This window comes from Rhopalosiphum padi, chromosome 3, assembly GCF_020882245.1.
Source record: "Rhopalosiphum padi isolate XX-2018 chromosome 3, ASM2088224v1, whole genome shotgun sequence".
NCBI lineage: Eukaryota > Metazoa > Arthropoda > Insecta > Hemiptera > Aphididae > Rhopalosiphum > Rhopalosiphum padi.
The window spans coordinates 82,492,006-82,561,894 of NC_083599.1; the positions used below are offsets into that span (position 1 = coordinate 82,492,006).

General features: G+C 43.7%; 6 protein-coding genes across 6 annotated transcripts; 2 read left to right on the top strand and 4 right to left on the bottom strand.

Annotated features, from left to right (window-relative positions):
* Positions 1-12,948: 12,948 nt before the first annotated feature.
* LOC132926261 (uncharacterized) lies at positions 12,949-14,289 on the bottom strand. The gene has a single exon (XM_060990596.1). The coding sequence runs from the start codon at positions 14,287-14,289 to the stop codon at positions 12,949-12,951; it is 1,341 nt and encodes a 446-aa protein (XP_060846579.1).
* Positions 14,290-38,877: 24,588 nt separating this feature from the next.
* Positions 38,878-40,778, bottom strand: LOC132927383 (uncharacterized). Its single transcript, XM_060991900.1, has 4 exons — positions 39,791-40,778; positions 39,488-39,586; positions 39,228-39,424; positions 38,878-39,091 (listed from the first exon to the last, which is right to left on the bottom strand). The coding sequence occupies exons 1-4, from the start codon at positions 39,842-39,844 to the stop codon at positions 38,947-38,949; spliced, it is 495 nt and encodes a 164-aa protein (XP_060847883.1). The 5' UTR covers positions 39,845-40,778; the 3' UTR covers positions 38,878-38,946.
* A 2,538-nt stretch (positions 40,779-43,316) lies between these two features.
* Positions 43,317-47,596, top strand: LOC132927381 (uncharacterized). The gene has a single exon (XM_060991899.1). It carries the CDS (start codon positions 43,324-43,326, stop codon positions 46,855-46,857), a length of 3,534 nt encoding a protein of 1,177 aa, XP_060847882.1. The 5' UTR covers positions 43,317-43,323; the 3' UTR covers positions 46,858-47,596.
* A 3,839-nt stretch (positions 47,597-51,435) lies between these two features.
* On the top strand, positions 51,436-52,321 carry LOC132926903 (uncharacterized). Its single transcript, XM_060991321.1, has one exon. It carries the CDS (start codon positions 51,436-51,438, stop codon positions 52,177-52,179), a length of 744 nt encoding a protein of 247 aa, XP_060847304.1. The 3' UTR covers positions 52,180-52,321.
* A 6,116-nt stretch (positions 52,322-58,437) lies between these two features.
* LOC132926262 (uncharacterized) lies at positions 58,438-59,202 on the bottom strand. The gene has a single exon (XM_060990597.1). It carries the CDS (start codon positions 59,200-59,202, stop codon positions 58,438-58,440), a length of 765 nt encoding a protein of 254 aa, XP_060846580.1.
* A 30-nt stretch (positions 59,203-59,232) lies between these two features.
* Positions 59,233-60,253, bottom strand: LOC132926263 (uncharacterized). Its single transcript, XM_060990598.1, has 2 exons — positions 60,198-60,253; positions 59,233-60,040 (listed from the first exon to the last, which is right to left on the bottom strand). The coding sequence occupies exons 1-2, from the start codon at positions 60,251-60,253 to the stop codon at positions 59,233-59,235; spliced, it is 864 nt and encodes a 287-aa protein (XP_060846581.1).
* Positions 60,254-69,889: the final 9,636 nt, after the last annotated feature.

Sequence of the window (69,889 nt, forward strand, 5' to 3'; positions counted from 1 at the left end):
GGGCCAGCCCAGAGGAGACCCGACAAAGTCAGAATCCCATAAGCCAGTGCGTAGCGGTCATCATCAGGCCGACAAAGAGAAAAACCCGACGAAACACCCAAAGGGCATTCCGCCGGGATAAATCCCTGTCCGCGCAGACAAGCGACCGCGCACCCCATCGCCGCTCCGGAAGCGGCGACGAACTGCGAACCAATCCGAAACACACGTCTGCGTTCGGATTGATCTGGGCCACCGCGACGGCCGCTAAGGCCGCCGCGAAGACCCGTTACAAGTCACGACATTTGCTATCAACGATCGAATATGAACGACCATAAGTTATCAAGGGGGAAGTCATGGCTGACCAAGACTCCCCCCATTAGAGACAAGCATATATTACATTGACATTTAACGTCGAGGGCAACTGCCTTTGGACGCATAACGATCGCCGTGGCAAGCCACGGCGATAGTCGACGGTTGGAATTGATTCGGCATTGGCCGGCCATAAGGACCGTTGATATCTACCGCTGCGGAGAAGCTCCGAATCATGGGCGCAAAACCGGGTTCCAAACCAGAGTCACGGCGAAAACCACATAACTCTGAAAATCGTGACCCAAACGAGACGCCGCCGCGGACGGCGTCTCGAGCGGACACTAAACGGACCGACGACCGCGTAATTCTTGCAATAATCACGCGGAGAAGGCAACCGTCCAATACCCCAACACGGTACCACGATAAACGTGGCACCGAGAGGGGCCAGTGACCGGGACGGACGAATGCGCGCCCGCGGCTCCGGCAAGCCGGAACCCACGGACGGACACACGCCCACCCCTAGAGTTATTCGTACGAAACCGATATCCCGTAATTTCTAGAAGACGCGGGACCTCACCCGCCATTCAGAAATCACGGGAGAGACCATATGGCGGACGCGGCGAGACCAAAATGATCCCGACGCCACGCCGGCGGTCCCGTGTGTAGCGGACGCGAGTTCGCCCAAGGACGACCCGCCACGCTGTCCACTATCTGGCTGTGGTTTCGCTAGATAGTAGATAGGGACATGCGTCTCCGGGTTTTTGGCTCTCGCCTACCTCCTCCCGTCCGTGCCTTAGCGCTTGGCGCTACTTACGGGCGGAAGTGGAGCTAGATAACCGGCAGCGGGCTGACGGCCATCTAGGGTCTTCTGAGGAACACCAGCACCGGGCCCTGGGGCCCGTACCTGTCTTGAGGAGCGGGACGACTCAGTTAAGTGCCGCCTGGGTTCCATTCCTCCCACCAGGTGCGGTGGTTTGGTTACTATCTAGCGCTGGTCCCACAGCCACCACGTTCCAGCCGAGGTAGGCTCCTCAACCTTGAGGGGCACCGCATCCGAGTGCGGAGGACCGCATCGGCACGCAGTGGGGCTCCCCTCTCCCGTGGCACTGACTAGTTTTATAGTTGATGTCAGTTGATCAACTCGGGGCGGGTGCCCCTACCACTATTCTAGCTCCCCAGCCGGCTAGTGGTGGGCCTCTGCAGCAGAGATTCGGACCGGCGTTTGAAGCCAATCCAGGGTCTCCGCCAACCCTACCGTCGCCTAAGACGGTCCTACCTAACCATTAGCCTAACCTGTCCGATATCCTCTTGGCCTCGATGGCCTCCCTAGCAAAGCGACGCAAAGCACAATAGTTCGACCTTGTGTCCAGAAACACCTTGGTCGGACACGGCCACGCGTCCTCGCCTATGAGCCTGATGATCCGACTCCTCTCAGCAGAGAGAGCCGGACACCTGTAGAGCACATGGTCCACCGTCTCGTCTTCAGTGCCACACCTACATCCACCAGTCCCCCGAAGGGCGAAGGAAGTCAACTTGGCGTTGAAATCTCCATGCCCCGTGAGAAACTGACACACATAGTGGTCCACCTCGAGAGGGAGTTCCAGTCTCCTCCTGATGTCGGGTATCATCGAGTGAGTCCACCGACCCTTCTCGCTGACATCCCACCTATCCTGCCAGACGTCTAGAAGCCTATCCCACTGGTCCCTCATCTCCTCCTCCGAGATGCGACCAGCTTTTCTGTTAGTCCTAACCACATGCCATCGAATTTCCAGATCAAGAGGCATCTGCCCAGAAACGACCTGCAACGCATCCGTCGAGGTCGTTCTGTATGCCCCTGTGAGCGAGAGGAGGGCTCTCCTCTGCTTGCTGCCGAGGAGTTTAATCGCTTTGGCCGTGAGAACCCCCGCAGACCAGATCTCCGCGGCGTAAGTGATACGAGGCAGAAAGACTGCCCTATATATTACGGCGGAGGTGGACTGCCGAAGGCCCCAGTCCGCAGACGACGCTGCCCTAAGCCTACTGTACAAAGAATCGGACTTTCCGGCCACGCAGCTCACGTGCGCCCAGAAATTTCTCCTACTGTCCAGCTCGACACCCAGATACCTAACTGAACCAACAGCCACGATGTCCTCCGCCCCAAAAGGAACAGCGAACCCTGGACGTAGTCCTCCCTTCAGCGGGATCGCCTGAGACTTACTAGCCGAGAAAGTTAGACCTCTCAGCGTCGCCCAGTCGCACAAGGCGCTGAGCGTTGCTCTGGCTTTCCGCTGGATCTCCACAAGATCGGAGCCCGCGATAAGAACCGCCAGGTCATCCGCGTACGCGACCAGTTTTACCCTACCATCGTTGTTGGTGACCAACGCCCTATCCATAGACAAATTCCAAAGACTTGGCCCTAACTGTGAGCCTTGAGGGCAGCCTCTGGTGAGATCCGCGAATGCCGACGCTCCCTCCACCGAGAGCACCGCCCTTCTGCCCGTCAAATAACTCTGGATGATAGACCTAGTTGCATCGGATGCCCCCAAGTCCATCATGTCCCTAATCAGAATGTTCCATCTCAGGTTGTCGAAAGCACCTGAGATATCCAGAAAAATTCCTACCACCATTCCCTCACTGTTGTCCACCCAATCCAGACACGATTTGATCGCACTGATTGTGGACTTGCCGACCCTAAATCCATGTTGCTCTGCTGAAAGAGCGCCCCCCGTTTCCTCCTCCAGTCTGTCCACCACCAGTCGCTCCAGTACTTTTGACGGTACCGATAGCAAACTGACCGGTCTGTATGACTTCGGAAGACTCGGGTCCCTGTCCTCACCCTTCTTGATGACCACGACCTCAGCTGTTTTCCAACAGTCCGGAAACTCCGACTTCCTGAGGCACTCCCTCATGACGCTGGTTAGTGGCGTACCTATAACGCCCCAGGCCTTCCTGAGTACCCCAGCGGTGATCCCGTCCAGTCCCGGAGCTTTGTTAGGTGCCATCCTCCAGACAGCACTCTTAACCTCCGCCTCCGTTACCTCCGGTCTCACTCTACCTTCACACTCCATTTCAAAGACAGGAGCTGTCTCATCCCTAGGAATAAGACACTCCAACAAACACTCTGCCGTCTCCAAGGCCGTCACCGTGAAGGTGCCGTCACCTCGGAGCACAGCGTTAGGAACCCTACTCTTCGAAGAACCATTCCTAGCCCAACGGTAGACCGGGCCCCAGATGTCTGAGTTTATGGAGGTAGCGAACTTCCTCCAAGACTCCATCTTGGCCCTCCTAATCTTTTTCAGGTGTTCGTTCCTGAGCACCCTGAATTGTTCCCTATCCGAGACTTTATAGTCCTTGGTACGCCGGAAGTTATTGAGACGCCTCTTGGACTCTTCGAGCCCAGCGTCCCACCATGGTGGTTTTATCCTACCGGACTTACGGGAGCGAGGCATGGAGGCCTCCATCGCCTGCACTAGGGCATGCGTTAGAGATTCCGCCACACGTCCGCACCCGCCCACCATGGTCTCCGGGTCCCCGAAGACCTTCTGGGCCAGAACCCACCTAAACCTATCCCAATCAGCTTTCCTAGTGTTAAAACGACTTTTCCCTACCGCAGGTCCCTCCGACCCTGATCCGACGCGGATCTTGAATCTGATGGTCCTGTGGTCGCTGTCGGTGACATCTACCACTTCCCACTCAGACACAGCATTCGTCAGGGAGCCCCCTCTAGTCAGAGTCACGTCTATGTTCGATGCCCCCATACCCGGTCTCTCGTACGTGTCGAGGTGACCGGGCTGGTTGTGCACCGTCAAGTGTTTCTCCGCTATGAGGGACTCTACATGGGTCCCCCGGGCCGCGCCCGAGTTGTTCCCCGGCCGACTGAACCATTGCGGCGAATGCGCGTTCACGTCGGCCCCTATCAAAACGTCTTGGTCGATCCTATCCAGCAAGTCTCCTAACCTATCAGTAAAGATGCGTGTCGGGATGCTGTACTTGAAGTACGCTGACACGAAGACGACCGCCCGGCCAGACTTCTTCCTGAGGCTGGCCACGGCGCAGTACCTATCGCAGAGCCCCTGCAGGGCGACCACCTCGATGTCCTGATTTAGGACAACTATGGCCGCCCCTGCACTACCATCCCTACAGCTGAGAACCGTTTTCACGGCGCCATAGTCAAAACCTACCAGTCTTTCTCCCGAGGTCGGAACTTCCTGAAGCAGAAGTACCTCCACCCCGTTAGCCCTGCTATAGTCCAGTATCTGATCAGACACGAGAGTGTTCCCGTTCATGTTCAGCTGGACCACACAGTAGTTCGAAGAGTTCATTTCTTTCCGAAATCTGTCCTACGAGCGACCATGAAGGTCGCCTTCACCAAAGCCGAGCAGTCTTTGTGTCCCGACTGGAACCTCAGACCACAGTTGGCGCACTTGACTGACGCGCTCTGGCAGTCCTTAGCCCTATGACCCTGGACTGCACAGCGCCCACAAGTGTCCACCTTCGCCTGACACTTAGAGGCCTTATGCCCGAAGTGCTGGCACTTGAAGCACCTGACCACGTCAACGTACTCTTTTACCCTGCACCTGGACATGCCAATGTATAGGCTCTTCCCTACGACTAGCCTATAGCTGCTAGGCCTGACGGAACAGACCCACCAGACCTGCTCGTCTGTCTTGCTACCCTTCATGAAGAGGGGTACGACAGACTCCTTGTCCAAACCTAGCTCCGGGTTCTGATCCACGATCCTCCCCGGTAGACTCTCACGCGTCACATCCCTGTCCACATCATAAATCAGGACAGTCGGCCACTTGGCCGCTTCCTCTCTCACTCTCTTCCCTGCCACCTCCATGTCCTTGAGGGCTTTGTACGTGCCCTCATCCGCCGGCTTCACCAAGATGTCTCCTCTCGGGAGTGTTGTTGCAATGCTGATCCTGGGGGCCCCCACCCCCTTGACCAGGTCGGCCCAGAGTTGCCTCTTGGCCTCCCCGGTGCCCGCCTCGCCGACCGACACGATGAAGGCACGGGCCGGAGCCCTTGCCTTCACCTTATCAATGGCTCGACGCGTCTTATCAGGGGCCAACGGCCCCGCAGTCTCGGCTGTCTTGATGGCCTTCTTCTTCTTCTTCTTCCTCCTCTTCTTGGACACCACCTCTGTGAATTGCCCTTCGGTCTTTTCCTTCTTCTTCGATGGAGGTACGGGTACCTCCACCTGCTTCTTCTTAGGGGGCTTTGTTTTCACCCCCACCTTCGGAGGTGGCGCCTCCTTCTTCTCGGTGACCTTAGCCGTCACCCTATCCTCCGCCCTACACACATGCCCTGTCCTGGCCTCCTCTATCCTTCCCAGCAGAACGGTATTCTGCCGGAAAGCCTCATCCAGAAGAACCTCGTACCTATCCCTAATTTCCAAAATTGACCGGTGAGCGGCCGCCGACAACTTCTTCTTCTCCTTCTCGGCGAGAAGGAGCTTATCTAGATCCCTTCCTACGATCCTGACCTTCTCCGGGAAGGAGGACACCCTGGCCTCAGGTCGACAACCGTCTACCTCCATACCAGCCTCCTCCATACCCGGTGTTATTTGGATACCGTCAACCGCCTCCGGGTTGCACGGCACCAAAACCCCCTCCACACCCCCAGCACCCGTCAAGGACATGTCCAGGAGGCTCATTCCTTACGGGCGTTTCCCTGCTGAAAATCCTTAACCTAAAAATCTGTTCGTGGTGTAGTTTCCAAGTGAATATTCACTTGTACTAGTACACCAGTCACAGTAATAAAGCCTAACACCTTACCTGTGCGCTGACTGCACCTCTCGAACTGAACAGGAACAGCACCCTAACGGGCTTTAAACAGACCGACTCAAAATCGACACCGGTCTGTTCGCGCACTTTTTAGTGGGACAATTGTCGAATTGTCCCCTACGCGGGTGGGGAAGATCGCACTTTCCCCGCCTTCCGAGTCCGGTAACCGACTCGCACAACTGGTACCACGTCACTAGTACCACTTATCACGGCTACCACCACTAGTACCACGAGACACTAGTAATGATAACGGAACCGTGATAAGCCTCCGCCTACCTCCACGCACACAGCGCTCCTAGCGGCGAAACACCACGAAACGGTGCGTAACGGAACGCACCTGCCGCGACACTAGCGCCACCAACGGGCCACGCCCTACTCGCACTCCCGCGCGAAACGGCGTCCTTTCGCCGACGAAAACTTTGCCGCTCGGTTACGCGTTGAGTTCCGCTCGGATTTGAACGATCTCAACGTGGATCGATTTATCCTCAAAAGGACTAAACGATCCAGCAAAGCGCGCGATGGTGCGACGTCTAGGAGGGCCGCGATTGGCCTTCAAAGAGCGTCACGCCAAAACGCTCGGAAAAACCGCCACACACTCGCGACCGATATGAAAAGATGCGTCGTTGAATGACTAATTCAACGGTGAAAAGTCCGACGCAAATTTCCCACTAGGACCGGAGTTACGCGAAAAAGAGTTTTCGTCTACCGGGCGTAAAAATGTGTTTACGCTTGCGATAGACTTAACTCGCCGTCACGCCTCACAACCCTGACCGATTTTCGCGCGCGATACACCAGCAGAAGCGTCTACTCGAGACGAATCTTTTGGTATATAGAACGCAAAAAACTAACGCGAAAACTTTGTGAAACAAAAATTCACACGGGAGCGATATGTGCACTCGACCGACGACCACACTGAACTAGTAGATAGGGACAGTGAGAATCTCGTTAATCCATTCATGCGCGTCACTAATTAGATGACGAGGCATTTGGCTACCTTAAAAGAGTCATAGTTACTCCTGCCGTTTACCCGCGCTTGCTTGAATTTCTTCACGTTGACATTCAGAGCACTGGGCAGAAATCACATCGCGTCAACACCCGTCCCGGGCCATCGCGATGCTTTGTTTTAATTAGACAGTCGGATTCCCCTGGTCCGTGCCAGTTCTGAGTTGACCGTTACATGGCGGTCGATCCGGCTACGCGGCCGACGGCGCGGCGGCCGGACCGCCCGGTGACGGCGAACCGACACCGGAGCGGACGGCCGGCCGCGACGCGGCCAGCGACCGAAGCTCGGTGGTTCCACGGTCGGCGGACGGCGACGAGCCCGCGACCGCCTCGAGGCTCCCGGTCCGGAGACCGGGCGCACGGGCGACGGCCGGGGTGTCGCCAGCACCGCCTACGCTTCTACGACGACCCGAACCCGATCCGCCACGCTCCTCAGAGCCAATCCTTATCCCGAAGTTACGGATCGGTTTTGCCGACTTCCCTTACCTACATTAATCTTCCTTGGCTAAGGCGTAGAGTCGGCACTTTTCATTTTCCATATCCTTTCTCTCTATTTCTTTCTCCATCCTTTTCCTTTTTGCTTCCTTGATTGACTCTAGAGCCGGGTTACCTGTAGTTTTGTCTTTCTTGGTAGAATCTCCGAACGTGAAGAAAGGGTCGTTTGAATCCTTGGAAAGATCCGGAGTACTCCTTCTAATGCTTCTGTTCCTATTCTCCCATTCGGCGATTTGTTGTTCTCGATTTTCCCTTGCTCTCTTATATTCTTCCTTGACCCTGGTTGCTAGTTCATTCCCTACTTCCCCCCAATTAAATGGGTCGTTCCTTTTCCCCTTCTTATTTTCCAAGATATTTTTATTTTCCTCTTCGATGTCCTCCAATACTTGTCTCCTTGACCTTGAAGTCCCCGGCACGTTAATAGCAGCCGCATGTTGCGCGCTCTCCGTGTTACTGTTAAGGGATGTGAGGGAATCAAAGTGCGTAGACCCAAGCTCCCTCCTCAGAGAAGATGACGAGAAAGATCTACGGGGATTTAGGTCCCTCATGCCGATATTCTCCTGATTGCCTTCCTGGACCTCATTACCCCTTCCTGCCATTATTGGTGGCGGAAAAGAGTAACTTTATGTCCCTTATTTGGAAAATCCCTTAAAGGGATTTTATTGAAAAACGCTTGAAAATCACCCAATTGCTTGAGGTGATGATCAGGACTAGCTGTAACGACTATTGGAAAACTCTGTTGCAATTAAAATTTTTATGTCCCTTATTCAAAAATCCCTTGGGGGGGCATTTTTGTGTATCTTAAACCAAAACGAACGCACTTTGTTCCAGCCCTCTAAGTTGAAAATTGAGGGAGTTACGGCCACTCAAAAACTGAGGGGTGGAAATTTTGGGGGGGGGGGGGGTAATTTTTGGTATGTTATGCCCTTTACTGTGTCAAGGATGTTGCTTGAAGTCCGGTGTCCCTCGGACCAATATTGGCCGAGATACGGCCGTTTGAAAATACGACTATGCGGCCTTTGAAAGGCGCACTTAGTACGAAGACAAAAAGCTGAACCGCAAACGTATCTTGTGTATTGCCTAGGAGTTATGACTTTTCGAAAAGTCCTTAAAACCGACTTACACGGTCGCCAAACCGGATTACCCGGCGATCGTCGGGTAGACACCTGGTTTTACCGTGTAAGTATATTTGACGCGATGAAAATTATTCTAAGTCCCGGGCGGCGCTCCGGCGACGCATACACCGGATGGGACCCTGGTACTTAGCGGGTAATAAAAACGCTCTTAAATCAATATAAGTCCGCTTAGGCTTTACCTAGAAACGTAAAATTAGACTTAAAGTACTCACCGATTTTTGGCCGAATAGTGGATATGCGACACGTCTTTTTCGGAAACAGCAAATGAGTTAAGTCCCGAGTTTCCACGAAAACACGGTATTTCACCCAAAAACGCGGTTCCGCAAAAATTTCAATTCGCACAAATTCGCTAAGTCCGGTTAGTAGGTCACCGGAAGAGCAGGTCGGCGAACTCAGACTTGCCTTACACGTGTTTGAGAAATCCCCACCACAATCGGGTTAGGGCCTATCTATTAACACGGGGAAATCTAAGAACTAGGACTTACGCAAAGGTTTTCGACGGAGCTGCACGAGGCACACTTTAAAACGTTCGAAACACTTAACTGCACAAAGGAACGCACTTTTTAGAAAAAACGCACACGAACTGACGAAGTTAACTCACATGCCGTAAAATTCCGCAAGAGCGCGCTGCGCGGAGCTCGAGTAACGTGGAGAACACACGTCCGCACTACGCCGCTGTCGAAACGGCACTCTAAGTAGATAGGGACATGCGTCTCCGGGTTTTTGGCTCTCGCCTACCTCCTCCCGTCCGTGCCTTAGCGCTTGGCGCTACTTACGGGCGGAAGTGGAGCTAGATAACCGGCAGCGGGCTGACGGCCATCTAGGGTCTTCTGAGGAACACCAGCACCGGGCCCTGGGGCCCGTACCTGTCTTGAGGAGCGGGACGACTCAGTTAAGTGCCGCCTGGGTTCCATTCCTCCCACCAGGTGTGGTGGTTTGGTTACTATCTAGCGCTGGTCCCACAGCCACCACGTTCCAGCCGAGGTAGGCTCCTCAACCTTGAGGGGCACCGCATCCGAGTGCGGAGGACCGCATCTGCACGCAGTGGGGCTCCCCTCTCCCGTGGCACTGACTAGTTTTATAGTTGATGTCAGTTGATCAACTCGGGGCGGGTGCCCCTACCACTATTCTAGCTCCCCAGCCGGCTAGTGGTGGGCCTCTGCAGCAGAGATTCGGACCGGCGTTTGAAGCCAATCCAGGGTCTCCGCCAACCCTACCGTCGCCTAAGACGGTCCTACCTAACCATTAGCCTAACCTGTCCGATATCCTCTTGGCCTCGATGGCCTCCCTAGCAAAGCGACGCAAAGCACAATAGTTCGACCTTGTGTCCAGAAACACCTTGGTCGGACACGGCCACGCGTCCTCGCCTATGAGCCTGATGATCCGACTCCTCTCAGCAGAGAGAGCCGGACACCTGTAGAGCACATGGTCCACCGTCTCGTCTTCAGTGCCACACCTACATCCACCAGTCCCCCGAAGGGCGAAGGAAGTCAACTTGGCGTTGAAATCTCCATGCCCCGTGAGAAACTGACACACATAGTGGTCCACCTCGAGAGGGAGTTCCAGTCTCCTCCTGATGTCGGGTATCATCGAGTGAGTCCACCGACCCTTCTCGCTGACATCCCACCTATCCTGCCAGACGTCTAGAAGCCTATCCCACTGGTCCCTCATCTCCTCCTCCGAGATGCGACCAGCTTTTCTGTTAGTCCTAACCACATGCCATCGAATTTCCAGATCAAGAGGCATCTGCCCAGCAACGACCTGCAACGCATCCGTCGAGGTCGTTCTGTATGCCCCTGTGAGCGAGAGGAGGGCTCTCCTCTGCTTGCTGCCGAGGAGTTTAATCGCTTTGGCCGTGAGAACCCCCGCAGACCAGATCTCCGCGGCGTAAGTGATACGAGGCAGAAAGACTGCCCTATATATTACGGCGGAGGTGGACTGCCGAAGGCCCCAGTCCGCAGACGACGCTGCCCTAAGCCTACTGTACAAAGAATCGGACTTTCCGGCCACGCAGCTCACGTGCGCCCAGAAATTTCTCCTACTGTCCAGCTCGACACCCAGATACCTAACTGAACCAACAGCCACGATGTCCTCCGCCCCAAAAGGAACAGTGAACCCTGGACGTAGTCCTCCCTTCAGCGGGATCGCCTGAGACTTACTAGCCGAGAAAGTTAGACCTCTCAGCGTCGCCCAGTCGCACAAGGCGCTGAGCGTTGCTCTGGCTTTCCGCTGGATCTCCACAAGATCGGAGCCCGCGATAAGAACCGCCAGGTCATCCGCGTACGCGACCAGTTTTACCCTACCATCGTTGTTGGTGACCAACGCCCTATCCATAGACAAATTCCAAAGACTTGGCCCTAACTGTGAGCCTTGAGGGCAGCCTCTGGTGAGATCCGCGAATGCCGACGCTCCCTCCACCGAGAGCACCGCCCTTCTGCCCGTCAAATAACTCTGGATGATAGACCTAGTTGCATCGGATGCCCCCAAGTCCATCATGTCCCTAATCAGAATGTTCCATCTCAGGTTGTCGAAAGCACCTGAGATATCCAGAAAAATTCCTACCACCATTCCCTCACTGTTGTCCACCCAATCCAGACACGATTTGATCGCACTGATTGTGGACTTGCCGACCCTAAATCCATGTTGCTCTGCTGAAAGAGCGCCCCCCGTTTCCTCCTCCAGTCTGTCCACCACCAGTCGCTCCAGTACTTTTGACGGTACCGATAGCAAACTGACCGGTCTGTATGACTTCGGAAGACTCGGGTCCCTGTCCTCACCCTTCTTGATGACCACGACCTCAGCTGTTTTCCAACAGTCCGGAAACTCCGACTTCCTGAGGCACTCCCTCATGACGCTGGTTAGTGGCGTACCTATAACGCCCCAGGCCTTCCTGAGTACCCCAGCGGTGATCCCGTCCAGTCCCGGAGCTTTGTTAGGTGCCATCCTCCAGACAGCACTCTTAACCTCCGCCTCCGTTACCTCCGGTCTCACTCTACCTTCACACTCCATTTCAAAGACAGGAGCTGTCTCATCCCTAGGAATAAGACACTCCAACAAACACTCTGCCGTCTCCAAGGCCGTCACCGTGAAGATGCCGTCACCTCGGAGCACAGCGTTAGGAACCCTACTCTTCGAAGAACCATTCCTAGCCCAACGGTAGACCGGGCCCCAGATGTCTGAGTTTATGGAGGTAGCGAACTTCCTCCAAGACTCCATCTTGGCCCTCCTAATCTTTTTCAGGTGTTCGTTCCTGAGCACCCTGAATTGTTCCCTATCCGAGACTTTATAGTCCTTGGTACGCCGGAAGTTATTGAGACGCCTCTTGGACTCTTCGAGCCCAGTGTCCCACCATGGTGGTTTTATCCTACCGGACTTACGGGAGCGAGGCATGGAGGCCTCCATCGCCTGCACTAGGGCATGCGTTAGAGATTCCGCCACACGTCCGCACCCGCCCACCATGGTCTCCGGGTCCCCGAAGACCTTCTGGGCCAGAACCCACCTAAACCTATCCCAATCAGCTTTCCTAGTGTTAAAACGACTTTTCCCTACCGCAGGTCCCTCCGACCCTGATCCGACGCGGATCTTGAATCTGATGGTTCTGTGGTCGCTGTCGGTGACATCTACCACTTCCCACTCAGACACAGCATTCGTCAGGGAGCCCCCTCTAGTCAGAGTCACGTCTATGTTCGATGCCCCCATACCCGGTCTCTCGTACGTGTCGAGGTGACCGGGCTGGTTGTGCACCGTCAAGTGTTTCTCCGCTATGAGGGACTCTACATGGGTCCCCCGGGCCGCGCCCGAGTTGTTCCCCGGCCGACTGAACCATTGCGGCGAATGCGCGTTCACGTCGGCCCCTATCAAAACGTCTTGGTCGATCCTATCCAGCAAGTCTCCTAACCTATCAGTAAAGATGCGTGTCGGGATGCTGTACTTGAAGTACGCTGACACGAAGACGACCGCCCGGCCAGACTTCTTCCTGAGGCTGGCCACGGCGCAGTACCTATCGCAGAGCCCCTGCAGGGCGACCACCTCGATGTCCTGATTTAGGACAACTATGGCCGCCCCTGCACTACCATCCCTACAGCTGAGAACCGTTTTCACGGCGCCATAGTCAAAACCTACCAGTCTTTCTCCCGAGGTCGGAACTTCTTGAAGCAGAAGTACCTCCACCCCGTTAGCCCTGCTATAGTCCAGTATCTGATCAGACACGAGAGTGTTCCCGTTCATGTTCAGCTGGACCACACAGTAGTTCGAAGAGTTCATTTCTTTCCGAAATCTGTCCTACGAGCGACCATGAAGGTCGCCTTCACCAAAGCCGAGCAGTCTTTGTGTCCCGACTGGAACCTCAGACCACAGTTGGCGCACTTGACTGACGCTCTCTGGCAGTCCTTAGCCCTATGACCCTGGACTGCACAGCGCCCACAAGTGTCCACCTTCGCCTGACACTTAGAGGCCTTATGCCCGAAGTGCTGGCACTTGAAGCACCTGACCACGTCAACGTACTCTTTTACCCTGCACCTGGACATGCCAATGTATAGGCTCTTCCCTACGACTAGCCTATAGCTGCTAGGCCTGACGGAGCAGACCCACCAGACCTGCTCGTCTGTCTTGCTACCCTTCATGAAGAGGGGTACGACAGACTCCTTGTCCAAACCTAGCTCCTGGTTCTGATCCACGATCCTCCCCGGTAGACTCTCACGCGTCACATCCCTGTCCACGTCATAAATCAGGACAGTCGGCCACTTGGCCGCTTCCTCTCTCACTCTCTTCCCTGCCACCTCCATGTCCTTGAGGGCTTTGTACGTGCCCTCATCCGCCGGCTTCACCAAGATGTCTCCTCTCGGGAGTGATGTTGCAATACTGATCCTGGGGGCCCCCACCCCCTTAACCAGGTCGGCCCAGAGTTGCCTCTTGGCCTCCCCGGTGCCCGCCTCGCCGACCGACACGATGAAGGCACGGGCCGGAGCCCTTGCCTTCACCTTATCAATGGCTCGACGCGTCTTATCAGGGGCCAACGGCCCCGCAGTCTCGGCTGTCTTGATGGCCTTCTTCTTCTTCTTCTTCCTCGTCTTCTTGGACACCACCTCTGTGAATTGCCCTTCGGTTTTTTCCTTCTTCTTCGATGGAGGTACGGGTACCTCCACCTGCTTCTTCTTAGGGGGCTTTGTTTTCACCCCCACCTTCGGAGGTGGCGCCTCCTTCTTCTCGGTGACCTTAGCCGTCACCCTATCCGGCGCCCTACACACATGCCTTGTCCTGGCCTCCTCTATCCTTCCCAGCAGAACGGTGTTCTGCCGGCAAGCCTCATCCAGAAGAACCTCGTACCTATCCCTAATTTCCAAAATTGACCGATGAGCGGCCGCCGACAACTTCTTCTTCTCCTTCTCGGCGAGAAGGAGCTTATCTAGATCCCTTCCTACGATCCTAACCTTCTCCGGGAAGGAGGACACCCTGGCCTCAGGTCGACAACCGTCTACCTCCATACCAGCCTCCTCCATGCCCGGTCTTATTTGGATACCGTCAACCGCCTCCGGGTTGCACGGCACCAAAACCCCCTCCACACCCCCAGCACCCGTCAAGGACATGTCCAGGAGGCTCATTCCTTACGGTGCGTTTCCCTGCTGAAAAGCCTTAACCTAAAAATCTGTTCGTGGTGTAGTTTCCAAGTGAAAATTCACTTGTACTAGTACACCAGTCACAGTAATAAAGCCTAACACCTTACCTGTGCGCTGACTGCACCTCTCGAACTGAACAGGAACAGCACCCTAACGGGCTTTAAACAGACCGACTCAAATCGACACCGGTCTGTTCGCGCACTTTTTTAGTGGGACAATTGTCGAATTGTCCCCTACGCGGGTGGGGAAGATCGCACTTTCCCCGCCTTCCGAGTCCGGTAACCGACTCGCACAACTGGTACCACGTCACTAGTACCACTTATCACGGCTACCACCACTAGTACCACGAGACACTAGTAATGATAACGGAACCGTGATAAGCCTCCGCCTACCTCCACGCACACAGCGCTCCTAGCGGCGAAACACTACGAAACGGTGCGTAACGGAACGCACCTGCCGCGACACTAGCGCCACCAACGGGCCACGCCCTACTCGCACTCCCGCGCGAAACGGCGTCCTTTCGCCAACGAAAACTTGGATTTGAACGATCTCAACGTGGATCGATTTATCCTTAAAAGGACTAAACGATCCAGCAAAGCGCGCGATGGTGCGACGTCTAGGAGGGCCGCGATTGGCCTTCAAAGAGCGTCACGCCAAAACGCTCGGGAAAACCGCCACACACTCGCGACCGATATGAAAAGATGCGTCGTTGAATGACTAATTCAACGGTGAAAAGTCCGACGCAAAATTCCCACTAGGACCGGAGTTACGCGAAAAAGAGTTTTCGTCTACCGGGCGTAAAAACGTGTTTACGCTTGCGATAGACTTAACTCGCCGTCACGCCTCACAACCCTGACCGATTTTCGCGCGCGATACACCAGCAGAAGCGTCTACTCGAGACGAATCTTTTGGTATATAGAACGCAAAAAACTAACGCGAAAAACTTTGTGAAACAAAAATTCACACGGGAGCGATATGTGCACTCGACCGACGACCACACTGAACTTAGTAGATAGGGACATGAAGTTCCAAGTTTGGACGGAGTCCTACACTCCGCGGGAAAGGTATATGAGCTTAAACTCGTCCCCTTTCGAGCAGAGGCACCATATACTTTCCGAGAAAAGTATCTGGCATCGTCAGATGAGGACAGTTGTAAGGCTGTCCACCAGTTTCAGACGTGGAGTTTTTACGCCCCCCGCCTGGAACATGGGGTTTCAAATGACTTCCAGTTCGGCTTCAAGATGTATCAGATCTATCAACTGACCACTGGTAGGGCCGCGGAACTATCCAACCCGCTACTTAATATGGTTTAAGCAACCGCCAGGTGATATACTCCCACCGGCAGAGTGGCTGTGTTCCCGGGAGATTTACTCACCGTTAACCTTCGCCTGATCAGCATGCGATCATTTACCACTTTCGTCATTTTTACATGACTGCCACTACGAATCCGATCCCAGACGTCTACACCAGGTTTCCCCGATGCTTGGTTCCAGACGTCGTTCCCGTAGTACTTATCCCTATTTAAATTAGGCGTCTTAAGTGTGACGTTTCGGCCAGAGGTCCATCATTGCCTGAAGCTAGGACGTTTGCCTCCCTACTATTTACCTCTTTCAGATACAGGAGGGCTAGTGGTCGGCCCCTGACGCTGCGCTCGCAGGTCGCACGGTGGTCATGACCCCTCATTTTAGTTTAAAATAGAGTGAGTACTCTATTCTCCACGCTCCGACTAGCGTCTACAGGTCCGTAGACCGTGCATCAACCACACGCCCCGGGCGCACCTAGTGTAAACACGTAGGCCACTGGTCAGTAGAGCAGCAGATCTTACCCCAAAAGGAGCAGTTTTCCACTGACTCTCTTACCATCACGCCAGACAACTCTGCACCTCGCATCCCAGATGCCTACTCGGTCCATTGGGACGAGACGCGGCCGCCAGAAGTAGCAGACATCACCCCGTGGAGTTTACTCACACTACTTCTCGTCACCGCACTTTCGCTACCACCACGCGTCCCAGACGCCCTCAGCTCTTACGAGCGTGAGTCTACCTCATCTATTGAGAGACCCTCTACAATGACCCCGCACAGCCACCGCCTCGGTCATGAACCCGCGAAACTCCTTCCAGAGTTCCGGTGAGTCCACAAGGAAGCGAAGCGCACACGGCCATCGTTGGTCTCTCGACTCCACTAGGTCTATTAGTGCCCTCCTAGCGCCCGCTAGCGCATCACACCCGAAGACGACGTGTTCCGTCGTATCCGAGTTTCCGCACAGCTGACATTCGTCGGTCTCTGACTTAGAGAAGCGTAGGAGATAGGACATAAATCCGCCATGTCCCGTTAGGAACTGGGAAGACTCATGATCCACCTCCACCCAGCTACACTTCAACCTTTCTTTTACACATGGGAAGTAGCTATATGTGAGTCTACCCTTCTCACTAGCCTCCCACCGTGCTTGCCACTCGGCAATTCCTTCCTCCTCTACCCTCTTCTCTTGCTCCCTCCCGAGCCCTTGTCTCCTACACCTAGCCAAACGACCCCATTGTCTCGCTGCCAGGTCCAACGGAAGAACTCCCGCCAGCACAGGCAGGGCATCCGTACTCGTAGTACGGTATGCCCCCGTTACCGCCAGAAGCGCACCCCGCTGAGCTCCCAACAGCAGACGTTTCATCGTACGATCGCCGACGGTTTCACCCCACACTGCAGCCCCGTAAAGCAGTCTCGGCACAAATACACCAAGGTATAATCTGCGCGTCGTCCGCCCACTAAGGCCCCAGGTAGAGGCTACTATCCGTCGGATCCTCTGAAACATTGGAGCCGATTTCCCCGCTACTCTTCGAACGTGGTTCCTGAAACTCCACCTATCGTCCAAGGTAACGCCGAGATAATCCATCTCTGTTACCTCCGCTATCCTCTTCCCGTCCATCCTAACTGTGTAAGGTGGAATCAGTCTTCCCTTCAGACACATGACTTTCGTCTTTGTGGCCGAAAAGGCTAACTTCATTCCACCTGCCCAGGCTCCTGCTCTTTTCAGTTTGGACTCTGTCTTTTGGATCACCTCTGATCTCGAGTTCCCAGCTATCATCAGCAACGCGTCGTCCGCGTAGCCGATGGATAGTTCTCCATCCGACTCATCAAGACTCAGTAAAGAGTCCATCAGAATGTTCCAGAGTTCTGGTCCGAACTGAGATCCTTGAGGACAACCCTTAGACAGCCTAACCTGACTTCTCGCCGTCGGCACAGTGATACTGGCGTATCTACCCCCTAGGTAATCCCGTGTTATTTCACACAACCTCTCTGTGGCTCCCAACCTTTTCAGATGATGCAATATTGCCGGCCACCAGGCATTGTCGAACGCTCCTGAAATGTCCAAGAACACTCCAAGAACGTACTTTTCTGCCCGGCTTTCGGTCCATTCCCTCATTCTTAATATTGCATCGGTTGTCGATCTGTACGCTCTAAAGCCGTATTGATTATCGTTCATACTCGGACCAATCTTTTCCCTTAGTCTCACGCATATCAGGTACTCCAATGCCTTTGACAGCACCGGAAGTAAACTGATTGGGCGATATGACTTTGGGTCGGATTTATCCTTGTCGCGATTTTTCAACAGGGGTACCACCACTGCATTCTTCCACCCTTTCGGAAAACGGGCCCTTCTCCAACACTCGTTGAAAAGAGTGGTCACTATTTCCGCCATCACTGGGAACGCCACCCTGAGAATTCTGGCTGTTAGACCATCTTCCCCAGGAGCTTTGTCCCGTCCCATGCGCCAAATCGCTCTTTTCACGTCCTCCTGAGAAAATTCCTCACAGTGGTTGCTCTCACTTTCTCCGCTCCAGGTCGTTTCCCCGGCTACACCCAGGCGCACTCCTGTCTCCATGCGGAGTCGATCGTGTTCCTCGGTTTCACCGTTGATCGTGTCTGGAGGAATCAGGGTATTAAGCAGTAAATCCAGAGTTTCGACCAGACCCACCGTGCTCCCGCCACCCTCCTTACGAAGAGTTGCAAGCACACCGCGTGAATCGGTGTTGGCTCCTTCCTTACACCACCGGTAGGCGGACCCCCATGGTTTCTCGTTACCCTCTTCCGTGGTAAATTTTCTCCAGGTTCTCGTCTGCTCTTTTCTCCTTCCTGCTGTATACTTATTCCTCTCTCTCCTGTAGATTTCCTCCAATGCGGCTGTCCTTTCCTCGCATCCTCCAGCTCTTGACTTACACAGTTTCCGCCTTATCCGCTTGACACAGCGTCTCTGGGTTTCAAGCTCCTCCGTGAACCACGTCGGCAACTTGAATCCATGAGGCTTTATCATCGGCATCGACTTCTTACAAGCTTCAGTTAGGGCTGAAGTTAGGTAATCCGCTCTGGAATGTATATCCCCCTCAAGCCAGCATGATTGACCGTCAAACAGTCTCTCAGCTAGCCTTTGGCGAAAGGCATTCCAGTCGGCTTTCCGGACATTGAACCTTTTCCTTTCCCATTCAACTCTTTTTTCCTCCTCGTTGACATCGTAGCTGAATACAATTAGTCGGTGATCACTGGACACCGCGTTCAACGACACTTTCCAATCGTGAATGTTCACGGCGGCTGTTACTGACGCGAGCGTCAGATCAAGTATCGCCGATCCCATCCCAGACTGAAACGTAGGCGTCTTACCCGCGTTACAGCAGATCATGTTACCCGACATAATCATATCCTCTACCTTCTCCCCTTTCACGTCTGTATGTGTATCGTTCCATAGTGTAGACCTAGCGTTGACATCACCTCCAATGAACCAGTCCGCCATTTCCAATTCTCGGACGACCCCCTCCAGTCTTTCGACGTGGATTTCGGTCGGCTCCGAAAACTGGAAATACACACTGCCCACAAAGAAGCTTTGGTCCCCGTTACGTATCTCCACTATAACCAGGTGAGTCCCGCTAAACTGCGTCATTAGTGTCGCCCCCAATTTGGGGTTAACAACCAATACCGCAACCGCTGGTTTTTCGCCTGGTAAAGAGCCAGTGATTAACCGAAGTGGTGATTTACCAAGGTTGGCAAACGTCCCAGCTCCCGTCACATATGGCTCCTGGATTAACACTACATCCAGACCTCTCCTCCCTACCTCGGACAGCAGGTCATCTGTTGCCAGTTTCCCCCGTCCCAGGTTTACCTGCCCTACTCTTACACTGCCCATCTGAATTTCCGGGCTTCCCGCCGGAAATTCACCTCCCACGTGTGACACTTCGAGGTGTCACCTGAGACATGCCCACTCTCCCAACCACTCGCGGCGCAACAAGCACACCGTATCATGGCTGGTCGAGCAGTGCAGCGCGCAGCGTGGTGAGAGCCCGCACATCGCCCGCAGACCACCACCGGTGCCCTGCAAGACACACCAATGTGTCCGTATCGCTGGCACTTGTGGCACCGCGACACCTTCACACTGGGGCCCACACGACAACGAGACAGCCCAACGGACAACACCAGACCCAAAACCGCGCCAGCAACCTCAGGCGTGACCTCAAACTCAACATCACGTCCTCTACTCGTAACCCGGTTACTCCTTGGGACGAGTTCAAGGTTTTTACTCCAGCCAACACTTAGCTTCACAGAACCTGCGTTCTGCTTTTCCAACTGACTGGCTATTTCATCATCCTTGACCTCAATCCCAACCCCGAATAATTTTATCCGAGGATTTCTCTCGCCCACTCGACGCAAATCGAGTGAGGCGTTTTGGAGTAGTTTACGACTCTCCTCATTCTCTGGCTCCACAAACAACTTGTCCCTGCTTATTTTCCTTATTTTCCGGAACTTCGGGTTACACATCCCCGTCTTTACCGCCTCCCAAAGAACCTTCACCAGTTCGGCCTCGGTTGCCTCATGGGCAACTTTTGGTTTTACCAGATCTGAATTCTCCTTTGGCGCCAAATTGACGATGTACGCCCCGCAGCTCTTCTCCTTGACTTTCTGTGTTTCCTCCAGAAGTATTCTTACTTCTTTTGGAACAGCCCTTTTCACTTTTTTGGTTTTCCTCTTTACTGTCGTCCATCCCTCTGCCTTTGGCTTTTCAGGGCGGGGTCCTAAACACGGTTTATTTACCTCCTCCGTGCCAACCTATTCTCATAGCTAAATACCTGAGCTTAGGAGGTCTGCTGAGATGTTCAATTAAGAACACCTCTTGCCCTTAGATAGTAGATAGGGACAGAGAGTAGTCCAGGTTTTGGTGGCTTTCGCCTACGTCCGTATACCTTACCTTAGCCTAGGGCTATTCAAGGGATACGTACGATTACGGTCGGATTTTACCCCTCCCGCACGTCTTCAATGTATGGAACACGAGCACCGGCCTGTGACCGTACCCGATTAGAAGTCAGCCTTTCGGGGCTTCCTTCCCGTTGGGTCGTCGGTTTTGTACTATCTAGCGATTACTCATGCCACAGCCACTACGTTTCAGCCGAGGTAGGCTCCTCAACCTTGAGGGGCACTGTCCCTGGCACGGCGAACCGTGTCAGCTAAAGTGGGGCTCCCCTCTCCCGTAGTACCAACTTTATTTTACCGTTGGTGTCAGATGAACCAACCCGAGACGATAGCTGACCTATCGTCTCTACCACTATTCTAGCTCCGAAAAACCGGCTAGTGGTCGGCCTTGACGGGGGATATTGATCAAGGATCATGGGTCCCCCTCCCCAACAGGGTGCCTATTACCCTGGATGGTTTCGGTTTCCCTGGGTACCATCAAACCCTCATCTCCCCGTTAATCGCCTCTTACCATAGGCCGGAAGTCACCGGTGTCGTATTCTATTCCCCGACACCAGGGTTGTGGACTTTGTTGCATTATGTCTCCATAATGCACAAAGTCCGCGAGCCTGCGCTTACCTATCTGATCTGTTCGTAAGGGCCTGCTTGGCAAAACGCCGCAGCGCTTCAAAGCTAGCTCTCGAACGAACAAAGAGTTTTACCTCCTCCGTCCACGGTGTACCATCTCTCGTTACGGTCTCCTTAAGTCTTTCTCTATATTCTTCTGTCCTCGGACAATGAAACAGTACATGTCTCGCAGTTTCAAGTTCTCCGCAGCTACACACAGGGGATTCTTTTAACTTGAAGCCGTGAAGCTTTTCGTTAAAGTCCCCGTGTCCCGTGATAAATTGCATGGAGAAATGGTCGAGCTCTATATCCATCCAATATCTGGTCTTCACATCAGGGAACCACTCATATGTCCATCTGCCTTTGTTACTATTCGTCCATCTATCTTGCCAAATTAGTAGTATTTCCTCATGCTCCTCTTGTATTTTATCCGATTGTTCTTTCCCGAGCCTCACCTTCTCCTTCACTGACTGCAATCTCAGTTCCAGATCCAGTGGTAGGCATCCCGCAGCTACCTGCAAGGCGTCGGTAGAGGTGGTTTTGTACGCACCTGTCACCGACAGCAATGCCCTTCTTTGTTTGCTGCCCAGTCTTTTGATGGCTTTCCCCGTTAGCAGCGCCTTCTCCCAAATGGAGACCGCGTAGCTAAGACGAGGAACAATGACTGCCTTATAAATTACTCTCGATGTCGTTTGATTAATGCCCCAGATGGCCGAAGTAGCGGATCTCATCCTACTGTACATACTCTCAGACTTGGCTGATGTTTCCAGTAGGTGGTCCCAAAAGTTCCTTTTGTAGTCGACTTGGACGCCAAGGTACTTTACTGGGCTCCTCGAGATGACCAGATCGTTCCCGAACCGAATGGTGTACCCGGGTTTCACACCACCTTTGAGAGTAATCACTTGGGTTTTTTGACTAGAGAACTTTAATCCTCTGTCATCAGCCCATTCTATTACTCTGTCGAGTAGGTGTGAAATCCTTTCCTTGGCGATCTTGATGTTAGTCGCCGCGGTTACGATAGCAAGATCGTCCGCGTACGCCACCATTTTCATTTTATCTGAAAGATGTACTTTCAACACTTTATCCATAGACACGTTCCATAATATAGGTCCAAGTTGTGAGCCTTGAGGACACCCCTTGCTAAGCGTGCAGCTCGCTGTTGACTTTCCGATAGTAATATGGGCTTTCCGGCATTCCAGATAGCTTTTGATCATCTCGATGGAATGGGAACTTGCTTCAAGACTAGTAAGGTCATTGAAGAGGACATCCCATTTCAAGTTGTCAAAAGCACCCGAAATGTCCAGAAAGACTCCGACGACTAATTTTTCCTTCCTGTTATCCGTCCAATCAAACAGGGAGTTCATGGCACTAAGCGTCGACTTGTACTGTGTGAACCCGTGTTGATCCGTAGATAGGTTCCTCGAAATCTCAGCCTTAAGTCTCGTTATTGTGAGCGTCTCTAGTATTTTTCCCAACGTCGGCAATAGACTCACTGGCCTATAGGACTTGGGCTCCGTACGATCTTTATCGCATCCTTTCAACAAGACTACAACTTCCGCATCCTTCCAGCAGCCTGGGAAAAACGAATTTTCCAGGCACCTTCTGTAGAGACGCGTTAGCTGCAGTTTTATGACAGGCCACGCTTTCCTGATTATGGCTGCCGTTAGGCCATCACAGCCAGGAGCTTTGTTGGGACCCACTCGCCAGATTGCTTCCTTCACCTCCTCTGTTGTTAGATTTGTTTCACGAAACTGGTTGACATGACCTCCTGTCAGGACAACCTCACTTCCATCATGGGGTATGAGTGTGTCCAGCAGAAGGTTTGCCGTTTCCAGTGTCGTTTTCGTAAAATGTCCATCTGCGTTCTTAAGTGAAGTTTGCACTTCATTTAACTTGCTTCCTTTCTTAGCCCATTTGTAGACGTTTCCCCAAGGATTAACATTCGCACTGTTGCAGAATGCCTTCCATTGATCGAAACGTCTTCTCCTGATTAGGCTAAGATGGTCATTCCTTAATCTCCTGTATTCTTCCCTGTCCGTTGTCTTATATTGTTTTGTCTTTCTAAAGTTGTTGATCGTTCTGCTTGACACCGTCAGGTCAGAAGACCACCACGGAGGTAGTTTCTTCCGCCTGGATTCGCCATTATGCGGTATAGATGATATAGCAGCTCTCGTTAGTGAATCCACTATTGAAAGCGCCATTTCATCTATTGAGCCTTCCCCGTGTTCCTCTGTCATGTTCATTGCTAGATGAAGCTTGAAAGAGTCCCAATCCGCTTTCGAGACGTTGAAACGTTTTCTCTCGCGTGATTCGGCTCTCACCTCATCGTAATTCGTTAGGACGTCAAATCTAATTAACCTGTGATCACTGTCCGTCACTTCCGTGATAACATTCCAATTCCTTACGTTGTGTTCAAGATCACCAGTCGAGAGGGTAACATCTATATTAGATGTGCCCATCTCTGTTCTTGCATAAGTATTTGGTTTGTTAGCTGTATTGTGAACGACAAGCAATGTGTCTCTGATCATGTCTTCTATCTTTCTGCCTTTAGCTCTGCCTGTGTTATTATAGCCAGGACTAAACCATAAATCGGAATGGGCATTGCTGTCCATCCCAATTACCGTGTCCGTCCTGAGCGAAGCTAGAATGTTTCTCAGTTTAGTTATCTTATTAAGTATTGGTATACTAAATTTAAAGTATGCCGAAACAAAGTTGATGGATTTCTGGTTTTTCTGTTTGACCGATACGACCGTGAAATTCGTCTCCGATAGGGAGTCTATTCTTAATACCTCTATGTCAGGGTTAAATACGACAATAGCGGAGCCGGACCTCGAGTCCGATCCCACGATCGTCCTGATAGGGTTGTGATCTAGACCTGGAATTCGAGCACCTCTAGTGGGCGGCTCTTGGACCAGGGCTAAATCGATGTTATTTTGAATACAGTACTCCCTAAGTTGTTCCGCTACCATAAACTGACCATTCATGTTTAGCTGCACTATCCTGATTTGATTTCGTCGATTTATTGTTGTTGGCATGTTGGATCTTTATAGTCCGTTTTCCTGACAGCGTTGTCTATTGCCTTGTTTCTCTCCCTACAGAATTTAGAGTGTGCGACGTGGTTTCCACCACAGTTCGCACATTTAGGAGAATCCTGTTTCTTCGCACAGACCGTATCTTTATGTCCCTTTTCCCCACAGTGTGTGCATGTCGGAGTCGTTTCCTTGCAGAAAACTTCCCGGTGACCGTACTTAAGGCACCTAAAGCATTGCTGGAAGTCGAAATACTCCGACACCCTGCAATTAGACATGCCCAAGTACACCCTGCCTGCCTTAAGGAGCATGCTGTGTATATCCGGTCTGACTTCGCAGACCCACCAAACCGTATCCTTTTCCCTCGGACCACGTCTGAAAATCGGCCTGATCTTGTCCGTGGCCGCTTCTTCGACTAAACTACCCAGACTGGTGTTCTGCGCTAAGATGTTTCTTGCTATCTCGCCCGGTAATAGAGTTATGTCTACATCGTAGATCATAAGCATAGGCCATTTTGCGGGTTTCAGTTGAACATCCGTTCGCTCTTCCGTTATCGATTTTAATGCCTTGTATGTGGCCTCGTCAGCCGCCACTATTTGTAGTTCCTTTTTGTCTCCTTTGGTAGTAACCGTCTGTCTCGTTATCTTTGGCGCTCCATTCTTTTTAACTATGTCAGCCCAAATTGTTTTCTTTGTATTGTTCATGTCGTCTCCAACATCGACCACGAAAACCTTTGGGGCGCTTGATTCTTCAGGCCTTCTAGTTTTTGTTTCCTAGATTTCCGTCCCGTAGAGGCGTCAGTGTCTTCTCCACTAGGCCCGGAGTCTCCTTTCCTCTTCGGGTTCTTTTTCTTTTTCGTTTTAACCTCCACGAATTCCGCATCTGTAGCAGCATCTGACGTCATCTCTGTGTCCGTTCTGCCGGCACCATCAGCAATTCTAACCTGTTTTTTGGCTTTCAGCGCGATCTTGCGTCGTCTGTTCCTAGAAACTTCTTGTCCTTTGGCGACTGGTAGTACTGGTACTTCAATGGAAGAACCTTGTTGTTCGGTGTTGACTTTCTCCTTTACTGTTTTCCTCTATTTTAGTCTTGCTCATTTTTTTCCGTTTCCTCCGAAGCCCTTGCCTCCCAAAGTCTTCCGAGAAGAATTGCGTTCTCCATAACCAAGTCGGTGACTAGCTCTTGGTATGCTTCATTCACTGCATGGATGTCTCTCGAGACAGACATAGAGATCTTCTTCTTGGCCACTTCTGAAATTACTATCTCACTCAGTTTGGCACCAAGTCTAAACCGCCATAGTCTTAAATTCCTTCGCTAAATTCTCCCCTATACCCGGACTAATCGGATTTTCCGCCGAGAGGGTTTTAGCTTGTTGTTCTTCGTTCTCCTTCATTTTTTTCCTTACTGCTAAATCTGTATCGTTATTTGCTTGCTTTTCCGGTGTTTTTCTCCGCTCGTTTTCTTACTAGCATTCCACTTGGTGTCATCCTCATGTTTGGTGGCAGTTCCCCATCACTGGTGATTGACATATCACTGTCACTGCTTTTCCCTCCCCTGAGTCTCATCGGTCGTCTTTGTATGCTGTATGTTTTTAACGGTTCATCGTCCGAGCTTGATAAATCTTCTCCAATTCTATCCCTTGCTCTTGGAGTAGGCATTTGTGGCCTTTTTCTTATACTGTTATCTACACCGGATACTTTTTCCTCTGAACGCCTCTCCCTTGACACTTCGTCATTGATCCAGTATCTAAGATCCTGGGTCTGTACGTAGGAATAGTCCTCCTCCGGTAGAATGGGATATACCCTTTTTCTTCTCCTGGTATCCTCTGGATCCGAAGTTGTGTACAAGCCGTGCAAAAGCCTCTTCAATTGTAACTCCTCGTACATGCTATCCGGAATGTAGTGAGCATACATGTTGTAAGGTGGAGGAGGATACATATCCTCTTCCCTGAGCCTCCTCTCTTCCTTGGCTAAGGCGTAGAGTCGGCACTTTTCATTTTCCATATCCTTTCTCTTTATTTCTTTCTCCATCCTTTTCCTTTTTGCTTCCTTGATTGACTCTAGAGCCGGGTTACCTGAAGTTTTGTCTTTCTTGGTAGAATCTCCGAACGTGAAGAAAGGGTCGTTTGAATCCTTGGAAAGATCCGGAGTGCTCCTTCTAACGCTTCTGTTCCTATTCTCCCATTCGGCGATTTGTTGTTCTCGATTTTCCCTTGCTCTCTTATACTCTTCTTTGACCCTGGTGGCGAGTTCATTCCCTACTTCCCCCAATTAAATGGGTCGTTCCTTTTCCCCTTCTTATTTTCCAAGATATTTTTATTTTCCTCTTCGATGTCCTCCAATACTTGTCTCCTTGACCTTGAAGTCCCCGGCACGTTAATAGCAGCCGCATGTTGCGCGCTCTCCGTGTTACTGTTAAGGGATGTGAGGGAATCAAAGTGCGTAGACCCAAGCTCCCTCCTCAGAGAAGATGACGAGAAAGATCTACGGGGATTTAGGTCCCTCATGCAGATATTCTCCTGATTGCCTTCCTGGACCTCATTACCCCTTCCTGCCATTATTGGTGGCGGAAAAGAGTAACTTTATGTCCCTTATTTGGAAAATCCCTTAAAGGGATTTTATTTAAAAAACGCTTGAAAATCACCCAATTGCTTGAGGTGATGATCAGGACTAGCTGTAACGACTATTGGAAAACTCTGTTGCAATTAAAATTTTTATGTCCCTTATTCAAAAATCCCTTGGGGGGGCATTTTTGTGTATCTTAAACCAAAACGAACGCACTTTGTTCCAGCCCTCTAAGTTGAAAATTGAGGGAGTTACGGCCACTCAAAAACTGAGGGGTGGAAATTTTGGGGGGGGTAATTTTTGGTATGTTATGCCCTTTACTGTGTCAAGGATGTTGCTTGAAGTCCGGTGTCCCTCGGACCAATATTGGCCGAGATACGGCCGTTTGAAAATACGACTATGCGGCCTTTGAAAGGCGCACTTAGTACGAAGACAAAAAGCTGAACCGCAAACGTATCTTGTGTATTGCCTAGGAGTTATGACTTTTCGAAAAGTCCTTAAAACCGACTTACACGGTCGCCAAACCGGATTACCCGGCGATCGTCGGGTAGACACCTGGTTTTACCGTGTAAGTATATTTGACGCGATGAAAATTATTCTAAGTCCCGGGCAGCGCTCCGGCGACGCATACACCGGATGGGACCCTGGTACTTAGCGGGTAATAAAAACGCTCTTAAATCAATATAAGTCCGCTTAGGCTTTACCTAGAAACGTAAAATTAGACTTAAAGTACTCACCGATTTTTGGCCGAATAGTGGATATGCGACACGTCTTTTTCGGAAACAGCAAATGAGTTAAGTCCCGAGTTTCCACGAAAACACGGTATTTCACCCAAAAACGCGGTTCCGCAAAAATTTCAATTCGCACAAATTCGCTAAGTCCGGTAAGTAGGTCACCGGAAGAGCAGGTCGGCGAACTCAGACTTGCCTTACACGTGTTTGAGAAATCCCCACCACAATCGGGTTAGGGCCTATCTATTAACACGGGGAAATCTAAGAACTAGGACTTACGCAAAGGTTTTCGACGGAGCTGCACGAGGCACACTTTAAAACGTTCGAAACACTTAACTGCACAAAGGAACGCACTTTTTAGAAAAAACGCACACGAACTGACGAAGTTAACTCACATGCCGTAAAATTCCGCAAGAGCGCGCTGCGCGGAGCTCGAGTAACGTGGAGAACACACGTCCGCACTACGCCGCTGTCGAAACGGCACTCTAGTAGATAGGGACAGAGAGTAGTCCAGGTTTTGGAGGCTTTCGCCTACGTCCGTATACCTTACCTTAGCCTAGGGCTATTCAAGGGATACGTACGATAACTGCCAGGACACTGGGGGTCTCCTTTCTTCGCCACGAAGACGGTACGGGACTTCACCAAGATAGGAGGCAAAGAACCGTAGGCGACAAACAGGTTGAATAAGCCAGCTGTCAAGTTACAGGGGAGACGTCGCCACAGACGGGCCGGAAACCCGTCCGGCCCGGGAGCAGTTGTTTTGCTGGGAAGGCACTCAGACACTTCCTCAGGCGTTATTACATCAAATACCGTTGCGTTCTGCGGTGTGCCGTGTGTGTCAAAAGATACGGCCGGGGTCTGGGGACGAGATTCAAAATTACCCTCAATAATGGGAACCCAGTATTTTGTCATCTCTGACGCAGGGGGCATTAGAGCCCCCTGGTCTACACCCGTAAGAACGCGCTCAGCAACGCTAGATGCATTTTTACGCCATTCGGTGACGTTCCGTCTGTAACAAGCTGTTTTCAACGCTTTCTTGTTCGGCCTGCGACCAGCGCATATGCCGGCGCCGGGAATGGTGCCCGGTCGCCTTCCCTTTTTCGTTTTCTTACGGGAATTATTGCAGTTATATTCTATGTACCACGCCGCTATTGCGTGGCACGGGTCTAAAGATTACTCAACTAGGCGTCTTGCAGCTAATAGGAGTTTGTCTGCTCCATGACCGGACACGGTTGATAGGAGGTCAACCGCCTTTTTCCCAGCCTCAAGGGCTGGACTCAATCGATCTACTGTTGTCGATCGGTCATTAACTGCCGCACTGCCATCATCATCCGTGGGCAGCGGTCGCGCATCACTCGAGTTCAATTCCACCGGTACCGTATCAGTAATCAGTACATTCGGGACCCCCCTTAAGACAGGCGAGATGAGTCGCCACCATTTCGCGGTGCTTAAGGGTCTTTCGCCGCCCCTTAATAGACTCATGGGTGCGGCCCCGATGCTTTTCATAAAACTGGCCGTTAATCTGGCCGGGTGGAATGTTATTGAACACGAGTTCTGCCTCGAGCGCTGCGAACAATCTTTGTTCCTCGACGGGCCAACGAGCTTTGCTCCTGACCACGTCGATCTGGTCATTGGCAATTTGCACGTGGGCACTGCTAACGTGGACACCGACACCAATTTTGGTGGCAAAACTTTTTGTACAAAAACGACACTTGTACGCGGATGTGGCCGAGGTGACAGTCCCGACTACGTCCGCACCAACACGGTTGCTACCGCCCGCTGTTTGGGATGCGGTAGCTATCCGAGGCATAAAATTATTATTATTCAATGTGTTGGTTAAGAAGAGCCCGTGACGCTTGGCGGCGCCGCGGACCCGAGGATTCATCCCGGTCTGTACCGGCGCACCGGCCTCGCTGCTCAGAGGCCGACCTGGGACTGGTCGGCGGGTTACCCGACTATTACGCGAGATACCTCGGACGAAAGGGCGTGTTTCATGTACCCCCGCCGAGTTGATCACGGAAGAGACAGCCGGACTCCACATGAGTCCGATGCGGTCGCCCGACAAGCGCACGCGCGATGGTGAAGGTTAACAAGGTATTGCTATTGTACGTTTAAGGTGTAACACCCTCCAGCCTCTCGGCACCGCGGACGGTTTTAACCTACGCGGTACGCCTCCAGACAATACCCTTCTGATTGGGCCGAAGCCCTGCACCCGATTACGGCACCGCGGACGGTGAAATGACACCCCGCGGGGCTAACCAGCACCAACTTATAATCTTAATACTTTTAAGGCGACCGAGAGCCCTTCCGCCCACGGGTAATGTCGTGCGGAAACGCTATGTACTGAGGAACACCAACTGGATTGAATTCAGAAAGACATTGAGACGCCTTAGAGATGCGCGGGCGATTGAACTCACATCCCCGGATGTAGACACTTGTGCGAACGCACTCATGTCAATACTTGAAACGGCATGCGACTCCCACATGAATCAAGCCAAGGTCGGCAGGCTTAGACCGCCTCTCTGGTGGTCCCACGACTTAGATCGGGGACTTGCAAACTTAAGGCGCTGGAAAGTGAGAGCAAGAACGGAACGAAATCCGTTCAAAAAGAGAGCCATTAGAAGGAGATACCAAATCCTCAAAAGAAAGCACAACAGAAATTGCTTTAAAGCAAGACGGAAATCCTGGAGGGACTTCGTGACAGATTCAGGAAATAACGAACCCTGGGGACCCGTCTTTAGATGGCTAAAATCAGGTGGGAAGCGCCCATCCGAAACAATTCCAGCGTCCATACGAAAAATAGATGGATCGTATACTAGTACGCTTAGGGAGACCGGGTGAAAGACTGCTTGAACAGCTGGTCCCTGCGGATAGCTGTACGAACGAGTCGGCCGAACAGATGGCCACTCGAAGAGAGTCCGGGGTTCTAGTGGGTAGATTCGCATTGCCGGATCCTGGGATAAATGTGAGCGCCGACCCAATCGCACGATGCGACACCGTCGAGGTACGTGCGGCCATATGGCGCATGAAAACTAGTAAGGCCGCAGGACTGGACGGAATAAAAGCAGGAATACTAAGACATGCCTGGCCAGTCCTGAAACGAACAAATCGTTCACGTGTTTAATACCTCGCTCTCAACGAGAGTATTCCCAGGTATTTGGAAAAACGCGGCCCTGGTCGTGATTAGGAAGGCGCCTGAGAAAGACCCGTCCAAAGCGAAGTCTTACAGACCGATAAGCCTTCTCTCGGTGATAGCTAAGGCGTTGGAACATATCATTGTAGCGAGAATCCGTAAAGATACGGATCCTCACATGTCGACCAGGCAATACGGCTTTACTAGGAACCGCTCGACGGTCGACGCGATAAGCCACGCTCTTGAGTGGTCGAATCAGAGACAGGAAAAGTATGTCTTGGGTGTGTTCCTTGACATAACGGGGGCTTTCGACCGCCTCTGGTGGGCACAGCTCATTCAGGACTTAAAATCCGCTAAGTGCGGTGACGGACTAATAGAACTCACCAAGAGCTATCTATCTGATCGACGCGCACACATGAACTTGGGCGATCAGAACCTGACAAAGACATTGACCATGGGAGTACCCCAGGGATCAGAATTTGGTCCGGACCTTTGGAGGTATGCAGTCAATCCGCTCTTGGTCGAGGAACTCCCCGTCGGTACAGAGCTGATTGAGTATGCAGACGATCTGGCATTACTAGTGTCAGGTAAACATCGCCCGGAATTGACGGCAAGAGCGAAAGCTCTCCTCGATAGAGCATCGAACTGGGCGGATAAGAGGAAACTCACCTTCTCAGCGGCCAAGTCACAGGCTATCTGGCTGAAGGGTACGCTTAGTAAACCAATAGACCTGAGGCTTGGTGGAGCTAAAATCAAGATGACTCCTGAGGTAAAATACCTCGGACTTACAATTGATATTGACAGGAAATTTAGCTCGCACTTAGTGGAAAAGGCGAGGAACTCCTATGCGCTCTTCAATCGACTAATAGGAGTGGCTAAGTCCAGCTGGGGACTTAAGGGTAGTATAACGATGACCCTATACAAATCGGTATTCATACCAAGGATTTGTTACGCCGCGTCGGTCTGGGCTGAGGAATGCATGAGACATTACCATCACAGGACCAGAGCGAACATGGCTCAAAGACGCCCGCTTTTAACAATCACGAAAGCGTATAAGACCACATCGACAGAGGCACTGCAGGTCCTCGCCGGAGTACCCCCGCTGGACCTTGAGCTGATAAGGTTGGCAAAAGTCGAGCGGGATCAAGACGCTGTGAGGAGAGGAGATCTAACGGCGACAGAAGCAGCTGTCAGGGCTGAGCAACACAATAGAGTTACCACTCACCGTTGGAACACAAGATGGGTTCTCAGCAAAAAGGGCAGGTGCACGATGTCTTGGTTTCCCACGGTACACGATAGACTGAGAAGAAGGTGGTTCATCCCGGATCACTTTACCTCTCAGTTTATGAGTGGACACGGCTGCTTCAACTCATCGCTGCACCGTTTCAACCTTTGCGATACAACGCGTTGTGGATGCGGCTTCCCAGAGGAAACCGCCGAGCATGTGTTACGAGATTGCCCAATCTTTGACCAAGAAAGAAAAGACCTCATTCTCGCGGTGCAAGCGGCTGGTGCGAGGTGGCCGTGCGAGAATGAGTTCATGACTTCCTCGGAAGCCATGTTCCTTTCGTGGGCTCTCTTCTGCAAGAGTCTTTAAATAAATAAAAAATAACAATTAGGTATAAGAATATTTAAAAAATAATTTCATCAATAGAATCTTTAGGAAGTTTTTAGAATTTATTAATTTATTAATTTTACGAATTTGACAAAGGGGGGGGGGGGGGGGGGTATTGACAACATATTTATAGTTTTAAATGCGGTGGCAAAAATTAGTTTTTTGGAGTTACACGCCTATTAAACGGTCGAATCGTTCTCAAAGTGTCACAAAACACTGTTAATACCCACTAACAGTGGTTAAGGGAAAGTTTTATACTTACGGTGTGGTCAATGTAGTGTGGTGGATTGTGAAAATGGTCCTTGACTCAGGCTCCGTGGTCTAGCTCCAAACAGCTGCAGGATAGTCCGTGCAATAGTCCGTGAAATTGTCCGTAGTCCGTAGTCTGTGCAATAGTCCGTAGAATAAACAGGTTGCGAAGAGGTCAAGAGAGATCTCTAAACTGATGATCATAAAGGAAAATGCACCTGTATATATACCCAGCAGGTGATGTTGCCCGGCTCACGGTTGGCTGATATTTTTATGGTATAACAAGGCAAAACGACATCATTAGTCAAGTTCCTAGAATATATCGGTGTGGTTTTACATCGGCCGATTCCAGATTTTTTTTCCCCGGGGTCCGACCGGTGTGCAGCGCCTGGGCTCCCGCCGCGGTGCCCGGTGAATCGCCCGGCGACTATCTAGCTGAAACACAGCCTCCCGGGCGCGCAGGCCTCCCGCGACGGTCTGTACCGGGGGAAATCGCGGGTTGACGGCCGGTAACGAACTCACGTCGACTCGGCGGCGGCTACGAACTATGTAGCAAACGTTTCTAGAACATTGGCCTACGTTCAGAGGCGTTTACTCGAAAACAAAACTCCTCCCGAACACTGGTCGGCGTTGGTCACCGTCGACGTCGATCTCTATATTGAATACTTTAGACTGTGAGTAGTAACCGTTCTTTGAAATACAGAATTCGTCGAACGTTTTATTTTTATATTTATATTTTATACCTAGACGCGAGGAGATCGGGCAGACAAAGGCGACAACAATCAACTACTTGAAAAATTTGAGAATGCTGTTCCACAACATTATCAACTCTTTCATTCACGAGGACCCCACCTTCCCGAAGGATTTCGATTTAGCGCCCTGCGTCAAGACGGTCACAGCCATCAAGTTGTTAGACCACAAGCTGGGACTTGTGTACAAACGGACGACCAAGCAACAGCCAGGAGAGTTATTCACGAGGAAGACAAGAGAGGCCGTAACCCTGCCCGAGTTCGAAGCTGTCGTCGACTCCTTGCGAAAGATCAAGGGCACGATCGACGGAAATTTGCGATTGCTGGAAGACAGGTTCGGGAACTCGGGCACGGTGAACGTCCGAAGTGAAAAAAATAGTCCACCGGCGGAGAAGGAGGTTTGAAAATGCGCGTCGTGATCGCTTAACAGGCTTATAATTGACCGCTAACATTTTTTTCAGCTCTCAAAACTGTGGCGACAAGTTACGTGTGCGCTGGTAATCGATGTGCTGTGGACCTCCAAACAGCGGAGCGGGGTCGCCGTCGGGATGACCATCGGCGAGTGGGAGTCCCGTCGGATAATGGACACCAGGTCCATTATCACAGTAGCCGAACATAAGACCGGAGATAAGGAGCCCGCCACGCTCGTCCTCGAAGAGGACATCGGCGATCTGATGGAGAGGTAGTGATTAGTAAAGATAACGAATTACGCAAAATGAGAAACACATCGGTGTGTTCTGTTTTCAGATATTATCGATTAAGGCTGAGGGTCGGGTACGGTAGGCCAAACTTTTTTGTAACCAACAGAGGCGAAAAACTGGTGAAGATTTACGTCGACGTGAACAAAACATTTGGCGCCCGTTTTTCGGCGACACTGTTCCGGCGCATGGTCGAGACAGAGGGCCGTTACCACGACGCTGCGACGTCTTCGGGGATGGCGAAGGCGTTGCAGCACTCCGAGGACACGGCCAGCCGCTACTACCGTGTGCCGGACGCCGCGGAGGCAATGAGACGACAGGAAAACTTGGACCGGGTCGAACATACCGCGCTTCTCAAGGGCTAAGAGTAAGCGAACATACCTTCATCAACTGCAACACACCGCATACTAACCATAACTTATTTTCAGCTTCGAAGACTTTTTCCCGGCCATTGCCCATTCTCCTTTCCCGAAGTGGGAAGCGGCGGCGAAAACTATAAAGGAAAGCGATGTCATGGTCCAATATCCGTCGGCCGTTATAGATATGGACTTCGTCTCTAGGCTCCGAGACCGCTATGACGCCACGGTCATGGCAGACAGGATAGACGTGCTGGTGGAGGAGGTTGGAAATGCCGGCTACGATCGAGCAAACATTACAGAATACGCCATAATAGACGTGGCGAAAAGAAGAAAGGTCCACTTCTTCTTGGCAAACCTTAAATATAAGAAAAAATTAATAACAAAAGTATTGTCAAAAATTAAAAACGGCACATAATGTAAACCATATTGTTGTAGTACCAATTTTTATATTTTGTACAATCTATATTTACTTTTAATAATTTAATAAATTTTGTCGCATGTTATAAATAGAAATAAAATTGATATACGCTTGTTAATTGACGATTATAAAATAAACATTATTTGATTACCTTATAATCTTAATACTTTTAAGGCGACCGAGAGCCCTTCCGCCCACGGGTAATGTCGTGCGGAAACGCTATGTACTGAGGAACACCAACTGGATTGAATTCAGAAAGACATTGAGACGCCTTAGAGATGCGCGGGCGATTGAACTCACATCCCCGGATGTAGACACTTGTGCGAACGCACTCATGTCAATACTTGAAACGGCATGCGACTCCCACATGAATCAAGCCAAGGTCGGCAGGCTTAGACCGCCTCTCTGGTGGTCCCACGACTTAGATCGGGGACTTGCAAACTTAAGGCGCTGGAAAGTGAGAGCAAGAACGGAACGAAATCCGTTCAAAAAGAGAGCCATTAGAAGGAGATACCAAATCCTCAAAAGAAAGCACAACAGAAATTGCTTTAAAGCAAGACGGAAATCCTGGAGGGACTTCGTGACAGATTCAGGAAATAACGAACCCTGGGGACCCGTCTTTAGATGGCTAAAATCAGGTGGGAAGCGCCCATCCGAAACAATTCCAGCGTCCATACGAAAAATAGATGGATCGTATACTAGTACGCTTAGGGAGACCGGTGAAAGACTGCTTGAACAGCTGGTCCCTGCGGATAGCTGTACGAACGAGTCGGCCGAACAGATGGCCACTCGAAGAGAGTCCGGGGTTCTAGTGGGTAGATTCGCATTGCCGGATCCTGGGATAAATGTGAGCGCCGACCCAATCGCACGATGCGACACCGTCGAGGTACGTGCGGCCATATGGCGCATGAAAACTAGTAAGGCCGCAGGACTGGACGGAATAAAAGCAGGAATACTAAGACATGCCTGGCCAGTCCTGAACGAACAAATCGTTCACGTGTTTAATACCTCGCTCTCAACGAGAGTATTCCCAGGTATTTGGAAAAACGCGGCCCTGGTCGTGATTAGGAAGGCGCCTGAGAAAGACCCGTCCAAAGCGAAGTCTTACAGACCGATAAGCCTTCTCTCGGTGATAGCTAAGGCGTTGGAACATATCATTGTAGCGAGAATCCGTAAAGATACGGATCCTCACATGTCGACCAGGCAATACGGCTTTACTAGGAACCGCTCGACGGTCGACGCGATAAGCCACGCTCTTGAGTGGTCGAATCAGAGACAGGAAAAGTATGTCTTGGGTGTGTTCCTTGACATAACGGGGGCTTTCGACCGCCTCTGGTGGGCACAGCTCATTCAGGACTTAAAATCCGCTAAGTGCGGTGACGGACTAATAGAACTCACCAAGAGCTATCTATCTGATCGACGCGCACACATGAACTTGGGCGATCAGAACCTGACAAAGACATTGACCATGGGAGTACCCCAGGGATCAGAATTTGGTCCGGACCTTTGGAGGTATGCAGTCAATCCGCTCTTGGTCGAGGAACTCCCCGTCGGTACAGAGCTGATTGAGTATGCAGACGATCTGGCATTACTAGTGTCAGGTAAACATCGCCCGGAATTGACGGCAAGAGCGAAAGCTCTCCTCGATAGAGCATCGAACTGAGTAGTATGTATTTGTATGTTCTGAGCACTTTTGGGCAGGGAGATTTTAAAAGTTTAAGGGGGACTTTCCCCCTCAAGCCATTTTTTTTTTCCCTGTAACACGAAAAACACTGTTTTTTCAAAAACCATAATGTATGTTCTGAGCACTTTTGGGCAGGGAGATTTTAAAAGTTTAAGGGGGACTATCCGCCTCAAGCCATTTTTTTTTTCCCTGTAACACGAAAAACACTGTTTTTTCAAAAACCATAATGTATGTTCTGAGCACTTTTGGGCAGGGAGATTTTAAAAAATCAAGCGGGACTATCCGCCTCAAGCCATTTTTTTTTTCCCTGTAACACGAAAAACACTGTTTTTTCAAAAACCATAATGTATGTTCTGAGCACTTTTGGGCAGGGAGATTTTAAAAGTTTAAGGGGGACTATCCGCCTCAAGCCATTTTTTTTTTCCCTGTAACACGAAAAACACTGTTTTTTCAAAAACCATAATGTATGTTCTGAGCACTTTTGGGCAGGGAGATTTTAAAAAATCAAGCGGGACTATCCGCCTCAAGCCATTTTTTTTTTCCCTGTAACACGAAAAAACACTGTTTTTTCAAAAACCATAATGTATGTTCTGAGCACTTTTAGGCAGGGAGATTTTAAAAAATCAAGCGGGACTATCCGCCTCAAGCCATTTTTTTTCCCTGTATATCATACATATTGGTTACACTGTATCTTTTAAAAAAATGTTATAAATTGTTTATTTAATCCACTTTAGTTCAGTTAGTAATAAACCTTCGTTTGATCAAGTTCTGTTATTTTCTGTTAAAACATTTTTTTTGTAAGTGAATATTTTCAGTTTTAAAAAATGAATTTTCGAAAATTTAGCAACAATTTTTGCTCACTTGTTACTTTAGTACGAAACAATGTATATCCTGCACATCCACAATATACTACATTTTCATCAAGATTGAAAACATTCAATTTATTTCCACTAACTTCATCTCAAGATAAATACTCATTAGCTGAATGCGGTTTTATATATTCAGGAAAAAAAGATATCGTTGAATGTTTTTGCTGTGGACTTATCTTACATAATTGGGAAAAAGATGATAATCCATGGATCGAACACTCAAGATGGAATCCGAAATGTATATATGTTCTATTATCAAAAGGAAATCAGTTTATTGAAAATGTGATAAAAAAATACGGTAATATTAACAACATTTGTGAATGTAATTGTGAATCTAGGTCATATGATACTGTTTTCTGACAAATTGTATGATTCTAACTTCTAACTTTTTTATGCTATGGTAAATAAATATTTATTATTATAATAAATAATTTAATTGTGTTAATACATGATATAATACCTCGTGAACATGTGGCCTAGTGGGATAACGCGTCTAGTTTAAATTAAATATGTTAATGTTTATAAAATTTCAGGTTCTATGGTTAGGTAAGTAGGTAAGTATAATAGCCCTTTACTCGTTATCTGACTTGGCCACATGTTCACATTTTTTTTTTTTTTTTAAATGTCTAGACCCCCCCCCCCATAGGTTTAGTATATAATATGTAGAAGTAAATAAAAATTACTAGTTTAAGCTAAGCTTCCTACTGATCATATTCATACTTAAAAACAATAGCTCTTTACTACATTTTTTTTTTTTAATATTTTAGAAAATTATTGTTGTTCAAAAAGTGTTCACCATTGGTAGAACTCATCAACATATAATATGAATCCATCACTCGTTGTATCAAAATCAGTGTTCGATATCCGTCCTTTTAGCAAGAAAAGTGTGACGGTTGGACTTCTAGTTAATAAACAGATTTCAATTATTATATTATTAGAATGTAAATTAACTAAAAAAGTTGTAACGCTTGATCTAGAACAGTGGTGCACATTAATGTGTGAAAACAATTTTAATACAATTATTAATAATTTACATACTCGATGTAAACGTGTTAGAATTTCAGACAACTTTTTCTACTCTGTTAACGTAAACCAATCAACTATTGTTTTATATTCTAATGATAATTACATAACATTATCTCATGTTGATCTTCATCGTTTAAAACAATTACAACATTGTATAGACTTGTATATAGTTGAAAAACAGAAAAAGTTGGAATCATACCAAAAAACATTCGATACAGCTTACGCGTTAATCAAGGCTGACGTAAACGGGTTACCATTGTCTTGTCAACGAAACGAGTTTACAAACCAATATATTCAAAATTATGATTTCAGCTATAGCAATATACAAAGTGATGATATTTCATTCATGTACGAGCTATTACAATTTCATTTTAATTCTTTATCAAACATGATTTTGCAGGATTTAATAATATTGTAATAAAAAAAATATATATATATTTATGAATTATGACTTTTTCAAAATATTTCGCTATCGAAAAAAATATATCATTATTTATTAATACTGCTTATATAGTTATATATTAACTATTAATAATAATTTTTATATTATTTTTTTTTTTTTTATTTTAACCTATGAATGTATTATTTTTTTTTTTATTTAAATAAAATAGACATAATATATTGTAATTAAAGTTTTATTATTTATTAAATGATTTCCACCACTATTATAAACATAGTTTATTACATATCAAATACGTGTAATTTTTTTCTTTGAATCCTTCATAAATCGGTCGAAAAGTGTTTGAACCAATTCATTTAGTTCACTCGATATGGCTTGGTCCTTTGCCTGATCGGTTATTGAAAGTTTCATCGAACACTCAGCATGTTTCCATCTATAAAAAATATTCATACAAAAATTATTTTTTATAATAATATCTTACTTTAAAAATAAATAACTATAGTATTAATGTATACTATAGTTATTTAGTTATATTCGAAGCGCGATAGTAAAATAATATTATATATCACCTGTCCTTAGAATCAACATGCTCAATGTTTTTTGTTTTATAATGCGACAACGTCCAATAGTCAGTCGATTTTTCGTCAGCAGGTGCCTTTACAATTAAAATCCCATCGTCTTGCCGAATGCTCATTGAATTTCTGACTTCGAGTGCAATTTTGTGATCTTTCATCATTTTCCCAATTTTATCTCGATAAGAAACATTCTTTTAAAAAAAATAATTTAATTATAATTTTGTTCACCTGATGGGTTATGTAAAATCACTCACTTTTTTCGATTTTTTTCCATTATTTTTTTTCTCACATACCCTCTTTTGACCACCCGGTTTTGTTCCAGTTTTTCTATCTTGCGCTTCTATCATATCCACCTATAACAATATTTAAGCGATTAGTTAATGTTTTTTAGTTTATACACAGTTTTAATTAAATGTTTAATAATTTCAACATTTAAAAAAGTAATAGTAACGTTATATTTATCTTTACCAACTATGGCTTAATATTTGATTCTATTTAAATATAAAATAATATATCTATATAAATATATAGACATATTTTTTTTTTTTTATACTTACATCGCTTACAGCAAAGGATTCTTCATCATCACTCCTAAATGAATTGACCGACATTATTTAGAATGAGAAGTACTTAGAAGTACTTAGAAAAGTATTTTAATTTAATAAAAAAATAGAAAACTATTTGTATAAAAACATGGACTCGCTGTAGACTCGTTGAAGTAGACTGAAAAAGTTATATCAAAAGGCTTCCTTATATATGTGTTCTCTCCCCGGTCACAAGTAGTCTGAGTTCATTATACGACCTCACCCTCGTTATTACATTCTTCAAAACCAGATTTCTTTTTTTTTTTACCTATTTAATACATTAATCAATAATAACCTTTTCTTATTTACAGATAAGCAGATTTCATAGTTTAATATATAATATGTAAATAACTCAAATTAATAATAGTTCTGAGAATTGCCAGTATTTTCGAAACGTGTTCGACTGTTTTTATTTAAAGTTCATTATACGACTACGACCTCGCCACTATATAATCTTTAAACCCAGGGTTTTTTTACCTATTTACTATATTTTGACATTTAACAATAATAACAGGTTCTTATTTGCAGATATACAGATTTCATTTTTTTTTTTTTAGTATATAATGTACAAATATTTCAAATTAATAATAGTTCTGAGAATTGACAGTATTTTCGAAACGTGTTGGTCAATGTTTTTATTTAAAGTTCATTATACGACTACGACCTCGTCACTATATAATCTTTAAACCTAGAGTTTTTTACCTATTTAATATATTTAACAATAATAACCGGTTTTTTTATAAAGTTCATTACACGACCACGACATCATTACTATAATCTTCAAACCCAGGATGTTTTTATCTATTTAATATATTTTGGCATTTAGCAATAATAACTATTCTTATTTACAGATATACAGATTTCATATTTTTTAGTATATAATGTGCAAATATCTCAAATTAATCATAGTTCTGAGAATTGACAGTATTTTTCGAAACGTGTTCGTTAATGTTTTTATTTAAAGTTCATTATACGACTACGACCTCGTCACTATCGTTATATGATATAATCTTTAAACCCAGAGTTTTTTTTTACCTATTTAATATATTTTAGCATTTAGCAATAATAACAGGTTCTTAATTACAGAAATGTGGATATCGTATTAAAATATAACCTCCGACTCTGTAAACATAATATGAATATCATAAAAAAAATAGTATACTTTCTATTAACACAATTGATTATAAGATTTTTAAAGAGATGGAAAATTGAGTACTATATAATAAGGAAACATTTTTTTAAAAACATTCAGTTTTATTGTGAACACAAGTATACGCAGAACACCAACATTTTTTTTTCAAACATCTACAGAAATTTAAATGTAAGTACTTATTGTTATTATTTCAGTTTTTATTGTATTATATAAAATTATTTATAATGAATCTAAAATTTTTTTTTATTATATAAAATTATTTATAATGAATCTAAAATTTTTTTTTTAAAAAATAAATAAATAGTTGAATATAATACCAACTTTTATCATAATAACGCTACAGTAATGTAGCCTATATTATACGTCAGGTAACATTTTATTTAAAACAAAATAAACGATAATAATATGATAAAATTCAATATTTTCGTTCTTAAGGATAAAAGAAATATCGATAATATTATAACCATTAAAAGAATATTAAAAATGATCTAATACAAGTTTTTTTTATTTTTTTAAAATTTTTTCTATCGGTCTATTTTATTTAAATATTGTCTATTAATGAAATAAATTAAACATTTTTTTTTTAACCATTTTTATTACTAGTAATAGTCCTAATCTATACTTAACAATAAAAAAAATATATAATATAAATACTTATAAATTAAAGAATAATACAATGGAATCTCAAATCAAATATGTCAACACATTAATCGAGGAAAAATTAAATCAAAGACAGCAAAATGATGAATTTTCAAATAGAGAGGAAGAAATTAAAAAAGAAAAGATTAGAATAATAAATAAAAATATTCGTCAGGCATATAAAAAAAAAAATACCGAACCTAGTAGAAATAATAAATTTAAGAGATGAAAAAAATAACATTTTTAAGCGAGTACAATTATACTAATTATATTGGTTTACAATGCGATAGACGCATACGCAAAAATTTATCAAATTTGTATGATCAACTAGACGATCTAAAAAATGGTAATTGCGAATTTGTTTCTATATTAAATTATAATCGTCCGATTTCAAATCACTAGTTATTCAATTAACCATATTTAATTTAGTTTTATTTTAATGTTATTATTGATTAAACTATTATTAATTGTTATTTTTATAAAATAAAAAAATAAATATATCAACATTCTGAATTATTTTTTTTACTTTAACAAAAAAATAAAGAATATTAGGTATACACTGAACCTAAATAGAAAATAAACATTGCTAATGATATGAAACTGTTTTAATATAAATAATTATAAAGATGAAGATAAAAAGTTTTTTTGAAAAGCGGAAATTTAAGTTAATCACAGAATAATGAGTACTATTTGTATCAACAATAAAATAAATATTAAATATTATAATTATGTTTTTCAAAAAATACTGTCCATTTATAATAAATAGCATGTAATACATTTGGTTAACATTAATTTTCAATCTTAACTCGTCAACTATTGATATGAAATAAGACAAGTATTGTTTTTGTAAATAGTTCATATATTCGTAAAATTTTCATAGAAAATGACCTTCTGTAGATGTGGTCGGTTGTATGAATCAATGAATCTAGCGTACAGATGGCAAAGCTCCAGTGACTTTTATAGTTCCACATTACACTCGTTTTGTGTGTCGCTTAGACGATTCGTTAACATTTATAACCGACCCGAATCCGATAATTCGGTGGCTACAACGGTGTGGAATAACATATGAAACTATTTTAAAAACTAAGTTTTATTCGAGTCAATAGTTGGTTTGGTAAAATATATTTAAAAAAAATTTTTCATATTTTTTTAGATAAAATATATAATACAAAAAAATATTTTTTATAGAAAAAATGGATTTAGAAATGGATTATGCACATCCATTATTTGATCATATCAAAAACGAAATCAAAAGACTAAAAAATGAAATGGATAACAACGAAAAACAAGAAATACTAGATCAGAGAGAAAGAAAAACTGCGCTAACTTTAATTAAAAGAGACATTAAAATGTTAAAACATGAAAAATTTTTAGCAAAAACATACTCATTTGACACAGAAAAAGAAAAAAATTTAAAAGAAAGAATAAAAAAATTAAAGGAAACACAACAGCTTGTGAAAAATTATTATGCCCTTTATTCGTATACAAGTTTTGAAAGAGATAATTCAACTCATAACCTATGCAATAAATTTTATGTATTATTACGCGACATGAAAGCACTAACAGAACCTATTGATTTTATTAATTAAATTTATATTACTTGAAACATTAGATATTATTTATTTTACTCAATGATTTTTTTTATTTAATAAAAATAAAATATTTATATATATTTAAAGAGAAAAAAAAATGTTTTTTTTATTATAGCCTTACTATGAAAAGAAAAGTAATTACAAAATATCAGCGTATGAATACGTCGGGAACCGGAATGATTGAAATCGAGAGATTTAAAAAATGTTCAAAAACTTTCATCATCAAGAACAGCAAGAAATATACAGACTATAAATCATTTTTTAGTTATATTTCAGATAAGCTAATTTCTAAGTTGAAAAAATCATGTTTAAATACATCGATAAAATTTAATATACATGTTGACACTGTTTACGAACGTCCAGTAACCCATGATATTCAGGATATGGCTTTTAAAACTTCAAACATTTTAGCATGTAGTTCATCTGATTTTACTATTTTATTGAACAGAATGTTTAATAAAATATTAACTGAGGAATCAGAATTTATTGCAAAAGGTTCAGGTTGGTCACTTGTATCAATAGATGGGTTACAATTAAGAATTAATTTAGTAAACCCTTTGAAAGGAAGTTCATATATTGATTTACCTATATTTATAAAAAAAAAAAAAGCCATTATAAATGTTAGAAATAAAGATGAATATTGTTTTAAATATTCTATACTTAGCAAATATGATAAACGTTCGAATAAATCACGATTTAACCAAACGTATTTCAATATTCTAGAAAAAAAAAGTGGATTAAATTTTAAATGTATTGATTTTCCGACACCAATAAAACAAATAAAAAAATTTGAACGTCTAAACAATGTTTCAGTTAATATTTATAGTTTAAATAATAAAAGTAATATTTTTCCTTTATGTATAAGTAAAATAGAAAGAAAAAATCATTTTGATCTATTTTTATACAATAACGATAAAACATTACATTATTGTTATATTAAAGATTTCTCAAGATTTATTAGAAGTCAGAAAACTAAAAATTGTTCTAAGTTAATTATTTGTAAGAGATGTTTTACAATTTTCGGGAATAAACCGTGTAAAAGTAAACTTTGGGGTGAAGAAGGATTGATTAAACATAAGCAAATGTGTGATAAGAATGAATTAGGAAGACCAATAATGTTTGAAGAAGGAAAAGATGATGAATTCATATATTTTAAAAGTTATAAAAAAACCAATAGAATACCGTTTGTTATTTATGCTGACTTTGAATGTATTTTAAACCCTAAACAGACTATAGAGTTGAATAAAAGTAGTAAAAAATCTAAGGTTTCTAAAACCCATATTACTCATTTACATGAAATTATGAGTTATGCGTTTTATGTAAAAGTTGACTATGACAGTATAACAGAAAAGCTATTGCATCAATTTAAAATTCCAACAAAGATAATAATGTATAGAGGTAAAGATGCAGCAAAAAAGTTTATGGAAAATATGATCGATATTGGAAAAAAGATAAATGATGTATATGAAATTAATATACCAATGACTACATTGACTGAAACGGAAGAAAAACAATTTCAGAGAGCGGAGGTTTGTGAAAAATGTTTATTATCTTTTAAAAAAAATAATTTATTAAAGGTTAGAGATCACTGTCATTTTACTGGTAAATATAGACAATGCCTTTGTCTTAAATGTAATTTTGTAATAACTAATCCATCATTTGTTCCAATTTTTTTTCATAACTTATCCTACGATAGTCATTTTATAATTCGAGAACTTGGTTGTGATAATAATGATATCCATGTTATTCCGAATTCATCAGAAAAATATATATCCTTTAGCAAAGAAATTGCTCCCAGATTTAGTATAAAGTTTGTTGACACATTCCGTTTTATGGCCTCCTCATTAAGCGAACTTGCAGAAAATTTGTCTGAAGATAAATCAAGGTTTAGAGAAACTCTAAAAATATTTTCTAATAAAAAATTAGATTTAGTCACACGAAAAGGGGTTTTTCCTTATGAATATATTGATAGTTGGAGTAAATTAAATGAAACTCGTTTGCCTCCGAAATCTGTATTTTATAACTCTTTAAAAGATGAAGAAATTAATGATGATGATTATTCTCATGCTAAAAAAATATGGAGAGTATTCGATTTAAAAACTTTGGGTGAATATAGCGACCTTTACTTGAAAACTGATGTAAGTATATTAACGGATGTATTTGAAAATTTTAGAGATTTATGTTTATCTACTCTTAAACTAGATCCTGCTCATTATATGACTGCTCCAGGATTTGCTTTTGATTGTATGCTTAAATATACTAAGGTTAAATTAGAAAGATTAAAAGACTTTAACATGCTTTTGTATTTCGAAAATTCGATCCGAGGTGGAATAACTCAATCAACTAAAAGATATGCTAAAGCGAACATACCAAACATTAAAGGTTTGAACTATAATCCGAATAAACCAATTACATGGTTAACGTATCTCGATTGCGTGAATTTATATGGAAAGTCGATGTTAACTGAACTACCTTTTAAAGATTTTGAATGGGTTGATGACTTGGATATAGATGTTACAAAAATTCCAAACGATTCAAAAGTTGGTTATATATTAGAAGTCGATATTGATTACCCTAAATATTTACATAAAAAACATAACGATTTTCCATTTTTACCTTTAAACGAATGTCCTCCAAATTCAAAAGTTAAAAAATTAATTACTACGTTATCACCGAAAAAAAATTATATTATACACTATAAAAATTTGAAACAAGCAATTGCTAATGGACTTAAATTAAAAAAAATTCATCGAGCTATCCGATTTTCACAAAGTAAATGGATGGCCTCATATATTGAACTCTGTACAAATATGAGAGTAAAAGCTAAAAACAACTTTGAAAAAAATTTTTGGAAGTTATTAATTAATAGTGTTTTTGGTAAATGTATGGAAAATGTGCGTGCTAGAATTTCTTTAAAGTTGGTTTCATCAACTAGAAAAGCAAGTAAATTAATGATGAAAACTAACTTTAAAGATAGAACTATATACTCTGAAAATCTTATGGCTATTCATCAACATAAGGAAACTATTAAATTTGATAAAGCAATTTATGTAGGATTCGCAATTTTAGATGTTTCAAAAACATTTATGTATGATTTTCATTATAATGTAATGAAAAAAAAATATGGTAACAAAATAAATTCTTTATACTCGGATACAGATTCTATGGTATATGCTATTCGAACACACAATTTTTTTAATGATATAAGATATGATTTATCACCGTTTTTTGATACATCAAATTATCCTATCGATCATTATTGTTTTAGTGAAATTTATAAAAATCAGCCTGGTTATTTCAAAGATGAAATGGGTGGAAAAATTTTAAAAGAATTTGTTTCATTAAGACCGAAATTATACGCTTACAGAACTGTGGACGACATTGAGGTAAAAAAAGCTAAAGGTGTAAAAAAATATGTAATTGAAAAACATATGCAATTTAGACATTATAAAGAAATATTAAATGCATATATAAACCATAAAAATGTTGATGATAAACAAACATGTAGAAACATGAATTTTATTCAATCGAATAAACATATCGTCCATTCTAAAACAATGAATAAACTTGTATTAAGTGCTAACGATGATAAACGTTATATAATGAATGATGGGATTAAGACACTAGCGTATGGACATTACAAAATTAAAAAATAATAATAATAATAAATAAAAAAATAAATTACATACATTAAAAAAAATCTTTATTTTAAAATATCTGCTGACGATATCCACGAATTATGACTTGAATCGAAACCCATCCATTTAACAAGCATTTTATCTTTAACTTTTTTTATAATACGCTCAATTAAAAAGGTGTTCGGGAAATCAGTTAATTTAATTTCTTGTTCATAAAAACCTCCTAGAATTATATTATTTGATTCATCCTTTAGTTGATAAGTTATCGGGTTTGTATGTAAAACTTTTGTTATTGTAAAAATTTCCGTTGTCCAATTCGGTGTATATCCTTTACTAAATATATGTTTGTATTTTGATATTCTCACTTTATCATTAATTTTAAGTTTTGGTTTATAAAATGTTTTATTATCTATTTGTACATTTGATTTAATTTTACTTGTATTCATTCGAGCTTCATACGGTGTACACTTAATTGTTCTATGTTTTGTATGATTATAATTATAAATAATTTTTGTTATTGTATTATACCAATTCCATGTACCTGTTGCAGTAAAATGTTTATATATATTATTTTTAAGTGTTCGTATAACACGTTCACCAATTGAACACTTGATAACGCTATACGAACTGTAATGTTTAATTTTATATTTTTTCATTAAATCTTGAAATTGATTGTTATAAAATTCTGTACCATTATCTGTTTGTAATAATTTTGGATTAGCTTGTTTTAATATATTAAACATACCTTTTGTACATTCTTTTCCTGTTTTATTTTTCAATGATTCTACCCATACATATTTTGTGTATGTATCTATAACAACTAAAATGTATTTAAAACCAAGATTTTGATTGGAATGAGATTGCATGTCCATTAAATCAGCTTGCCAAAGGTCATCCTTAAATCGTGTTATTACACTACGTCTAGGAAATATTTTTCTTGCAGGTCGATGTAGCTCATTGGCTATACACTCTAATGTAGACATTATACTATTATATTCCTTTCACGTAATTCTTCTAAAATAGATATGATTTCATTATTTACACCAGTATTACCAGCAATTCGAGATGATGTTATAAGATTTAATCTAGTAACTAATTCATTCGGATCATCATAGTACACTAATTGTGTTTGAGGTATTACATCTTTATATAAACCGGAACCTTTCTTAGTCGTTGGCGATAAACTAAATTTAAATAGCTGACCTGTTGGAGGTTCTGTAATTTTAGAACTATTCGTAGGAGAAGAAAAATCAAATGAAGCATTTTTTATGTTTGAATCATCAATAACGTTTCTTCGTTTAGCGCTTGAACTAGATAAAAAGTTATCAAATTGTTTTAAATTTAATCGGGAATTTGGAGTTTTAATTTTTGCGTTATTAATTTTTAATATTTCCTCGTTTAATTGTTTTTCTTCAATTTTCATTCGTTCATAAAGAGGTTTTACAACATTCATCCATTTGAAATATCCTGAAGTTTTAGGTTTCCCGTCTGCTTTTAAAAAGACTTTAGTTATTTTTAAAATATTATAATATGATTCCATGTCTTCCATAGTCATATTTTTTGGTACTTTTTCACATAATAAAGACCAAAGTCCTTTAGTCCAAGGATAGTAATTATCGAGCAAGTGTAATTTACCGTGTTCGAAAGTAACAGGCATATTTGATATTTTAAGTTGATTATTAACCGCATCGTAATGCATACCATAAGATTTATCATAACGTTGTGATTTAGGATTTGAAATTAAAAAATTGTCAAACGATGAATTCAGTACACTATCGCTATCTTCATCACTAGCGTACACGGTTTCTTCTTTTTTGATAGTGTCGGAAATATGTGAAGTGTTTTTTTCTGACAGTGTACTCAATGGTTCCAGTAAAGGTTTAAATGTATCACGAAAATAGTTATCAGAATCTATAATACCACGCTTCATATCCATTATTTTACGTTTGATATTTTTTTTTGATGTTACCAAATTTTCTAACAAAACTTTGTCTTTATTCATTGCAAATAATAAACTTGATATAACTGCTTCATCCGACTTTAGATAATACTATGCAGATTTTAATACTATTACAACTGTATTTATATTATTATTTTATTTTAATGAAAGAATGGAAACCACATCTATATCTACCTTCATTCATTTCACGTGTTTTATCGATAACCATAAATCCATAATCATTATGATTCCAACATAGATGAGAAATTTTCCGAAATTCAGAGAAATCCATATCTGCTGATGAATGGTCATTGAATATATGGCGTAAATTCGTATCATCTTGTTTAAGTATTATTAAAAAGTTTGAGTTATCTCTTACTAACTGTTTTGGTATTTTAGAATATGTTTGTGCTAAATAAAATACAGAACTAGCACCTGAATGTCTACACATTGAGAAGAATTCTCTAATTACAGATTGTGGATCACAAATCACGTCATCAAAAATTATGATAGAATTTTTCTTAGTTAAGTTTGGTTTTATAACTTTATCAGCACTTGAAAAAATGAAAAAATTGGCACCTTTTATATCATCTATTATTTTTTTTAGTAAAACATATTTTTCTTGATTAGAAGTTTTAGAGTATAAATAGATATTCTCAAATCTTAATCCGTTTTCATGCGTGATTAGGTTATACATTATATTTGTTTTACCTGAACCACTAGGACCAACTATAATAGCACGTATAGTATCAGGTAATAATGGTCCGTGTCTTGATGGTTTCTTTATTATTTGAGCATCTACATTTAAAATATCTAATTTATCTTTCTGTACAATCAAATCCATTTTCTTATAAATACTCTAGAATTTTCAAATTATAATCAGTTATAGATAATGCGTTCAACACGTAAGTGGGAATCAGATAAGACTGGCAAAGGTTTCGTAAATTTCCTTATAAATAGTCTCCCGTTTGAAGCCCATGTTCCAAAATATCAGTATTGTGGACCTGGTACGAAATTAAAAAAGAGGTTAGATCGTGGCGATAAAGGAATAAACCCATTGGATACTGCATGTCGTGATCACGATATTGTGTATGAAACTAGCAAAAATTTAGAAGATAGACATAACGCTGATAAGGTGTTAGAACTCCGTGCTTGGGAAAGATTTAAAGCAAAAGATACACCTAGAAAAGAGAAAATTGTAGCGTACGCAGTAGCTAACACAATGAAAGCTAAAAGAAAAATAGGTATGGGCTGTAAAGGTAAACGGGGACGTGTTAATAAAATAAAAAATGGGACACGAGCTGCGATAAAAAAAAAAAAGGTTAAGAAAAATTATAGAGGTAAAAGAATGATTCTAGCACCGGGTCAGACAGGTGGTGCAATTCCCTTAATACCTATTTTCGCAGGATTATCAGCACTTGGTAGTTTAATGTCTGGAAGTGCTAGTGTATATAATGCAATCCAAAATTCAAAAAGAAAAAAAGGTAACGGATTAAAAAATAAAGGATCAAGAAAAAAAAACTGATGAAAACGTTACCTAACAGACCACTTACATCTAGAGATATTATAAAATATGTTACAAAGTTTAATATCAATCATTTCCGTGGCGTCTTTTCACGAGATGACTTGCCTAAAAAACCTCATCAGATTGAATGTGGTATATTAAACTTAGACGTATCTTCAGGTGATGGAAGTCATTGGGTAGCGTTTTATAAAAATAAAGATAAAGTTATTTATTTTGATAGCTTCGGTGATTTACCTCCACCAATTGAATTACAAAAATACTTTAAGGGAAACAAAATTATATATAACTATTCAAATTATCAAGATTATAACACATTTAATTGCGGACATTTATGTCTTGATTTTTTACAATGTATGAATCAATCACATTAAGTTTGACAGGTAATGATACTACATTATCTGCAAATTATTTTCCATCTCTAAACGTCAACGAGGACTCGGAAATAGCTTTGATATGTTTACAAACGTTTAATTCATTTCCGAACATAAATTCAACTAATAACAGATTGGAAATAGAAGTTATCGGAGACACAGATAATAGATTTATTGAAAATGCGAAATTTGTATATGAATTTGAAGAAGGTTATTATGACATTGATGATATTAACAATAAAATTGGTAAAGAGTTATTAACCTTTAATAAACTAAAGAGAACATATTTATCATTCAGTATGATTATGGATCATATAGATTTTAGAACACATATAAGATGTGATGGAAGGCTATATTTTGATATTCCAAACAGTATAGGCTCTGTATTAGGGTTTGAAAAAAAAAAATATTTTTCACGCGATGATCTTCACCGATCAGAAAAAGCTGTAAATTTGAACACAATTAATTGTATAAAAGTATTGTGTAATGTTTCACAAGGTTCATTCAACAATCATCTTCAAAGTCATTCAATTTATGAGTTTTTTCCGACCGGTAGAACAGGAACAAAAGTGACTCAATCACCACTAAACCTTATATATTATAAACTTAACAAAATAAATATCGATTCAATAACTATTCAATTAGTTGATCAGAACAATAAACCGATTGATAATTTCAAGGAGACATTAACAGTTGTTCTACATATTAAACGTCATGGATCTTAAAACTAATTTAAATTTTAAGTTTTTCTAGAAATAAATATGTATGAATCAATCACATTAAGTTTAACTGGGAATGAAACCACACTATCTTCAAATTATTTCCCGTCTCTAAACGTGTACGAAGACTCTGAAATAGCTTTGTTATGTTTACAAACGTTCAATTCGTTTCCAAACATAAATTCTTCTAATAACAAATTTGCAATACAAGTAATAGACGAGTATAATAATAATAATAATGAAAATATATGTTATATTGCATTAAAAACGGGATGTTACGAAATTGTAGATATTAACCGTCAAATTAAGAAGCAAATAAATTCTTACAATGAAGAAAATGGTACAAAAATAACATTCGATATTTCAGTTGACCATAATGATTTTAGATCATACATACAATGTAATGGTATAATTATGTTTAATATGATTAATGGGATAGCACCCATATTAGGATTTGAAAAACGAGACTATCCTCCGGAGTATGTAACTCATCGATCGGAAAAAGCTGTAAATTTAAACACAATTAATTCTATAAAAGTGATGTGTAATATAGCTCAAGGATCATTCAACAATCACCTTCAAAGTCATACGATTTACGAGTTTTTTCCGAGTGAAAAGACTGGGACAAAAGTTGTTCAATCACCGCCAAATTTAATATATTATAAATTAAATAAAATAAATATTGATTCAATAACTGTACAATTAGTTGATCAGGATTTTAATCAAATCGAAAATTTTGGTGAGACATTAACAGTTGTGTTACATATTAAACGTTACGGTTCTTAAGATGGGATTAAAATTCAATATAAACCCATTACTTCACGTTAATCGAGCTAGTCACACAACTAAAGTGTTACCGATAACACCGACTAAAGTAAAAAAATTAACGGTGAAAAATAAAAAAATTTTAAAGGCTCTTGGTTATAAACTAAATCATAATGCCTGAAAGTGATATTTTGGATATAAGTTCACGGTTCGAAACGGATTCTAAAATTACGAAAATTGAATATCATTCATATACACCGTATACAACTTCATTTAATAATAATGATGAAATACGTATATCAATCCAGCAAACAGATGTTTATCCGTATCTGCATGAAAGTTTTATATTTATAGAAGGTTCAATATCAGATGCTACAAAAGTAAAACTTTCTAATAATGGTTTTTCCTATCTTTTTGAACAAATACGACTTGAAATCAATGGGATAGAAGTAGATAGCACACGTGCACTTGGTATTACAAGCTCATTGAAAGGTTATCTATCAGGTACGCCAGATAACTTTAATTGTTATGAAAATGCGGGTTGGATTTTTAAAAATAATACAAACCCTGTAAATGTTAATGGTGAATTTAGTGCCTGCATTCCGCTGAAATATTGGTTAGGTATATTTGAAGACTTTAAAAAAATATTAGTTAATTCTAGATTAGAACTAATATTAACTCGAAGTCATAGTGATTTAAATGTGCTAAACGTAAAAACTAGTGGAAGTGCTACTTCTGGAAAAGTTGTTTTGAATAAAATTGTTTGGAAGGTACCACATATCACTGTTGATGATGAAGAAAGGTTGAAATTATTAAAACTTATAGAAAAAGAAAAAAGTTTGTTTATCCCGTTCAGATCTTTTGAAACCTTTGAATATCCTGAACTCGGGACCACTAAAAAAGTTGTATGGAACCTGAAAACTGCTTCGAAATTAGAAAAACCTCGTTTCATAATAATTGGGTTACAAAAGGGGCGTAAAAATTCAATAGAAAAAGATTGTAGTGTATTTGATCATTGTAATCTAACAAATGTAAAAGTTTTATTAAACTCAATAGCTTATCCGTATGATAACTTAAATTTAGATTTTTCTAAAAATAATTTTACCTTATTATATGATATGTATACATCATTTCAAGAATCATACTACGAAAAAAATATTCGGAACCCAATATTAAGTCCTTCTACTTTTCTAACAAACGCTCCAATTGTAGTTATCGATACTTCGAAACAGAATGATTCAGCAACAGCTTCATCAGTAGATGTTCAACTAGAAATTGAATCATCAGAACCTCTTACAGGTGTAACTGCTTATTGTTTATTAATTCATGATCGTATTGTAGAATATGTACCTTTCACTAGAGAAGTAAGAAAACTAGTATAAATAATTTAGAATTAAGGATGTATAATATTTGATGAAAAAACATATTATTAAATTATTTTTTTTATTTTAATCAAACAGTGTTCTTATTCAATAAAAAAAACAATTATTTTTTAAAAAAAGTGTGTAAAAATCAATTCTAGATGTGTTTTTTCGTGTTACAGGGAAAAAAAAAATGGCTTGAGGCGGATAGTCCCGCTTGATTTTTTAAAATCTCCCTGCCTAAAAGTGCTCAGAACATACATTATGGTTTTTGAAAAAACAGTGTTTTTTCGTGTTACAGGGAAAAAAAAAATGGCTTGAGGCGGATAGTCCCGCTTGATTTTTTAAAATCTCCCTGCCCAAAAGTGCTCAGAACATACATTATGGTTTTTGAAAAAACAGTGTTTTTTCGTGTTACAGGGAAAAAAAAAATGGCTTGAGGCGGATAGTCCCGCTTGATTTTTTAAAATCTCCCTGCCCAAAAGTGCTCAGAACATACATTATGGTTTTTGAAAAAACAGTGTTTTTCGTGTTACAGGGAAAAAAAAAATGGCTTGAGGCGGATAGTCCCCCTTAAACTTTTAAAATCTCCCTGCCCAAAAGTGCTCAGAACATACATTATGGTTTTTGAAAAAACAGTGTTTTTCGTGTTACAGGGAAAAAAAAAATGGCTTGAGGGGGAAAGTCCCCCTTAAACTTTTAAAATCTCCCTGCCCAAAAGTGCTCAGAACATACAAATACATACTACTTTCATCATCACAGTAACCTGCTCGAAGGGACGGCCAAACGTTAGCCAACCAGTTAGAGCAGATATCAGTATTAACTGCAGATGACTCACCTGAGATCTTGCCGAAACCAATGTTGTGCCGCTGTCGGAAACGCTGAATCCAAGATGCAGAGCATTTGCTCTAGCTGTTCATGCAGTAGCTGGAAACCCTCGGGCCGCCGTGCCGTACCGTATTCTTGTTATCGGCCGACTGCTATTGTTATTAATATATGAATTTAGATATATAAATTACACCGATTTCAACCCTTTAAAATCAAAATTTTGAAAATCGGGCGATGTGGTGACACTCAGGAAGGTATTTGGAACAACTCTGTGAAAAAAGTTAAATAGCGTCGTCACAAAATGGGAACATAAAAAAGGACTGTTCTTTTATATATAGATTATTATTTTCTATTTAATGTAGTAAAAAATGTATAATAAATTATAATTGAATCTGGGTATGTATGAATAATAATAAGTATTATAAAAAAAATAAAATAATGATAATAAATAAAAAAAACCTATAGTTTATATGTTCATTAATACGTATCAAACATAATTGTGGGAGCAGCGGGTTACATAATAATCCATATAAATAAAAAAAAAATTGTACAAAAGATAAAACTTGTTATTTAATACAGTAGAATAAAAATCTAGAAAAATTGTACCCTGAAATTGTATAACTAGAAACAAACAAAAAGCTAAGAATTGAAACCAGTTTAAAAAAAACCGGGTTCTTTTGTTTTAACAACTGGTCATATAATACAGTTTCAAAGTCTTTACAAGAACTATTACTTTCCCACCATTATTTTACACTAATTTTTATAACATAGTATTCCAAAAGGTAATAAAAATATTTAATTAATATTAATTTAAACATTACAAATATATATGATACACATAATTATAATTTAATTAAAAAATGATTTTTAAAATTTAAAAATAAATATTTGTAAGGGATTTTTCAACATAGGATGTGTGGTCAGTGTTATTTATATTGGAGTAAGGAGTGAAATTGCTTTCTAACTGCGAGGAGGCAAACAGGTTTGATTTTTCGGAGTTAGTATTGGCGAAGGTTCTATCCGGATATCTATTAGGTGGGATTGCATTTTTTTGGTTAAAAATTCTTTTAGTAGCTTTCCAAATACAGTTGTTTGAGTTGGTTAAATTGTGTATGTATTGATGATATGTTTCTGTATTGTGTCTGCGTAGAAAGTTTTTAAATGAACATGTCATAGAATTGTAGTGGGTTTTTTCAAAGGTAAGGTGCCAACGATTTCTAGCTCGACGTTTTTCGGAATAGAACTTAGAGATGTAATCAAGGAGAATATTCATATTGCGAGTGGTAGACAGAGAAGTTGAAGAGTCGAGTGCGGTCTGTATTAAATATTTTCTTTACATAGTAGGTACTTGCAAAAGTTTTCTAAAATGTCAGAACTACATCAAAAACAAGAAAAAAGAACAACATTAAGGCTTCTGTTGACTGTTACCAAGGTTTGTATTATATTATAATATATTTATATGATGGCTGTCGCCACCGCTACTTACGGTACTTCTTTGAAGTGGATTTCATTGATTTCTTTTTCTGCTATCTGTACGTATAATACTCAATATTATTAGTTCAAAATATTAGCTGATATTAGAATTTCCACAGCTATTTCTGGTAGATATGGAATTTTTGGAATTTGAATTTTACAATCTGGGGTAGATATTTTATAGTTATATTTATTGACCATCAGTTGTTAATTATTATAATACTATATTATTATGTTAGCCCTGGTCGTGACTACAACAATTTAAAGTAGAAGAATTTTTTTGTTTGATATACTTGATTTTAAATATAATGATCTTCCATTCTAAATACTCGTAACAAAAATTAAAGTAGGCAGTAAAAGAAGTTGAAAATTATGTAGTCTTTAATTAATATAATAAATTTAGTATTATAAATACAATCGTTAATTTATATTTTTAGAAGTAGATGGTTTTGGTTCTTCTATTTCAACGAGTACCATTCATAGGAACTGAAAATTTTTAGCAATAATTACACGAGGAACGCCGGCTGACCAAATTGATGAATGCTTGAAAAATTCTTATCATTTAAAACTACAGAAATTATAATGCTAAAAAAAATATGAGGGTATTTTTAACGCATAATCCTACATTGAAAGCTTTTTCAGAACAATTAATACTCCTAGGTAATGGAAAATGGCCTGAAAATTCAGATGGAACAATTGAATTCCCAACTAATTTCTACAATATTGTCAATATCAATAGAATCTTTGATAAAAAACATATTCCCTGATATACAAAAATATTATACCAATCATGAATGGTCTTGTGAAAGAGCCATTCTTGCCCTAACAAATACTAAAGTAAATATTATTAATAAAGATATATTGAACTCTCTCCCGGAAAAATTCAAACATACAAATCAATCGATACTGTATGGAATCCCGATGATACAGTACACTACCCTATGGAATTCTTAAATTCCTTGGAAATATCGGGTTTGCCTACTCATATTTTAACTTTGAAAATTGGAGCATCTATTATGCTTTTAAGAAATATTAATCCGCCACAATTATGCAATGGAACGCGATTATTTGTAAAAGCTTCAAATAACAATATGATAGAAGCTAGAAAATCTTTACATATATATAACCTAACCTAACCTTTTTTTTTTTTACGACGGTATCGTAAGGGGGCCGGAGACACCCTGAGGCATTTCGTCAGCTCCCCCCACATCGTTTATTAACAATAAATTACAATTATAATATATACATGACAATGATATTATAGTTTATTTACAAGTAGTAGTTGGCCCTACGCCAACTAAGAAACGGCCTTCGGCTCACAACAAAGCGGCTTAACTAGAGAGTTAATCTTGACGTTGCCGCTCCCTCTCCTCGGCTTCCCTCTTCGTCAGCACCTCCTTCACGAACTACTCTACCGCCGTCCAGTTGCTCCTTGACTCCAGCATCTTCCCCACAACGGTCTCGGGAATGAATGGGTCGTTGATTTCAGCCTTCAGCTCCATTCTCCGACGTCACCACCTGTCACACAGGAAGAACGCGTGCTCCACGTCGTCCACTGGCGCGAGACAGTCCACACACATAGGGTTGTCCAGCTTCCGAATCCGGTGCAGGTACTGGCCGAAGCATCCGTGTCCCGACAGGAACTGCGTCAGGTGGAAGTTCGTCGTCAGCCCGTGGCTCCTGGCGCACCAGGCACGGACGTCCGGGATCAACCGCCTGGTTCAGCTTCCTTTTTCCTCCGTCGACCATCTCTCCTGCCATGCCTCAATGGTGACGGTTCTCGGATCGTTGCCTCCTGTGGGGGCCAAGGGAGCCCGTCTCCGGTCGAACACTCTGCCTCTCTCTCCCTTGCCAGGAGGTCTGCGGGTGGCGTTGATGCGATCACGTTTGTGGCCGCCTCGGAGACGGTGCGGTACGCGCAGACGCAACGAAAAATAACTCTCCGTTGAGCTCTGTTCAGGGCCCTGACGTTCCCTGGCACGAGCTCCAGCGTATGCGCCCAGCTAGGGGCTCTGTACAGGAGCACGGAGTGCACCACCGACGACAGGAGCCGCCGTCGGTCCTCTCGGGGTCCGCCCACATTCGGCATGATCCTGGCCAGCTGGTTCCCGATCTCCGCTGCTCTGGCTGCCGCTTTCTTCACCTGGCCCTTGAACAGCATCGACTTGTCCACCACCATCCAGAAATAGGTTATCGAGAGTCGAGAGTCGAACGTCTCTGCCGCACAGTCTGATCGCGGGCTGGGTGTACTTGTACCTCGACGTGAAGAGGACGGCTTCCGTCTTCCCCACCGCGATCTGAAGGCCGAGGTCGGTGATCCGCTGCTCCACCAAGGACAGTGCCTCGTTCGTCACGGATTCCAACTCCTGGGTCGACTTGGCCCTGGTGACCAACATCGTGTCATCTGCGAATCCCAGCAGCTTGGCTCCGCTGGGCAGCTCGGTTCTCAGGACGGCGTCAAATGTAGCGTTCCATAGGAGGGGGCCCACGACGGAACCCTGGGGCACGCCTCCGGAAATCACGATCTCCAGCGTACCGCCCTCCGCGCAGTTTGCGTGCACCGTTCCCGTTCTCCCGGGAGGCCCCGCGCTCTGCGTCCTGCCAGTCCTGGGAGCCGTCATGTTCGAGCCACTCGGCCAGGAACAGTCCAGCGAGGAAGGTGTCGTTGGCGACATCGCCCGCGGTGTTCCAGACGCGTGGGGCGACGGTGGTCGCGGGAGTGGCTCTGTCTTGGTCGCGTCCAGGAGTCAGGGAGAACCTGATGTGATGTGATGTGATGGTGGTCGCTGTTATTGAACACCAACTCCAGTACTCTCCAGTCTGTGATGTGAGCTGCCAAGGAGTCGCAGGACAGGGTGACGTCGACGATGGATCCGGCGCCTCTCGAGAAGGTCGGAGTTGAGCCCGAGTTCGCGATGACCAGACCGAGGGACTCGATCAGCAGCTCCAGTTCTTCTCCTTTTCTGTTGTCGACCCAGTCGCCCCACGCAGCAGATCTCGCGTTGAGATCCCCGGTGACGAGGACGGGGACTTCCTGTTGAACGGTCCTGATGCTGTCCTTGAGACGGCGGAGCAGGTCCTGGAAGTCTTCGATGGGCTTGTTGGGCGACGCGTAGCAGCTGTACACCTGGACGCCGTTTAGTCGAGCTGACACAAACTCAGGGTCGCTGATGACGTTAGCCACTGTTACTCCCGTGTTCGCGACATAGATGGCTGCCTTCCGTTGTCCGGCGCTCGCGTGCCAGGCACTGGAGTTTGGATCCGCCTTGTAAGGGTCGCTGATCAGGGCGACGTCGACTTTCTCTTCAACCATATACTGCGTGACGAGGTCTTGTGCCACGCGACAATGGTTGAGGTTGCACTGTACGAAGTTGAGTCCCATCACACCGCTCTGCTCGCTTCTGCAGGCGTCTCACGTCTTGAGGTCTTGAGGCTGCTGCGTCTGCTTCTGTTGGGCGCAGTCCTTCACCAGGTGGTCTTCCTTCTTGCACCTGTGACAGCGACGGGGTTTGGCCTCGCCCCGGCACTCGGCAGCTAGGTGTCCTTTGCCTTGGCAGCGGAAGTAGGTTGGTTGGTTGTTAGTCAACAGCTTGACCCTGCACCTGGTCCACTCCACGGTGACCGCTTTCTTCTCCGCCAGCGTGATGACGTCCTTGAGCGGCAAGTGCAGGCTCGCGACGAACTCCCCTCTTCCTCCGGAGTTCTTGCGGATGGTCACGTTCTCGGAGGTGACTCCGGTGACTCCCGCCTGCGTGACACCAGCAACGACGTTCTCTGCCTCTGCCCATTCTGGAACTCCCAGCAGTAGAACGGGCGTACAGGGCTCGGGTAACCTGACCCTGGCCGCGTCTTCTACCACCTCACGGATCTTCCCGGCTAGCAACGTGGCTTTTTCATTCCCCTCGACCTCGAGGAGAATACTGCCCGCCCTGGTCTTTCTTGTCGTCAGGACCTTGACGCCAAGAGACTGAAGGTTGATCAAGCCCGATACCTTCTTCATCACGGAGGCTAGAGAGCCTCCTTCAGCCGGGCGGTCAATGGTGACCGCCATGGATCGCGAAGCCCGCTTCCACAGGAGAGCCACTAGGTCGGTGGCCGAGTGTGGTTGTCGGGCCGGCTTCGGTGGCCTCTTCTTTTTCACGACCTCGCTCCAGGTCTGCTGCTGCTGGGGCTGCATCTGCATCTGCTGCTTCTGTTGCCGCTGCCGTTTCTGATCCAACCTGACCTAACCTAACCTTTTTTTTTTTTTTTTAGACAATCGCTAAACAGGGAGGGAATTAGATTTCCCCATTACTGCCTCCCTACCAGCATCATTTATTCAATGAAAAACACTACAATTTATACAATATTATAAAAAAGTATAACAAATTTATTTACATCAGACTGGGAGCCGCCAACTGCCTCTCCCTTTCTAGCTCTTCTTTAACACTCATGATGTCTTCGACCATATGGTTGAACAGTTCCCTTTTCTTAGCAGCTGATGCGAGGATCCTCCTCCTGGGTTCTCTTTCCACTGGCAACTCGGCTGCAGCTGGTCCGCACAGTAAGTCGGCGACGTCCGATCGACAGCGCCAGCTCGCGTCGCTGGAGGTTCCAAAACATGCATACAAATAGTGTATACTCGACGTCGTCCACCTCCGCCGGGCAGTGATAGCAGGCCGGACTTTGCGCCTTGCCCATCGACCACAGATATTTCTGAAAACACCCGTGGCCGGTGAGGGCCTGGGCCATGTGATAACTCACAGTCTTCGGTCCTCGGTACCACCACCTTGACGAGTCGAAAATGAGCCTCTTTGACCACTCCGCCTTGGGGGTCGCCACCCAGAGTTCCTGCCATCACTGTACTATATCCGCCGTGATTTCCCACTTGGTCGGGGAAGCACCGGCACTCTTCGTCAACGCAATTCTTCTTCTACTGTCAGCCTGTAGAGTGACAGGGGGTATTCTGGCCAGCACGAGGGAAGCCATGTCCGAAACCGTTCGATAACACACGTGACCCTCAGTGCAGCCACCCTCTGTGCTTGCAGAAGGAGATTCTTGCTCTTCTGCGTCTCCGAAAACCGCTCCGACCAGATTACTGCTCCGTAGAGCAGCCGGCTATGAATCACGCTTATTAACAAACTCCTTTTCGATTGGGATGGGCCACCGACGTTAGGCATAAGCCTCGACAGGGCAATCGCTGCCTTCCTCGCTCCCGCTGCCACCGTACCGATGTGTTCCACGAACGATAGTCTGGTGTCCAACCGTTTTCCCAAGTACCTTATCGAGCGTTTGACCGGGACTTGGCATCCTTGGATGTACAGGTCGGGCTAGCGGAAGGAGTGATTGTTCGTCAGAACGACGCACTCTGACTTCTCGGGTGCCAGGCGCAGACCGTTGGAGGACATCCAACCGGCGATGTCTTCTAATGTCGGATTCACGATTTGCTCGATGAGCTCGGCGTTATGGGCGACTGCCACTACTGCCACATCATCCGCAAACGCAATTATGCGTACGCCATCTCGTACCGGTAGTCGCAGAACGCCGTCATAAAAAATATTCCATAAGAACGGTCCCATGACCGATCCTTGAGGAACGCCACATGTAACGGGCATGCGCAGGTCCTCGTACACCACCAAACTCCTATCGTGCATGTAGGATCTTATGATCTTAATCAAATACTCCGGGGTAGCAGATCTCCGCAGAGCCTCGTCGATCAGATGCCACGGAGCCGAGTTAAAAGCGTTTTTAACGTCCAGGGATACGAGTACGCACAGGTGCCTGTCCTGCACTGGGCCGCGTTTAGCACTTTGCGCCACTTTCAGGACGTCTTCGACCGCGTCTGTGGTAGACTTTGCCCGTCTGAATCCGTACTGCGTGCCGCTTATTGCTCCGACGTTAGCGACGTGCGACTCGAGTCTGTTAAGCAGCACCCTCTCAAAGACTTTGCCAGCCCCGTCTAGAAGGCTAATAGGCCGGTGGCTGGATGGAAGGTCCGGCGGTTTGCCTTGCCCTTTATGCAGCAGAACCAACTTTGCGCGTTTCCATCTCGACGGGAAGTCACCGTTTGTGAGACACGCGTTGTAGCAGTCTACATAGGTCTCTGGAAATCTGGCGAATGCGAACCGAATTATCTCGTTCGGCACAAGGTCTGGATCCGGCGCCTTACCTGATGGTAGTCTTTCAACCGCGCGACCCACTTCCTCAGTAGTGATCGGAGGGATCGGTATAGATTCGTCAGAAGGGTCGACTAGGAAAGCGGTAACCTCCGCAACCAAGGGGACGTCCCTCCAAACCGGAGGGGAGGGTGACGGAAACAGGCCGCGGGCCACGTTGATGGTCACTTCCCTGTCCAAAGCTGGGGAACGACGTCCAAGTCTTTTGGTTACGAGCCTATACGGGACGCCCCATGGATCGTTTTCAACAGATAGGCACAGTTCTGTCCAACACTTCTCCTGCGCACTCCGTATAGCGCGCATTAGCTCCGCTCTAGCGCTAAAGTAGGACTCCCTTTCAGCCTCGCGTGATGTCTGTGACGACCTGCGCCCAGAACGTTGGTATATCCTGCGGTCCGCTATAGCGGTCTTGCGTAAGCCCGCAATCTCGCTATTCCACCAGTGGACTGGCCTCCTGCCGTTCAGGACGGCTCTGCGCGGCATCGTTGCCTCACACGCGGTCGTCAGGAGCTGGTCGAGACAGTAGGCGTGACAGTCGAGGGGGAGCACCCACTAGGTCCCAGAAGACGCCAAGCACATCCTAGTTGAGTTTTTTGATCGACCACCCGGGAGATTGGGCTCTTGCCGGGCCGCTTGAGGAGCGACTAGCATTCGGTGCTGTTACATTATAGGTGACGTACATATGGTCGCTAGCAGAGTAATCTTCCAGCACCTTCCAATCCTTGACCAGTTGGTGGTTATTCGGCGAGGGCTTTGCCAGAGTTACGTCGCTGACTGAAGCAGCATTTACCCGCCTGTACGTCGGCACGGAGCCCGTGATACAGAATAACAACCCAAGTGATGCCGCAAGGTCGTAGAGGAGAGATCCTCGCTGGTCATCTGTGGCGGACCCCCATTCGGCAGAGTAAGAGTTGAAATCACCGGCCACGATGAGGTTCTCCCGGGGACTTGATACATTCCATATCGACGACTCGAGGCCACCGAGGAAAGCGTCAAACTCTGGAATGGTGCAATTGGGGCTGCAATAGCAGCTGTAAAACAGTATGCCATTGACTCTTGCTCGGTCCAGCCCGGTCCAGCGCCGTGGTTAGTAATAGCCGGAAGAGGATTGCCCGTCACAAAGATGGCACACTTTCTGTCGGCACTCTCAATCCACCGCTCTTCGTCACCCATCGGTCGATGGTAGTCACTGATGACGGCAATTGTTGCGTCGACCTCAGTGATGGTCTGCAGGAGCAGCTGTTGTGCAGCCCAACAGGGATTCAAGTTTATCTGGATCACGTTAAACCCGGCCGGAGGGACCGCTCTCGAGGGATTACGGTGGTTTGAACACATCATGGTGTTTTCGCCCCAGCCGCGCCCACCACCTTGGCGAAAGCACTGACCGCCGAGGCAGGAGCACTGCAAGCTGCCGCCTTGTGTCCGGCCTCGCCGCAGCGCTGGCAACACTCCGTCCTGTCCGTACCATCGCATGCCTTTGACGTATGTCCAAACGATAAGCAGCGGAAACACCGAGCTCTGCTGTCGCCCTGTCTGACCCTGCAGTTGACCATTCCGACTCGTATACGGCCCTGTAGCAACACATTACGAATACAATGCCGTAGGGACTATAACGAGAGCAGTCTGAGTACCACCGTAGCGCTTCCTTAGGCCAATCGTCCTCACAGCATCTCGGTTGGCACCCGTTGCCATCACCACCGCTTCAATCAACTCTTCTTGGCTTGCCCACTGATCCAGGTCCCTGATCTCCTGCAGCGCCTTTTGTTGAAGAGTTCGCACTTCGATGTCTTCTCCAGCGGACCTCGACACCTCAGCCCGAACTGCTTCTACTTGTTCTGGATCACCTTTGATCTCGATCAGAAGGTTTCCAGATTTCGTCTGTCTCATCCCCACTTCATGGTCACCGATGACGTCTCGGTTCGTTGTTCCACGGATTTTGTGGACAAGCGCCGGGAATTCCTCCTAGCCAACCTGGACCAAAATTGCGGGTGGCCGCGTTCTTACTCGTTGCTGCCTAGCAGCCGGTGGCGGGCACGTAGTTGGCCCTGATGCTGATATCACGTCGGCAACATTCTTGTTTAAAGATTTCGTAGTAGGTGGTTTTCTCCTGACCACCTCGGTCCAGGTTCCACCGACCTCCTTACTGTTACTCAGCCTTTGAGCATCCCTTATTTCCTTGACTTCTTTCCTCAGTTCGTTTAGCCCTTGGGCGATTCCCCTAAGCGTAGAATTGGTGCTGCTACAGTTTTCAAATGCCGAAGCTACCCTCAGGCAGATCCTTCTTTGGATTTTGAGCAGTGTAGTCCAACCTGTTTTACACATATCTTGTGCCCATATAGGAGCGCCGTACAGCAGAATAGAGTGCACAAAGTTGCTGAGTAGCTTCCTCTTCCGCAATTTCGCAGCGCTTATATTGGGCATTATTCTAGCCAAATTTTGCATAACTTTGCCAGCTTTTGCCGCAACTGCTTTTGCGTGTGCTGAAAATGACCACTTGCTGTCGAGCTGTAGCCCAAGGTATTTCAGGTTCTTGCAAGTGGTTACTTGGTGGCCATCGATAGTGATGCGCATGTCGTTGTACGTACTGGTGTTAGTGATTATCATTGCGAGATGCAGTTCTGCATTGGCAAGCCAGACCTTGACTTAATTGGCTGAGATGGTTAGCAGTTGTTCCAGCTCGATACTGTCTCTGGCTTCGGCCACCAGGGTGACGTCGTCCGCAAATGCGAGGAACTTGACTCCAGTGGGGAGTATAGTCCTCAAGAGCCCATCGTATAGTATGTTCCACAAGGTTCGCCCGAGGACCGAACCTTGTAGGACTCCGCATGTGACTTCGATCTCTGTGGTACCCTCGTTGTCTGTTTCAATAACTAGTCTACGGTTGTCTAGATAACTGCTGATAAATTTGTTACAGGTAATCAGGAATGTCTTTCTCGTGTACTGCCTTCATAATTGCATCCCAGGGGGCAGAATTGAAGGCATTTTGATGTCCATCGTGAGGATACCTACTTTTAATCTTGTTGTCTTGATAATCGCTCTCAATGCGTTCAGCGCGTCCGTTGTTGATCGACCCTTGCGGAAACACAAATTGCATATCGTCCAGGCCTCCAGTATTCTCTAGATGGCGCCGCAAACGGGTGTCCAGAATTTTTTCAAACAGCTTTCCCAGGCAGTCTAATAGGCATAGGGCCTGTAGGAAGATGGTTTGCTTTTGTCGCCTTTTCGTATGAGTAGCAGCCTGGCTATCTTCCCCTCCGCTAGGCAGGAGTTATAGACGCTGAGTAATACATTGTGGTTGTGGGCAACGATTGCTTTCACCACTTCGTTCGGGATACCGTCGGTTCCTGGGGCTATTTTGTTCCTCAGTCGGCTTACTACGGATTTTAGCTCCGTGAGGTCTATTCTCCAATGGGCTTCATCCAGCAACGTGTTATGGTACCCAGAAATAGTGTCACTTCTTTGGTGTTGTGGGAATAATCCGTTGACGATGTGCGCAATGCGTCCTGTGACGTTGAGTTCCGGGATAGAAGGGGTCTCGACAACTTACCAATAACTAGTTTGTAAGGTAGTCCCCAGGTGTCGTGTTCTAAAAGATCACAGAGCTTCCTCCATGCGTCTTCCTTAGCCCTCTTTATAGCGTGTACTAGACTTCTCCTCGCTGCCTTCGCATTCTCTTCTTCAGCTGTGCTATTTCTGGGTCCGGTCCGTTTCCTCTTTCCTTGGAAGACCCTACGCAGATGGTTGGCTGTATTTCGGAGTGTGCTGATTTCAGAGGTCCACCAGTGGACTAGTTTTCAAGCTCTCTTACTGGCTGGGGTTACAGTACGGCAGGCATGAATTGCTTCTGTGAGGGCCAGAGCACCTTATTCGGCTTCCTTACAGGATGTAACTTAGTAAAAACTTTCAGTGGTAAGTGCTGATTCCAGTATTTTGAAATTTATTTACGGGAATCTAGATTTCTGTGCATCATTTTTTGCAGCGCCGAGATATACGTCGAAGTCTATATAGAAATGATCACTTAACGAAGATCACTTTATCACTTTAAGAAGTCCAAGTATTCAGGGAACGTGGAGTTGCGTGACCAGTAGCACGAATAGAATCTAATTCCATGCGCAGAGACCCAACTAAAACCCGCTTCCCCGGTACCTTCATCTTCAAGTCATAATCGTAAAATATTTACGATTGCGGCTTTGCCCATTGTGTCCATGTACCAGTTTGGACCTCCGTCTTGGTTAGGTTCGCTTGCGAATATGAAGTCGGATGACTTCTCAGCTGCTACTTGATGTAGCAGAGCCTGAGCTGAATTCCAGCAGTTCAAGTTGATTTGAATGGATTTAATCATTTGTTTGGTTTTCTAGGGTACTGCCAGTTATGACTGTATACCTATCCCCGATTTTAGGTATAGGCTTATGTCCGGACAATGTCAGTTTGTAAGCCACACACTTACCACTGCCCGGAAAGTGATCATTAGCTTCTTTAATGTCCTGACAGGCCAATCGGAATTTATTTACATCATCTTCTGCTATCGGTGCGTATAATTCTCATCATTATTTGTCCAAAATACTAACGGTTATTAGCATTTCCACTGATTTTTCTCGCAGAAATGGAATTTTTGGAATTTAAATTATACAATCATGGATAGATATGATCATTAAAAAGTACTTGCACAACTTTCTAAAATTAAGAACTACAACAAAATCAAGAAAATTTCATAACATTAGGTGTTCATTAACATGTTTTGTATTATACTATAATAAATTTATATGATGACACTCGACACAGCTATTTACGGTACTTCTCTGAAACGGAATTTATTGACTACATCTTCCGATATCTGTGCGTGTAATTCTCAAAATTATTTGTCCAAAATACTAGCAAATATTAGCATTTTCAGTGCCTTTTCTCGAAGAAATGGAATTTTTGGAACTTGAATTATACAATCTTGGATAGATATGATCTTTAAAAAGTACTTGCACAACTTTCTAAAATTGAGAACTACAACAAAATCAAGAAAATTTCATAAAATTAGGTTTTCATTACCATGCTTTGTATTATACTATAATAAATTTATATGATGACACTCAACACAGCTATTTACGATACTTCTCTAATCGGAATTTATTTACTTCATCTTCTGCTATCTGTGCGTATAATTCTCGACATTATAAGTCCAAATGCAAGCTGATATTAGCATTTCCACTGCCTATTCTCGTAGAAATGGAATTTTTGGAATTTGAATTATACAATCTTGGATAGATATTATCTTAACAGAATACTTGCTCCACTTTTTTAAAATTGAAATCTACAACAGTCAATCAAAAGGCATAAAATTGGAGCTTTATTTGAGTGTTACCGTGTTTTGTATTATGTAATAATATATTAATATGGTGACTCTTACCACTGCTATTTACGGTAGTTGTCTGAATCGGAATTCATTTGCTTCATCTTCTGCTATCTGTGAGTATAATTCTCAACATTATTTGTCCAATATATTAGCAGATATAAGCACTGCCACTGCCTTTTCTCGTAGAATTTAATTTTTGAATTTGAATTATACATTCTTGGATAGGTATTTACATTACACATTAGTCGCACAACTTTTCTAAAATTGTGAACTACAACAAAATCCAGAAAATGTCATAACATTAGAGTATCATTACCAAGTTTTGTATTATACTATAATAAATCTATATGATGACTCTCACCACTGCTATTTACGGTAGTTCTATGAATCGGAATTCATTTACTTCATCCTCTGCTATCTGTGAATATAATTCTCAACATTATTTGTCCAATATACTAGCGGATATTAGCATTTCCACTGCCTTTTCTCGAAGAAATGAAATTTTTGGAACTTGAATTATACAATCTTGGATAGATATGATCTTTAAAAAGTACTTGCAAAACTTTCTAAAGTTGAGAACTACAACAAAATCAAGAAAATATCATAACATTAGGGTATCATTACCAAGTTTTGTATTATACTAAAATTAATTTATATGATGACTGCTACCCTTGCTATTTTCGGCACTTCTCTGAAGCGGAATTTGTTTACTTCATCTTATGCTATCTGTGCGTATAATTCTCAACATTATTAGTCCAAAATGCAAGCAGATATTAGCATTTCCACTGCCTATTCTCGTAGAAATGGAATTTTTGGAATTTGAATTATACAATCTTGGATAGATATTATCTTAACAGAATACTTGCTCCACTTTTTTAAAATTGAAATCTACAACAGTCAATCAAAAGGCATAAAATTGGAGCTTTATTTGAGTGTTACCGTGTTTTGTATTATGTAATAATATATTAATATAGTGACTCTTACCACTGCTATTTACGGTAGTTGTCTGAATCGGAATTCATTTGCTTCATCTTCTGCTATCTGTGAGTATAATTCTCAACATTATTTGTCCAATATATTAGCAGATATAAGCACTGCCACTGCCTTTTCTCGTAGAATTTAATTTTTGAATTTGAATTATACATTCTTGGATAGGTATTTACATTACACATTAGTCGCACAACTTTTCTAAAATTGTGAACTACAACAAAATCCAGAAAATGTCATAACATTAGAGTATCATTACCAAGTTTTGTATTATACTATAATAAATCTATATGATGACTCTCACCACTGCTATTTACGGTAGTTCTATGAATCGGAATTCATTTACTTCATCCTCTGCTATCTGTGAATATAATTCTCAACATTATTTGTCCAATATACTAGCGGATATTAGCATTTCCACTGCCTTTTCTCGAAGAAATGAAATTTTTGGAACTTGAATTATACAATCTTGGATAGATATGATCTTTAAAAAGTACTTGCAAAACTTTCTAAAGTTGAGAACTACAACAAAATCAAGAAAATATCATAACATTAGGGTATCATTACCAAGTTTTGTATTATACTAAAATTAATTTATATGATGACTGCTACCCTTGCTATTTTCGGCACTTCTCTGAAGCGGAATTTGTTTACTTCATCTTATGCTATCTGTGCGTATAATTCTCAACATTATTAGTCCAAAATGCAAGCAGATATTAGCATTTCCACTGCCTATTCTCGTAGAAATGGAATTTTTGGAATTTGAATTATACAATCTTGGATATATATTATCTTAACAGAATACTTGCTCCACTTTTTTAAAATTGAAACCTACAACAGTCAATCAAAAGGCATAAAATTGGAGCTTTATTTGAGTGTTACCATGTTTTGTATTATGTAATAATATATTAATATGGTGACTCTTACCACTGCTATTTACGGTAGTTGTCTGAATCGGAATTCATTTGCTTCATCTTCTGCTATCTGTGAGTATAATTCTCAACATTATTTGTCCAATATATTAGCAGATATAAGCACTGCCACTGCCTTTTCTCGTAGAAATTTAATTTTTGAATTTGAATTATACATTCTTGGATAGGTATTTACATTACACATTAGTCGCACAACTTTTCTAAAATTGTGAACTACAACAAAATCCAGAAAATGTCATCACATTAGGGTATCATTACCAAGTTTTGTATTATACTATAATAAATCTATATGATGACTCTCACCACTGCTATTTACGGTAGTTCTATGAATCGGAACTCATTTACTTCATCCTCTGCTATCTGTGAATATAATTCTCAACATTATTTGTCCAATATACTAGCGGATATTAGCATTTCCACTGCCTTTTCTCGAAGAAATGAAATTTTTGGAACTTGAATTATACAATCTTGGATAGATATGATCTTTAAAAAGTATTTGCAAAACTTTCCAAAGTTGAGAACTACAACAAAATCCAGAAAATGTCATAAAATTAGGGTATCATTAACAATTTTTGTATTATACTATAATAAGTTTATATGATGACGGCTACACTTGCTAATTTCGGCAGTTCTCTGAAGCGGAATTTGTTT

What these genes read in the sequence shown, in the direction of transcription:
- LOC132927383 (XM_060991900.1), bottom strand. Translation starts at nt 39,844, where the DNA reads ATGTCGGTCAATTCATTTAGGAGTGATGATGAAGAATCCTTTGCTGTA. An exon ending in ATGGAAAAAAATCGAAAAAA is followed by an intron (nt 39,425 to 39,487) that starts GTGAGTGATTTT and finishes TTTTTTTAAAAG; the next exon opens with AATGTTTCTTATCGAGATAA. An exon ending in CATGTTGATTCTAAGGACAG is followed by an intron (nt 39,092 to 39,227) that starts GTGATATATAAT and finishes TATTTTTTATAG; the next exon opens with ATGGAAACATGCTGAGTGTT.
- LOC132926263 (XM_060990598.1), bottom strand. Translation starts at nt 60,253, where the DNA reads ATGAGTGTTAAAGAAGAGCTAGAAAGGGAGAGGCAGTTGGCGGCTCCC. An exon ending in TTGGCGGCTCCCAGTCTGAT is followed by an intron (nt 60,041 to 60,197) that starts GTAAATAAATTT and finishes AGGTTAGGTCAG; the next exon opens with GTTGGATCAGAAACGGCAGC.
- LOC132927381 (XM_060991899.1), top strand. Translation starts at nt 43,324, where the DNA reads ATGAAAAGAAAAGTAATTACAAAATATCAGCGTATGAATACGTCGGGA.
- LOC132926903 (XM_060991321.1), top strand. Translation starts at nt 51,436, where the DNA reads ATGTATGAATCAATCACATTAAGTTTAACTGGGAATGAAACCACACTA.
- LOC132926261 (XM_060990596.1), bottom strand. Translation starts at nt 14,289, where the DNA reads ATGAGCCTCCTGGACATGTCCTTGACGGGTGCTGGGGGTGTGGAGGGG.
- LOC132926262 (XM_060990597.1), bottom strand. Translation starts at nt 59,202, where the DNA reads ATGGGACTCAACTTCGTACAGTGCAACCTCAACCATTGTCGCGTGGCA.